Source organism: Nelumbo lutea, chromosome 1 (genome assembly GCF_056320005.1).
Source record: "Nelumbo lutea isolate HS-2025 chromosome 1, American lotus-T2T, whole genome shotgun sequence".
Classification (NCBI taxonomy): Eukaryota; Viridiplantae; Streptophyta; class Magnoliopsida; order Proteales; family Nelumbonaceae; genus Nelumbo; species Nelumbo lutea.
Window position 1 is genome coordinate 134,477,112 of NC_142684.1, and position 72,089 is coordinate 134,549,200.

At 39.1% G+C, this 72,089-nt stretch overlaps 4 protein-coding genes across 5 annotated transcripts; 1 reads left to right on the forward strand and 3 right to left on the reverse strand.

Annotated features, from left to right (window-relative positions):
• Window positions 1-1,004: 1,004 nt before the first annotated feature.
• LOC148877711 ((RS)-norcoclaurine 6-O-methyltransferase-like) lies at window positions 1,005-2,652 on the reverse strand. Its single transcript, XM_088942629.1, has 2 exons — window positions 1,835-2,652; window positions 1,005-1,755 (listed from the first exon to the last, which is right to left on the reverse strand). The coding sequence occupies exons 1-2, from the start codon at window positions 2,606-2,608 to the stop codon at window positions 1,429-1,431; spliced, it is 1,101 nt and encodes a 366-aa protein (XP_088798755.1). The 5' UTR covers window positions 2,609-2,652; the 3' UTR covers window positions 1,005-1,428.
• Window positions 2,653-18,544: 15,892 nt separating this feature from the next.
• Window positions 18,545-19,960, reverse strand: LOC148877712 ((RS)-norcoclaurine 6-O-methyltransferase-like). Its single transcript, XM_088942640.1, has 2 exons — window positions 19,143-19,960; window positions 18,545-19,063 (listed from the first exon to the last, which is right to left on the reverse strand). The coding sequence occupies exons 1-2, from the start codon at window positions 19,914-19,916 to the stop codon at window positions 18,737-18,739; spliced, it is 1,101 nt and encodes a 366-aa protein (XP_088798766.1). The 5' UTR covers window positions 19,917-19,960; the 3' UTR covers window positions 18,545-18,736.
• Window positions 19,961-25,220: 5,260 nt separating this feature from the next.
• On the forward strand, window positions 25,221-26,106 carry DYL1 (dormancy-associated protein-like 1). The gene is made up of 3 exons (XM_088942660.1): window positions 25,221-25,371; window positions 25,455-25,671; window positions 25,852-26,106. The coding sequence occupies exons 1-3, from the start codon at window positions 25,266-25,268 to the stop codon at window positions 25,886-25,888; spliced, it is 360 nt and encodes a 119-aa protein (XP_088798786.1). The 5' UTR covers window positions 25,221-25,265; the 3' UTR covers window positions 25,889-26,106.
• A 3,668-nt stretch (window positions 26,107-29,774) lies between these two features.
• Window positions 29,775-45,361, reverse strand: LOC148877714 (putative E3 ubiquitin-protein ligase RING1a). 2 transcript variants are annotated; one of them, XM_088942672.1, is made up of 10 exons: window positions 44,785-45,361; window positions 44,610-44,652; window positions 42,409-42,467; window positions 33,587-33,668; window positions 33,300-33,420; window positions 33,162-33,203; window positions 30,847-31,362; window positions 30,633-30,740; window positions 30,290-30,523; window positions 29,775-30,208 (listed from the first exon to the last, which is right to left on the reverse strand). In XM_088942672.1, the coding sequence occupies exons 1-10, from the start codon at window positions 44,918-44,920 to the stop codon at window positions 30,176-30,178; spliced, it is 1,374 nt and encodes a 457-aa protein (XP_088798798.1). In that variant the 5' UTR covers window positions 44,921-45,361; the 3' UTR covers window positions 29,775-30,175. The 2 variants fall into 2 exon arrangements, with proteins under 2 accessions (XP_088798798.1, XP_088798805.1); XM_088942679.1 differs by lacking the exons at window positions 42,409-42,467; window positions 44,610-44,652; window positions 44,785-45,361 and adding an exon at window positions 38,869-42,033.
• Window positions 45,362-72,089: the final 26,728 nt, after the last annotated feature.

Below are 72,089 nucleotides of genomic sequence, written 5' to 3' on the forward strand. Positions count from 1 at the left end.
ATATATAGAAAAATACAGTTTAAGTTGCTTTACAGATCAAGGAGATCATGGACCTGAAATCGGGAACTTCTGTATGAGCACATCCAAAATTGTAGTTGCATAATGGTTGATCAGAGAGTGTGTGTGTGTTTTGTACAGCTGGGAAGAGAAGGAACTCAAACAATTCAAGCTAGGGGTACCTCATGCAAGGACCCTTGTACAATATGGTGGTGGTGGTTGTTTGGTTGAATGGAATAACAAAGTTAAAGTCATGTAATATGCTTATGGTTCATAGAAAAGAGAGAATAGAAATGGTGGTGCAGATACAAAAGCATCCAGTACCAATGCTGTCAGACTTATGGCAGATAAAAAGCCATCTTGACCACTGAATTTGGGATTGAACGGTTTAAATTTTCAACACAATACAACCAATACGGAATGCATTGTATTGTGTCTTTGAATATATAACCGATATGGGGAATGGTAAGCAATGATGGGGTGTTTCTTAATTTCTCCACCGTATCTCCCCGTATTGGTGAGTAATGAAAGCATATTACCTACAAAAAAGGTACATATACCGACAGAAACTTTTGCTGATGGTCGGAATCCGGAATTTTACTGATGTGTACATATATCTATCAGTAAAAAGATTTCTTTTCAAAGACCCTAAAGGTGACCTTAATAAACACATAAAACAATAGAAAAGAAATTTATGAAAAAAAAAAAAAAAGACTAGAAGAATTCAGCATATCATGATGAGGCAACTTGAAGTCTCTATAATGTTTTGATTTTTCTCTGATAAACATAAATATTCAAGGTATATCCGGATACGATCTCTTAAAGTCAAGTTTCCAATTCCCACATATACTTTAAGCCTTGGTCATGCAGTGCGCAAATACATAGTCTTTGACCTAACGAGGACACTGTTTATTTATACAAGTGTGGGGTTTTGTACTTTAATTTGGGGTTTAAAAGCACAAATCTTGAACTTATCCAAACACTACTTTAATGTGTAATTATTTCAATTTCATGAGCAAATAGACCTGGTAAAATATTTACTTTCTAATAGTTCCGAGATACAGAATGACCATCTTAAAAAAACAAGAAAGGAAAAAACGAAGAAGAAAAAAAACTAAAAATTAAACAACAACAACAACTGATCGAGACCAGTTAATATAGTTGTCAGAAGGATGTAACGGCAGTAATCAAGTGAAAGAGAACCATGCCCATGGATTGGTAGTGAGACATCCATGCATGTAAATGTAATGGCTTTGTGCCATTTGGGATATATTAAAAAGAGGATAAACCGGGACAGCGGACTGCATTGCATTTCAAAGGAAACAACTGATACGTATACACCATGGTCCAGCTGCCGCATGTAGCCTCTAAACTAAAGCATTCAGTAAATTTAATTATGATGGATTACATACATAAACAAGTGTCAATAGGTCAAGGATAGGCCTGAATTAGAGAGTGCATAGATGAGTTGATTCGTTCCATTGTGCAGCGCCTAAACCCAGCTCGTTCAAGCAGACTCTGCCATTCTTTGGCAGTCCTCTCTTTACCCCCGACCAGCAACATCATTTCCATGTCCATGATAAGTCTACAAGGTGTAAATTCATCATCATGGATCTCCGCTGCAGTTTCATCATTGTCATCACCCTCCATCACAGTTTCAACGATTACAACCTTTCCTCCTCCCCTTTCTGGCAGTGCTTCCTTGCACCGTTTGAGGATAACCAGACAGTCTTCGTCTCCATAGTTATGCAGGATCCACTGCAACCAACAAATTAAAGAGGATATTATAATTATTAATACAGAGACAGCACAGACAGACAGAGAATCACGCACCAACCTTTAATAGAAGATTATCTGCACGAGGGATGAAGTTGAACATGTCGCCGGAGACCTTGGCCACACCACCAGAGTCTGATTGATCGTCCACTACCACATGTGGATGGTCAAAGACGGTGCACTTCACATTTGGAAAGGACTTGGCTATGGCCATAGCAGCCGTGCCAGTCCCCCCACCAACATCTACGACTGAACTCATGTCTGCAAACACTTGATTGAATTGTTGGAGTAGTGTAGGCATCGTTGAGCTTGTATCACAAGCCATGACCTCATTCAGCTTCTCACCAAACTCCAGATCCTGCCCTGCATAATCCCAAAATTTTGTCCCATAAACTCTCTCAAATGCTGTAACGCCGCTTGCTCTGCTATCCAAGCTCCATGTCAAGTGATACCATGGCTCCATTAACACCTTGAAGTCCAACATGGAGAATGGAACCATATTGTTCTCCAGCTTTCGTACTAGAAGTTTTGATAGACAAGTTAGTCCAAACTTGTCTTCTTGATCATCTTCATCATCAGCGCTACCATGTTCTCGACTGAAGATTCCTATGCGCACCAGATATCGCATTAAGCGATGCAAGCGATCTGGGTTGGCACAATCGATCGGGAGACATGCAGAGAGCTGTGATAGTGTGATGGGACGCCCCTGACTATGTATGATGTCTGGGATTCCTAGTTCAACTGCAGACCTCAGAGTAAAGGAATCAACAAAGGAGAAGATGTATTTCCATATCTGAGCCTGAGCCTCCAATTCCATCTCGTCGCCTTGCCCCATGTCTTCCGGCCGGCCGCCTGAATTTCACTTAGCTCTCTCGTTATACTTATACTTATTATTGGCCAATTTTAAATTTTTGCATAGCTTAGCTTGCACGTGGGCTTGAGATACCATTTTGTCTAACCCATGCTTTCCATGTGGCACAACGGCTTTCTACTCTGGCTTTGTTTTTTAATTAATGTTAGTTCGTCGCTAGAGTTAATTATAGCCGACTTTACCAAACACAAATTTGAAGGTTTCATATCGATGGGCCAATTTCAAAAAAAAAAAAAATTATTATCATCGGAGAATCCTATTTCCAATTTAGAAAATTGTATTTTCAGTATTCGTTGTTGTAATCAAATTAGACCAAATCTGAAACCAAGAATAGAGAGGGATATACCTAATACGGAATCCAAACAAGAATGCTCTCCTAATATAGGTTTTCACGCCCAAAAAATGTGTCAAATCCTCCCTTTACTCAAAATGACACAGCTTAGATGAGGCATGATCAGCAGATAGTTTTTCACTAAGAACTTGTGATCCTTCAATAAGAATCGAATGGTATAGTGAGCACAACTTCAAAATTATTATTTTTAATAAGAAACAATATCAATATCAAATCTTAATCAGATCCAAGAATTGAAAATAGAACATAGTATGGCGGCAAGAGCAATAATAAAAAGAACTAAAGGCAATACCAGTCTAATTAGGTTGCCTTCACTCTGTGTTGTGTGTCTTTCTCAGATTCGCCCTGAATCACATGAATTTAGTCTAACCTCTATTACAAGATCTGACCAAATTCACTACTGAATATAGTAAACTCCAGAATCTATTAATATGGGTTCTTTGCCTTCACTCTGTGTTGTGTGTCTTTTTCAGATTCGCCCTGAATCACATGAATTTAGTCTAACCTCTATTACAAGATCTGACCAAATTCATTACTGAATATAATAAACTCTAAAATCTATCAATATGAGCTACTCAACATTTACAATATAAGATTCTTGAGTCCAACCATGTTATGAATCTCAAATTCACTACTCAATGCATTATATTGTATCTTTATATATAATAACCGATATGGGGAATGGTAGCAATTGAGTGTTTCTTAATTTCTCCACCGTATCTCCCCGTATTGGTGAGTAGTGAAAGCATATTAACTAAGAAAAGGTGCATGTACGGACAGAAACGTTTTCTCTTCAAAGACACTAAAGGTAACCTGAATGAGCTCATAAAACAATAGAAAAGAAATTTATGAAAAAAAAAACCATTAGAAGAATTCAGCATATCATGATGAGGCAACTTTATTGCCATGAAAAAGTAAATAAATAAAAAGCTAAAAAGAACATTGAGGACGGTGAGGAAACTTTGGAGTTGTCTGATTTGTACTAGATTTCTGACGTGGTGCAGGTGTGTATGAGGTCTTTGTCTTCATTCATCTTTTATGGGAGAACAAAATCATTTATGGATTTTGTCTTCATCCAAGACTATCGATAAAGCATCTAGCTTGAAGATCTCTTGCAATAATTCACGTTAGGAGGACCTGGATTCAAAATCACTTATGGATCTGTAACGTATCATATTGGGTCAAGATCATATCTAGATAGTCATTAACCATAAAACCTGATAGATATCTAACGTCACCTTATGCTTTACTTCTTTGAGTTGTATCCACTATATCATCTAAAGCTTGCCGCCATCATTTATTTATGCAGGAATGTTACCTAAAATGGTGATGTATATCAACCATCATTCTATTATAATTCCTGTCACACTAATGAGTCAACACGTTTCTCTTAATTAAAACAGTATACTGTGTTCTTTCTTTGTAAAGTGACCAACACATATTCATTCAATAACAATGAATAATTAATTTTTCAGAAACACAAAAGGAGAAGAGAACTTTGGTATCACTTGTTCATTCTCAAATTCCAAAATCCACTTTTCCAGCTTATTCCTGGTCCGAGTTTTCCTTGCATAGGTGGTCATCACTGACTTCTTACTACACTACAGATCCTTGAATCCTTTACTGAGCTATAATGGTATCGATTATTGGACCTTTAGTGACCCATGGGAAAATTCTAACCTCTCTTAACATAGGTTAGTATTTCTATGGATATAAAACATGGGACAGAGTGGTTATATATGGGATTTTCTATCCTTACTGTTTATATATTATCTTAAAATACCTTAAACTTTTTAAGGATTGTCATCATTTTGAAATTGATTCAGAGAATAAATTGGTCAGGGGTCTGGTTCTCGGGTCGAATGATTGATCTGTTCTGACAAAAAAGATAGAAAATTTTAAAAATAAAAAATGGTCAAACCATTCGACGGTTAATCGCTCGGGTCAGCAGTTTGCTAACCAAAATCAATAGTTTTTGGAGAAAATCTGATTTTGGTGAAAAACGGAAGCAGTCACTTGACAGGTTCCCGATTTTTCCAGTCAGACCATCCCGTCCGGTCCAGTTTTAAAAACCATATTAAATATTGACAAAAAAATAAAATATCAAATTTACCCTCCATTATTTCTGAATTTTCAAAATAAAACTCGCTTCTAGCCTTCATACACCATAGTGTTCTACTTTTCGCCCCAAACGCTCCGCCATTACCCTCATCAACTCCTTCAGCTTGTATTGGTTCTACTACCGACACCCAAAACCCATAAAAGACGAGTAAGTCATCTTGTCATAACCAGTTGTGTAAGACCTGATGTAGTTGTAGGAGTGGTAATAGCTAGAGCTTTTTTTTCTCTAATTTTTGTTGGTGCTCTCATTTAGCTATTCTCCAAATGGCTGAAATCGCTCAAAAATTTAGTGTCTCTTGCACCAAATATCATTAACACCCAAAAATTGTTAGTTATAGAGAGTTGAAGTACCCAAAGATATACCCAGGATGATGGATCGACCATGTCAACCCTTCCTTCTTCTACACCTCTTCCAAGAAGATTCCCTCAAGAGTATAGTAGAAATTGTAGGATTCAATCTTACCAAAAAGACACGAAGGGGCAAACATAGTGCTTGAGGTCGGTCTAAAGGTATATATGCTGGAACTACCCAGCACGATAGCGGAAATGATAATCCCCGACTGTGAACATCCTTCCTCATGACTATGAACTAGCAGTAGGGAAAACCCCCTCCACCTCTGCTTCTCTCTCTCTCTCTTCCCCTCAATCCCATTTTTCCTTCTCCCTTATTCTCTCTCTATTCATTTTCTTGTATCGCCGCCATCGCTACAACGGTTGGATCTAGCAATGATTCCTACCTGACTTATTATCTACGAAGAGGTTCTGCTCATGGGGTGGCAATTCTTACCCAACTTACAAAAGAGGGATGAGGGGTAATATTGGGTTTTTATAAAAAATTGTACGTCACATGGTGTTAAGTATATGTGGATTTTAACGAAACATTAATGGACGCTAATGACAAGGGTAGAGTTAGTCAATTGTTAGAAACAATAGGGCTGGTTTAATACAATAGTTAAACAATAAGGGTATAGTTTGTCAATTAACTAAACAGTAGAAATAGTTTAAGAAATTTGCCCAAATAGGAGTGACATTTTTCGTTGTAATAAAGTGAAACATCTCATTTGGGTATGTATTTCTTCTTTGCTCTGACAAATTAATGATGTTACTTGTGTTATGTTTTGGACTTAAATGGTAAAGCTTACATAGTGATAATATTATTTAACAACTATGTTTTGAGATTCTCCTTCTTCATAATTTAATTTTTATATGATAAACATGTTTGTTATCCTAACTATTAACACATGTTTACAAGATTTTTTTAAGTTTTGCAATAGGAAAATGAAAGCAGATAAACACAGGCACTAGGCATTCAACTCTTGGTTCCTAATCACAGCCACAATTTGAGAAACACAATGAACTCTCTCACTGCCAACCACAGCATCAACCTCAAAATGAGCAACAATGTGAATCCACTCACTCAAATGCCCAATCTCAACATCAACACCAAGCACAATATTTTATTCCCCCACAAACTCAAAGTCAAGATGGATCACCGCATGTGAATGCATGTATAGAATCCGTACCTTCTTCAGGTATTTATGATGATAACTATATACTTTGAAAAGGAAACTTTCTTTTTAAATTTGAATAAGCTTATTGTCTATTTAACTTTGTAATATCTACTTGTTTAAGGAAGCCGTTCTAACCAATCTAAAAGGACTCGAGGTCCCACACGCATGGCTAATGTGTGGGATATGATAGACGGAGAATGCATTGTTGTTCAATGGAATGCTGATCATCAACCGGTAGGTGATGAAGCATGCACTCTTACTCGGTTCATAGGTAGCATGGTGAGGATATCAACCTTTGCACCCATTAATTATGTAAATTGGCATGAAATGCCAAATAAGAAGAAGGTTGATATGTGGAAGACAATAGAGATATGTGTTGTTTTAAAAAAAAATTATTTTTTTTAATTCTTTATTAGATTGGCAAAACATAATGTTATGGTTTTCATTGTAGTCAAAATTCACTTTTGTGCCATGCCTTACTGAAAAGGCAAACAAATTGATCATAAGTAATATGGGTGAAAAGTAGAGGCAATGGAAGTGTGAATTAAAAGCTAAGGGTTATGATGAAAACAAGACAAAGGATTAAATTATTAAAAGAATACCTGATCCTTAGGTAAATAAAGATCAATGGTGTGACATTGTTTATTACCGATGCTTTGAGAAAGGAAAGGTATGCTTAGAGGTTGATAACTAGGATACTAAGACTCTAACTACGAATACCTAACCCCCTTGTTTTTCTACTTTATACCAAAACCAAACTAAGATATTAACTAGGAATAAAGCAAATCCTAGTTGACTTGTAAATAAGACTCTAACCGTTTAACATAATTCTTGGCTTTGTATAAATATTCCTATTTCAATTAGGAAAACTAACTTTTAACTGTAATCAGGAAACCAATTCCTAAACTAGAAATACCAACTCCTATCGCAGCTTTAACATTCTTAAATCATTTTTCTAATGTCTATCAGCTACTGGTGGTTGACCCTTAGAATAGGAGCGTTCTCTTTGCCAATCAAAACCTTTAAACTATGGAATAAAGAGACTATATGATGCTTACTGTTAAAGGAAGGTTTACACTTACAGACCCAAAAAAGCACTCCCAGATCTGAACCCACGACCTTGCATATCCAACAACTCAAACAGAGGATCCACCAATCTTTCTAAAACATTGCAAACAGATCACCAAACAGCATTCGTTGTACACCCAAGAACCTTTCTCTATCTATCTCTATCTCTATTTATCTATCTACACTAAAATACCTCTTTTGTCAAAAGTGTCAGATTTCTTTCTAGAAAATTCGGTATAGGAATCTTTTCGAACCTGGAGAGATGGCATTTGAGCTTTGTTGGAACACTAAGCACAATTTAGGCTGCCCAAAAAGATAAAGAGAATTTAAAGTGAAGGAAAAATCTATACTGTGGGAAGACATGATGCTAGAAGGGTTTTGACCAATCAAACAACCTCCAATAAATACCACCTAATTGATTATCACTTTTTCTTGTATCAGTTCATTGGTTACAAGTTTTCAGTATTATTGACTTTTCGATGTAATAATCGAACCCATAAATGATTATTGTGGAAATCTCAATCCTTGCTTTTCATTGGGGTGTGCGATTGTGGGGTTTGTTTTCCCTTGTATGAACTTGGCCTTGGGATTGTGAAAAAGACTACTATATACCATGGTAAATAGGTTTTGATTTCTCACTACCATGAGATTGTGAAAATGACTTGCAAACTGAAGTGTGAACTTTGATTTGTCTTATGCAAATCAAGCAAGCAATTCCCAAATAAAAGGAACGAAAATAAAACATACAAAGCCAGAACTTTCTAACCAGATCAAATATGTCTTAAGGGTGACCAACTTCATTTCATACCGATTCTATCTCCCTCAATATAGATGAATATGTTACTGGAAACATATCAGAGATTCACCAAGAAGTATTGCTATGTACTGGAAGCATATTCTTGACAAGACTAAATGGTGTGGACATGAATGTCCATGAGACTCAAGAATTTGAGAGCTATAGAAATCAAGTTTCTTTTTTACTAAATCTTGCTATAGGGATTTAAGTGGATTCTTGGATTTGAAAGGTGCAAGCCCCTTCTTGCAGAAAAGGCCACAAACTATGAAGTGTCATTGTCTTCTAATGTATATGAAATGGAAGTACTTGTTGAGTAAACATTTTGCATCCTACCCATTCTATATTGATTGTGTTGCAGGATGTATCTCAATCTACAAGGGTCAAGATGCAAAATGTTTCTGTACTAAAGAGATGTATAAACCTTTAAGGGTTGCTAGGTTAAATTTGGTGCAATATAATTTTTTATTATTTTCTAGGTGATCAGAGATTGCTATTGTATTGTTCTAAATTTAACAACTAAAAGACAAAGTAATAAATCTTTTGGTTCAGCAACTCCAATTACTATCAAGCAATCCCTTAGACTCATTGTAGAATGTTTGTTATTATCAGTAGCATGAATTAATCACTTAGACGTAAATGCGTTTCTCTCTTTGGATCTAAGGAGTTTCCAGGCTATAGAACTATGGTTAGTGCCACTTCAAGATATCATGGGAGGTTGTGGTTAACATTTTCCATATGTTAAGAGGCTAAAAGTGATTTTATCTCTAGGAATATTCAAAAAGGGATCTTTACCATTAGATCTCCTTTTGGTACAGTTCAGCCATTAACAAGAACAATAGACAGTTGTCCCTAAGGATTTTTTATGGAGATCTCTAGAACTACTTTCTTTAGAGCTCTATCTTCATCTTCCTAGTTTGCACATGTTTACTTTGATGATTTCTTATTTTGCAAAACTACTCTTCTAATTCTTAGTAATTTTTTTTCATATTTTGTAGGAGTACCAACCATAGGAATAGTAAACAAAAAAGCTAAAGAATGTTGTTTTGATGATTTCTTATTTTGCAAAACTACTCTTCTAGTTCTTAGTAATTTTTTTCTTATTTTGTAGGAGTACTAACCATAGGAATAGTAAACAATAAAGTAAAAGAAGGTTGCTTTGATGATTTCTTATTTTGCAAAACTACTCTTCTAGTTCTTTCAACTCGTAATAAATTCTCAAGAATGATAGAAATGTTTTGATATTTTCATCTATTAAGTTATGCTACCACTTAAATTTCATTTTTTTTTATGAATGAGGGGAATTTTATTAATTGTAGAAAAAATGTTCATATCAATCATAGTGTTCCAAGTAACAATATTCTTTTCCTCCATATTGTTGAATATACATTATGCCTCTCATTCTCTTACATTTAGCATACATATCAATATGTTGATACATTCTACCACTAAGCTAATCAATCCCCACTAATAACATACATCATGAGCTTTTTGGATTATTTGATATTGTAAGTACATGCAATTCACTATCATAGGGACTAAGGTGGGGATGTTAAAAGAAAAGCGGAGAAATCCCAACCGGGACACCTCTAAAATGGCACAATGACACTTTATCAAAGTAATGTAAGGCCCACGCACTTGCAAGGAGCATAAAAATCTATCCTACACTTGCAATGAGCATGAAGCACCATCCGAGACCTATGATGAACGTAAAACACCTCCCCGAACCTGCGATAAGCAATCATTATCACTTGAGACTTGTGATTAACATAAAATGATATCACAAGAACCCAATGCACCATCAACACCTTGCGATGAGCATGAAATGGAAACTCCTGCTCTAACAAATGGAGGGTAGACCTCGAGGCCGACAATGCCTGCCTACAAGAGATTGGCATTCCTTCTCTTCACAACCTGCTATGACAAACCACCTCAGAGCAATCAAACAGAACACCCAAGCACACTAGTTAGATCCAAGTCTTGCCCTTGACATGTGTCCACAGGGAAACCTGAAAGGAGACACAACCTACATACACCACGCGATAATCCTTAGGAGAAAGAAAACTCTGTCCTTAAAGGATTTCGATGGACACATGGTGAAATCCCAATGGTGCTCCCTTAATAATTGGCATAAAGATAAAGATCCATTTTCCTAATAGAAAGGTTTCCTTTTAGATCATTCTCCTTATAGCCTTGGGGTCATCTCTATAAAAGGGATGAATAACTCTCCTCCACGTCAGAGAGAACCATATAACTCTGACCCTAGAGATTCTTAAGGGACCTCTCTCTCTCTCCCTCTCTCTCTCTTACCATCCCTTCTTTGTTATTCTCCCATCGTCTTCTACAACCAGTATTTCTTCCCACGTTCTCTCTTTCCTATCGTCCTCTCCAGACCTTCGGAGACTTGACCAACCTCCGTCGCCTTATGACCGCACTAACAAATATATTTGTCTTTCATTCTAATATTTAAAAAAATGAGATTGAACTTGCCAAAGACGTATTGGATGGTCTTAAGACAATGTACGAGAGCAGAATCGTTATACTCGGCAGAAAGTCTTGAAACAGTTTATGACCGCGCAGATGTGAAAGAACCAACAAGTTCATGACCATTATCTCCGGATGATGGGTTATATCAATCAACTGGAGGCTCTTGGATCAGGACTGGATCTGATAACACAAATTGATGCAATTCTCAACTCTCTGCCTCCATCCTTTAATCCATTAATCATGAACTATAACATGAACAAACTGAATGTCAGCTTGCAAGAGCTCAACAATATGTTGCAAAGAACTGAAGAATTGATTAAAAAGGATGAGCCCATTGCCATGCTTGTTGAAACTGGCAAATCGGGCAAGAAAAGGAAGGCAAAGAGAAAGCCCCAGAAGAAGGCTACCAAACCCAAGAAGCAGAAGAAAGACAAAGCATCGGATGCCTGTATTTTCTGCAAGAAGACCGACCACTGAAAAAGGAACTGTCCTGCCTACCTGGAACCCAAGAAAGCTAATTTCGAATCTTGTGTTATAGAAACCAATTTATTGGTAGCTTCTGCATCCTGGTGTATTGACTCCGGGGCTTCAACTCATGCGTGTAACTCACTGCAGGGGTTCAAGGTAAGCAAAAGGCTGAGTGAAGGAGAAGTTACACTCTACTTGGGGATTACTTCAACTGTTGTAGCCGCGACAATAGGAACCGTTGAGTTAATTTTTAGAGAATGAATAATTGTACTCAAAGATTGTCTTTATGTACAAAATTTAAGAAGAAATTTGATTTTTGTTTCAAAACTGTGTGCAGATGGTTATTCTGTCTTCTTTAGTAATATGATTACTATTAAAAGAAATAACAGATTCATCGCATATGGGGAACTGGAGAACGGTCTCTATGTTCTATATCCTTCTCTAGAAACTAACATAACCGAAACTACGTCGGCTGAAATCTCCAAGAAGAGAGCCGGTGATATAGTTAATCCCACGTGTCTGTGGCAATACCGACTTGGCCACATCGGTGTTGACCGAATCACAAGGTTGGTAAAGGATGGTCCTTTGGATTTTCTAACTGTAGAAGATCTTCCCACCTGTGAGCCTTGCCTACAAGGCAAGATGACGAAACGACCATTTAACGGTAAGCCAGAAAGATATACAAGCACACTTGACCTAATACATACGAATGTATGTGGTCCCCTGAGTGTTAGGACACGAAATCAACACGTGTATTTCATCACCTAAACAGATGATTTCTCACAATATAGTTACGTGTATCTAATGAGACACAAGTGTGAATCCTTTGAAAGGTTCAAAGAGTTTAGACAAGAGGTCGAGAAACAGTTGTGGAGAGAAATCAAAGCCCTTTGATCTGATCGAGGTGGCAAGTATCTCTTTGACGAATTCAGGGACTACTTAAAGGACAATGAGATAGTATCACAATTAGCTCATCCTGCCACACCACAACATAATGGTGTTTCAGAGAGGAGGAATAGAACCTTATTGGATATGGTCCGGTCACTTCTCATACACTCAGAGTTACCCACATCCTTTTGGGGTTACACATTAGAGACTGTGATTTACATGCTGAATCGGGTTCCAACCAAATCAGTTCCGAACACTCCATATGAGCTTTGGATTGGAAAGAAACCAAGTGTCAAACACTTGAAGATTTGGGGTTGTCCAACACACGTTAAAAGAATAAGTGCAGACAAGTTGGAATCCAAGACCAGCCGTTGCCTATTTGTAGACTACCCAAAAGGCTCTGTAGGTTACCTATTTTATGACCCAAGTGAGTAGAAAGTGTTCTGCAATCGAAATGCCCAATTCTTGGAGACCGATTACATCCTGGACACCCATCGTCAGGAAATTGTTTTTGATGAGGAGAGCTCTGGAGCAGTGGTAGATGTCCCACAAATTCCAGGTAGTGAGTGACCAACCTAGAATATCCACTTGGATATCCAGGCCACCAGTCCGTTATGGTTATGACCACGATAGTTACCTGGTGGAAACCTTGACTAGTGAGGAGGATCCCGTGACTTACGCGGAAGCTATGTTGGACATAGACTCGTAGAAGTGGGTGAAGGCCATGAGTGTAGCGATGGACTCAATGGAGACCAATGGAATATGGACTCTAGTAGATCCACCCTCCAGGGTAAAAGCAATCGGTTGCAAATGAATTTACAAGAGGAAGAAGGGCCCCGATGGTAGGGTTGAGACCTTCAAAGCTCGTCTGGTGGTGAAAGGGTACACTCAGAAAGAGGGCATCGATTATGAGGAAACATTTTCGCCTGTGGCCATGCTTAAATCCATTACGATCTTGCTAGCTGTAGCAGCACACCATGATTACTGAAGATATCTATATGGAGCAGCCGCAAGACTTCATAGTTGCGGGTCAAGAAAATAGGGTATGTAAACTCAATAGATCCATTTATGGACTTAAGCAAGCTTCTAGAAGTTGGAACATCCATTTTGACTCTGATGTCAAATCGTTTGACTTTGAGCAGACTCCGGATGAACCCTGTGTTTACAGGAAGTACAGTGGAGATAAGGTTACCTTGGTTCTATATGTAGATGACATTCTACTCATTGTGAATGATGTATGAATGTTAACTACAGTGAAAGTATGGCTTTCACAGCAATTCTCAATGAAAGATCTTGGAGAAGCCTCCTATATACTGGGTCTTCGACTCTATAGTGATAGATCGAAGCAAATAATAGGATTATCCCAATCTGCCTACATTGACAAAATAGTCAAAAGATACAACATGGAAAATTCCAAGAAAGGAAATGTTCATTTCAGGCATGGAGTCACTCTCTCCAAGAAGATGTCTCCCAAGATATCTGAGGAGATTGATGGCATGAAAGATGTTCCCTATGCCTTTGCCATAGGGACCATCATGTATGCCATGCTGTGCACTCGTCCTGACATTGCTCAGGCAGTGAGTGTAGTAAACAGATTTCAGGCCAACCCAAGGCAGGAGCATTGGCCTGCTGTGAAAAACATACTTAAGTACCTTCAAATGACAAAAGAGTTTTGTCTAGTATTAGATGGTAATTCACTATAGATCCAAGGGTATACTGATGCCGATTTCCAGTCAGATCCAGATGATAGAAAGTCTACATCTGGATATGTTTTCACGATAGGATCATGTGTTTTTTGCTGGAAAAGTAGCAAACAGGGGTCCACTATAGACTCCACGACCGAGGCCGAGTACATTGCCACAAGTGAGGCTGCTAAAGAAGCCGTGTGGATGAAGAAGTTCGTTCATGAGTTGGGAGTAGTTCCGTCCAGCACATCACCCATCTCATTGTTGTGTGACAACAATGGAGCTATTGCTTAGGCTAAGGAGCCACGAGCCCACTCAAAGTCGAAGCACATCGAGAGGAGTACCATGTACTAAGGGAGATTGTTGGTAGAGGGGACGTCCTAATTCAGAAGGTAGCGTCAGCGGAAAATGTTGCAGACCCATTGACAAAGCCACTATCATAGAAAGTGTTTGAAAAACACGTGGAAAGCATAGGACTTCGGCTAGTACCTGATTGGACCTAAGTGCAAGTGGGAGCTGTTAGACAGTTTTGTATGCCCTTAGCTTCAATCAAAATGATGTACTTTATGGGTTTATTGTAAATGAATAAAAGTACATATTTGATTCATGTTCCCTTGGTATGTTTCTGTGTAATACCCTTAAACTGGACACTTAATGAGATTCGTGTTAGTTTAGAATGTTCACAGCCAATGGGTCAGTCTGGGGAGACCTATCCTGACAAGGCTGACACTGTGGTGCCACCAAGTCGGTTGGAGTGACTTGTCTCAACCACTGGGTGAGACCCTAGGCACATACAGTGTAGGATTAATTGAATATTTGAACTTGACCAGATTTCTAGTATTACCCTGGACCTTGGAGATTGATGGGAAAAACTGAAAAATTACACCCGACCCCTAGACTCGATTATGATACTGCACTAGGTGTCGGATTTGGTTGTCTTTGATGTACCAATCAGTGAGATCCTTAGTGGGGGTCAAAACCTGGGTATGTTGGGACAGTCTGAGAATTCATCTGAGTGGGTGATCATAGTGACAGGATCAACCCTTTTGTTGGACAAAGGTAATGATCGGGGATGCACTCTCACTAATTGAAACTGAGACTACCGGCAGCCGATTTCAATCATTGAGATTTGTTTTGCAAAATATATTTTATATGAGATATAAAAGTATATATATGGTTTCGAAATGATTTGCAAAAGGTTTTAATTCCCGGGATCCATATAAGCAGAGTGTGTAACACTGTTCCTTGCAGCTGAGGGAGAGGTCCTCTCTTGTCGGGCAGTGTATGATCATTATGGGTTCAAAGGTTAAGTGTAAGGCCATTGAGGATAATACCTGATGGGATAATTTTGCATCTGCCCACAGTCCCTGGGTGTTACAAGGTGGCTTGGCCCAGGGACCACTTAGGGTAAGTGTTGGGCCCATAGAGCCCATCTGATGGGTTTCAAGTGGTGCACTGTTCATAACAGTGTATTCGGCCAGGCCTTGTAACAAAGGCTGGGTTGAACCCATGTGGCTGATGTGTAGATCAATGGGTCCCACGCCATACAAGGAAGCCCAACTGGGCAGCAGTTTGGAAGGCTAAATGAATACATAACCTTAAATGGGCCTTAAGCCCATTTTGAACTGGGCTAATTTGATTAGTCACTTAAGGGGCGAATTCTGAGATGGATCAGTTGATAGGATTAGGCCCACACTCTATCCACTTAGAGAGTCCAAGATCTAGAAACCTCCTAATTAGATTAGGAGATGGCTGATCTAATCTGCAGATAAGATAAGGGTTATCCCTTATCTTAAAGGGGCTTCTAATCCAAATATGATTTGGGTTAGCAACTCCTAATGGGATTAGGAGCTGATCCCTTTAAGATTATAAAAGGAGAAGGGGGCGGCAGCCTCTAGACATGCATGTAATACACATTCTTGTCTTCAGAGCTGAAATCACAAGAAGAGAGAATCTCCACACTGCAAATACTCTCTTGCCGCCTCCTTCCTGCAGCCGCCACCTACAGCAGTTTGATCTCCAGTACTTGGGAGATATCAAGATTAGATATTGATTCCAATCTTTTGGAGAAAAGATTAGTGGGAGTTGTATTCAAAAGCCATCCAAGTGATTCTTGAGAAGGGTCAAGTTCTTTTGGAAGAACACTGTTGATTCTGCTCCACCCTGCACTGCGCCATTTTTAGTGAGAGCAGATTTTGGATCCTTCATTGGGCGTGAATACCTCTATTGAGAGATACTACTTCTCTGTATCAGGTATTATCTCTCCCTACTCATTTTTGGTTCAGATTTGGTTCAGTTTATGATTCAAGAATGATCCTTGAAATATGATTTTCTAAATGAGGAATTTAATTCCCAATTGAAGGGAGAGAAAAAAATTTTGAAATTCACCCCCCTTATTCCGCAATCTTTGGGCGTCCATGTGATGGATTTCCCATCCCTTCAAGAGGTGCATAAAAGACATAAATTCCCATAAAGAAATTTTAATATTACATGTTTTTGTCCTTCTCTGTATCAGGTATTATCTCTCCCTACTCCTTTTGGTTCAGATCTGGTTCAGTTTATGGTTCAAGAATGATCTTTGAAAATATGATTTTCTAAATGGGGAATTCGAATCCCAGTTGAAGGGAGAGAAAAATTTTTGAAATTCGCCCCCTTATTCCGGAATCTTTGGGCATCCATGTGATGAATTTCCTATCCCTCCAGTACCAACACTTGCCTCTATTGATAAAAGTTATACCAACGGTTCTTTTGTTGCTAATAAAGATAAAAGCGACAACAAAAAAAGATTTTTCCTAATGAACACAAGCATTGGTAAATTTATACATGCGGGCTTTCTCTTAGTATTTAATCGAAAAAGTCTAATCTTTTACAAATAGATACATCCATCAATATAGGTATATTGACGACACATTGTAGGTAATTTCGAAAAACACACTAAAATGTATTAAAATAAAAAAAATAAAAAAAAACATTTCTGAAATCATCACCAACGAATAGGTGTGTTAAGGTGTTTTAGTAAAACGTATACCAATGAGTGACCCATCGTTAAAGGGTGTGTTAGTAAAACATATACCGATGAGTTACCCATTGCAAAAGGGTGTACAAAATGCATCACTAAAGATCTCGACAACGGTTTATTTCATCCGTATCAATGGGTAAATACCATCACTAGTAATCCTATAGTCGTTGGTATTGCACAATGATTTATACCAAGAGAGCCCAAACCCATTGGTATAAGCTTATAGCTACAGTGCCCCTATACCTACAGAGAGTATGCTTGTCAGTACAAACACTTTGACTATTAGTATAAATAATAATTATTGATATTTTCTTATTTTCTCATAAAGATTGAGTATGTTGTAGATCTATGGATGATTTATCATATCCATATAACAATTAGAATTTCTTATTCTTATTTTTAAATTTTTGTAAATTTTGGAATTAAATAATAAAACAATTGAAATTTATTAATCAATATTTATGGATGATCTATAATATTCATTGCACAATTGAATTTTCTTATTTAATATTTATTTTTTGTAATTTTTAGAATTAAAAAATAATTAGTAATTATTTCAATCAGAAGTAATTATTGATTAATTATATATTCACTTATAAGTTGTGTTAATGTATGTTTTATGCGTGGTTCGATAGGATAATTGAGCATAGGGTTTCTTAATGAAATTTGAAAACAAGATAAAATTACATATAGAAGAAATTGATATATATTCTATATACTACGATAATACAATTTTATGGCTTCTTTTAATTAAGAAGCAGATATACATAAACCCATACAATTTTATGTCAAAATTTTAACTTTTGAATTTTTATTTATTTTTTAAAATAAAAAATATCCATTTGAATATCAAGAGTTATCACTTTAGTTCTTGTGAATGATTTCTAGTTCAATAATCTACATAATTAAATTCTTTCATTGTCAAGTGTGAACATGATAGTTAGATACTTGGATAATTTTGAAATGTACCATTCAAATGTGTTCTCTATGTTGATTATGATATTTTTCTTCATAAAATTCATTAAAATATGTGATTTTTATATATACATACTTTGTATATCTTGATTTTTCTCTGATAAACATAAATATTCAAGGTATATCCCGATAGATCTCTTAAAATCAAGTTTCCAATTCCCATATATACTTTAAGCCTTGGTCTTTGACCTAACAAGGACACTGTTTATTTATACAAGTGTGGGGTTTTGTACTTTAATTTGGGGTTTAAAAGCACAAATCTTGAACTTATCCAAACACTACTTTAATGTGTAATTATTTCAATTTCATGAGCAAATAGACCTGGTAAAAGATTTACTTTCTAATAGTTCAGAGACACAGAATGACTATCTTAAAAAAACAAGAAAGGAAAAAACGAAGAAGAAAAAAAAACTAAAAATTGAACAACAACAACTGATCGAGACCAGTTAATATAGTTGTCAAAAGGATGTAACGGCAGTAATCAAGTAAAAGAGAACCATGTCCATGGATTGGTAGTGAGACATCCATGCATGTAAATGTAATGGCTTTGTGCCATTTGGGATATATTAAAAAGAGGATAAACCGGGACAGCGGCCTGCATTGCATTTCAAAGGAAACAACTGATACGTAAACACCATGGTCCAGCTGCCGCATGTAGCCTCTAAACTAAAGCATTCAGTAAATTTAATTATGATGGATTACATACATAAACATGTGTCAATAGGTCAAGGATAGGCCTGAATTAGAGAGTGCATAGATGAGTTGATTCGTTCCATTGTGCAGCGCCTAAACCCAGCTCGTTCAAGCAGACTCTGCCATTCTTTGGCAGTCCTCTCTTTACCCCCGAACAGCAACATCATTTCCATGTCCATGATAAGTCTGCAAGGTGTAAATTCATCATCATGGATCTCCGCTGCAGTTTCATCATTGTGATCACCCTCCATCACAGTTTCAACGATTACAACCTTTCCTCCTCCCCTTTCTGGCAGTGCTTCCTTGCACCGTTTGAGGATAACCAGACAGTCTTCGTCTCCATAGTTATGCAGGATCCACTGCAACCAACAAATTAAAGAGGATATTATAATTATTAATACAGAGACAGCACAGACAGACAGAGAATCACGCACCAACCTTTAATAGAAGATTATCTGCACGAGGGATGAAGTTGAACATGTCGCCGGAGACCTTGGCCACACCACCAGAGTCTGATTGATCGTCCACTACCACATGTGGATGGTCAAAGACGGTGCACTTCACATTTGGAAAGGACTTGGCTATGGCCATAGCAGCCGTGCCAGTCCCCCCACCAACATCTACGACTGAACTCATGTCTGCAAACACTTGATTGAATTGTTGGAGTAGTGTAGGCATCGTTGAGCTTGTATCACAAGCCATGACCTCATTCAGCTTCTCACCAAACTCCAGATCCTGCCCTGCATAATCCCAAAATTTTGTCCCATAAACTCTCTCAAATGCTGTAACGCCGCTTGCTCTGCTATCCAAGCTCCATGTCAAGTGATACCATGGCTCCATTAACACCTTGAAGTCCAACATGGAGAATGGAACCATATTGTTCTCCAGCTTTCGTACTAGAAGTTTTGATAGACAAGTTAGTCCAAACTTGTCTTCTTGATCATCTTCATCATCAGCGCTACCATGTTCTCGACTGAAGATTCCTATGCGCACCAGATATCGCATTAAGCGATGCAAGCGATCTGGGTTGGCACAATCGATCGGGAGACATGCAGAGAGCTGTGATAGTGTGATGGGACGCCCCTGACTATGTATGATGTCTGGGATTCCTAGTTCAACTGCAGACCTCAGAGTAAAGGAATCAACAAAGGAGAAGATGTATTTCCATATCTGAGCCTGAGCCTCCAATTCCATCTCGTCGCCTTGCCCCATGTCTTCTGGCCGGCCGCCTGAATTTCACTTAGCTCTCTCGTTATACTTATACTTATTATTGGCCAATTTTAAATTTTTGCATAGTTTAGCTTGCACGTGGGCTTGAGATACCATTTTGTCTAACCCATGCTTTCCATGTGGCACAACGGCTTTCTACTCTGGCTTTGTTTTTTAATTAATGTTAGTTCGTCGCTAGAGTTAATTATAGCCGACTTTACCAAACACAAAGTTGAAGGTATCATATGGATGGTCCAACCTTATAGTAAGGTTGGACGAAATTTAAAAAAAAAAAAATTTATTATCATTCGGGAAACCTATTCCCAATTTAGGAAATTGTATTTTCAGTATTCGTTCTTGTAATCAAATTGGACCAAATCTGAAACCAAGAATAGGGAGGGATATACCTGATACAGAATCCACGTAAGAATGCTCCTCCCAACATAGGTTTTCACGCCCAAAAAGTGTACCAAATTCTCCCTCTACTTAAAATGACAGTTTAGATGAGGCATGATCAACAAGTAATTTTTCACTAAGAACTTGTGATTCTTCAATAAGAATCAAATGGGGTAGTGAGCATAGCTTCAAAATTGTTTATTCTAAAAAGAAACAATATCTAGATCGAATTTTGATCAGATCCAAGAATTGGAGATCGAACAGGACAGGGCGGCAAGAGCAAGAATAAAAAAACTTAAAGGCAAGACCAGTCTAACTAAGTTGCCTTCTCTCTGTGTTGTGTGCCTTTTTTAGGTCCGCCCTACTCTCTATTTATTGCCTTAAAGAGACAATCTCTTAATTTGATTAGGAGTTTCCTAATCAAAATCTTTATTTGGATCTGAACTCTTTAAGTGATAAGGATTATCACTTATCTTATCCGCAGATAAAGATCAACTATTCCTAATCAAATTAGGAATTCCTTGATCCAAATCTTTATTTGGATCTGAACTCTTTAAGTGGATAAGAGTTATCCTCTTATCCTTATCTGCTGATCCAAACTCAGATTCACCCATATTTAATTAATCATATTAACCTATTTTGAAATGGGTTTCAGGTCCATTAAGCTTTCATGCTCACTTCATTTTTTAATGCTAATTAGATTGACTCTCTTTGTATGGTGCGGAACCCTATCATTGATCTACACATTAGCCACATGGGTTTAGCCTAACCAAATTCACTACTGAATACAGTGAACCTCAGAGTCCATCACTATGGGTTCTTAATGGGCCCAACATTTACACTAAATGGTCTTTGGGTCCAGCCATCTTATGAAAACTCAAGGACTGTGGGCAGATGCAAGATTTACACACTCATTCAGTTTCTGGCCAAATAATAACAGTAGGATGTATGTTTTAGAAGGGGTTACACCTTGTATTCAGCCAATGCAGTTGCAAGCAGGTGATACAGGTAGTTATTAACTTAAGTGGAAACTAATTCTTGGGAGTTGTTTCTTGGAACATTGGGTTCCGATAATAATTGGGACTATATCTGGAACCAGATGAGTCAATTCATCAGTTCCGATTTCGATAACCATAACCAACCTAATTAGTTCATGAACATTAGGTTTGTCGGGTCGAATCTGACCCATTAAATATCCTATTTCTATGTAATATAAAATAACATATATATTATCTATAACATACATATAGTTAAATATATATGGCTCAAATTAAGCTCAATGCGGGTTTTAGGCCTATGCCTAACCCTAAAATTTGGGGCTCTAGTGAGGGCCCGAGCCTCGGCCAGGGCTTAAACACAAAATCTAGGTCCAAGAGAGAATTTTTCCAACTTGCTAAAATGATTACCCTTGTTTATGGCAAAAATAGCATAAGTTGCCTTCAGTACTTTAAAACACATAGGTAGCAAAAAAGTTAGTTACCCAAGTCCGAATCATTAGTTCTTGGGTTAGACTAGTTTGGTGGATGGTTTTGCCTTTTTTTTTTTTGAGTAAATAAAGTTAGGTGTATTACCGAATTTGTTAAGGGTTAGGTCATGGTTTAACAATAATCTGACTACCTGGTCTTGTCCAACTTTCTAAACATTGGTTAGTGTTATATGTTTTATTATATGTAGAATAAACAAGTAAAATAATTTAAAAATTACACTTTGAGGCAAAAATTTGGTAAAGTGGTTGAAATAATTTATTAAACAAATTATTAGTTATTATCTAATTAATAAAATAATAATTAATAACTATTTATATATATTGTATAACTATTACTTTATTAATAATTTATTTATGAATTTAAATAATTTAGTTTAACTATCAATATCATTTTCATTCATTGGTAATTAATTAATTTACTATTAGTGGTTTTCATATTTATTTTATTATTTTATATTAATTATTAATTTACTTAATTAATTAAATTAATTTTTTATGATTAGTTTTAATTAATCAAATAATAATTCATACTTATTTATTTCTATTTTAGAAATTACTTTATTTTTATTAATGTACTTATGAAATTATTAGTAATTTATTTTCTAGTTTAATTATTATTAAATAAAAATCATTAATTATTATTGTTATGCAATAGTAATGGGCTAATAATTTGTTAATTATTAATTATATTCATTTACTTTAATAAATTCTTAATTATTAATTTACTATAAAAAAAGTAATTAATTAATAATAAATATTCTAAATGAATTATGATTATTATTTATGAGCTAGGAATAAAATGATTGTAGCTAAAGATGATTAACTTTGTAATTATAGCCACGGAATTTTAGTTATCCATGACTATAGTGATAAATAGCTCTTTAGCCACGGATAGAATAACTTTTAACCATGAACAAATTGTCCGTAGCTAAAGCTCAACTTCTGATTTTGCAACTTATAGCCACAGATGCATTATAACCGTGGCTATAAATTTCTTTTAGCCACGGACAGAATAACTTTTAACCACGGACAATTTGTCCGTAGCTAAAGTTCAACTTCTGCTTTTGTAATTTATAACCACAAATACATTATAACCGTGGCTATAATTATTTTTTAGCCACAGACAGAATAATTTTTAACCACGAACAAATTGTTCATAGCTAAAGCTCAACTTTTATCCACGGACAAATTGTCCGTAGCCAAAAGCTCAACTTTTACTTTTCTAACTTATAACCACGGATACATTATAACCGTGGCTATAAATATCTTTTAGCCACGGACAGAAAAACTTTTAACCACGGACAATTTGTTTGTAGCTAAAACTCAACTTTTTGCCACGGACATCAAATTGTTCATGGTAATATCCCATGTTTTAACTATGGTTTTTTTTTACCGTAACTAAAGAATCGTAGTTATAGCCCCATTTTCCTGTAGTTAACCCCAAAGAAAAAATAGTGCAACTTTCCAAATTCCCTATTTGGGTAGAGATGGATTCAAGCACATGCCAAACTGAATAATTGGCTACTCGAGTTCAGCTTGATAAAAATAACGAAGATCAAATTTGATTCAGTTCAATTTTAATAGTGAGCCAAGCTTTAAAAGAATCAAAATATATATGATTACATTTAAAATTTAAAAATATTATATATAATATAAACTTGACTAGATTTATGAGTTTCACTAGTTGAGTGTTATTAAACTTAAACTCTACTTAATTAGTAAATAAATCTACATACTAATTATGCTTAAACTCGACTTGAAACACGGTTTAAATCAAATCAAATTAATCAAACTTTTTACAAATCAAGCTCAAATAATTTATGAAAAACTCAATTCGTGCCCACTCTGAGTTGGTTGGAGTGCTATTTGGAAATTAGTGGATTTTAAACCTCCAAAGTTAGACTTTTTAGGATTTTAAAGTTCTTTTATTTATTTTTCTAATTGAATAAAAACATTATCTATTAATATTTAGAAAAAAGTGAGACATACAATCCATTTATGAGCCAAAATAGACAAAAACAGTATAGATGCAGCTAATCCATAAGGTCTCCCATCAAGTGGAATTGTCTTTAAAAATTCCATACCATGTCCTCTAAAACTCGCTGCAAGAAGGGGAGAAAAGACCAATACAATTGGTGAGATATGATTATATGGGTGTTAGTCCATCCCAGTGTTAAAAAGTGCTGCAACTTCCATCCAAACACAAACACTACAATTTGACCTGGCAATTGGGTTGGGTGGGTCAAGGTAATTTGGGTTGATTTTGGGTTGGGTCAAGGTGTCTCAGGTTGATTTTGAGTTGGGTTGAATTTCGAGTTGGATTGTCAAATGCTAGATCTTAACCCTAAATGTTCAGGTTAGAGTTGATCTATGGATGAATTCGGGTCATCCCAAAAAATAATTAAATTTAAAAAAAAATAAAGAAAAATTACATGAAAAATGTCAAAATTAAAAAATTAACCTTAAAATTCCAAATATAAAATAAAAAACTTGACCATTTAACAATTTAAAGAGTAAATAATAAAAAGTAAAGACTAAATAAAAAAAAATTAAAGAGTAAAAATTTCTAACAATGCATAAATAATCCTAATTAGACTTGACAATCAAATCAGTAGATTGACTCAAAATTCAAACTGGGTTGAACCGTTTTGACATTTGGATAGCTAAATATGAGACCCTAACCCTATTCTTTCATATTGAATTGAATCCGATTCACGGGTTGAGTCAACTTTTTGCCAGATGTAACCACAACAAAAAAAAAAAGGAGATAGGAAAAGCCAAAAAACTACCTTTGTTCTCCAAACCCAGTGGAGATAGATCTAATCAAATTCATAGACTCTACATCAAATTGGTGATTCCCTCTACATCGCCAGCTGTCTATTCCCCTCTTTAACCATCTGATCATTTCCCATTAAATCCAATTTTCTAAATCAAAGTTTAAAAAGGAAAAGGAAAGAACAAAAGAGGCTTCCGTTTTCTTTTTAACCTTGGTGAGTGGGTAGATCCCATATTCCTTCGCCCTATCCAGAACTTTCAGATGCCATTGCCTTGTCTTTTTCTCCATTGAGAAGGACAAGTTCGTTCGTTCACATGGTCTACATATATATCTACAGTCAGTCGGCACTGTAATTAATTCTTTGCATTTTCTCTAGGATTACAGAACCCAATTAACTCGTAGAAGAGTAAGGCTCACGTGTCCATTCAGTCACGAGTGTGGGCCCCGAAAGAGTGGAAAAAGGAAGGAGGACGAGTCTTCATCCTTATCCTCCACCTCTTCACCCATTTTCCTATTTTCAGTTTGTTGGAGTGGGAATAAAGAAACGGTAAAACCTCAGACAGATTCTTCAGGAGAAACTTAAATTTAGCTCTTTTGAACCCCATCCCTCTCCACTCCTATATATATAACCTTAGTGAAGCAAAGCGGAGAGATCGTCAGAGAAGCGCTCAGAGATAGAAGAAGAAGGATCGCCATGGTTCTGCTAGAGAAGCTCTGGGACGATGTGGTCGCCGGGCCTCAACCTGACAATGGCCTTGGCAAGCTCAGGAAGCTCACTACTAGGCCCTTGAACCTCAAAGGTACTCTTCTTCTTCTTCTTCTTCTTTGTTGTTGTTGTCGTCTGAACTCTGAAGGGTGAAGAGTATGGTGGTGTGTTTGGTAGATGCGGAAGGAGAAGGAAGCAAGTACCAGAGATCACTGTCGATGCCGGCAAGCCCAGCAACGCCGAGCACCCCTGTGACTCCGAGCACACCGTCGACATCTCGGAAGGACAACGTGTGGAGGAGTGTGTTCAACCCCGGAAGCAACCTGGCCACCAAAAGCCTCGGCACTGAGATGTTCGACAAGCCCCAGCCCAACTCCCCCACCGTGTATGACTGGTACGTACGTACGTCTGTTACCATGCATGCGTGCAACTCCTAGTAGTAGTAGTAGATCTAGATCCTTCTTCCTAGCCGTTGGATCTGGTAAGCTTAGCAGGATTTCACATATCAACGGCTTGGGTCGTCTGTCTGTCTTTGATAATATGGGTTGTTGTTGCTTTGTCACTTATTGTGTAGGCTCTACAGCGGTGATACCCGAAGCAAGCATCGTTGATGGGTCATGGGGGCCACCTCCAATCCAAGAACAAGAGGATGCACCCGTGCACCGTGCATGTAAATATCTTGGACGCCAGCCTTGAACTAGCCCTACTCCTGGTTATGTTAATTAAGCACTGGATCTATTCTCTAACTAAGCGATGATTATGTATGTTAAGAGGACTCTGTAGTATAATACTTAATACTAAATGAAAGAGAAATGTCTACTTTTATTCCCATGACTTTGTCGGAGCTCGCCGCCTGATCCACCGACTTTTCTTTCTCGTCTAATCATATGGTGAAGACTTGAGTCCAAGGCCTTGGCCCATCTAAGGCCCATGATGGTCCTCGTATTATTCCTGTTGTACAGATGGATGGATGGATATACAACATGAGCACCATCAACTCGGACCCTGTCACAAAACAGAAGTGATTCGGGTTCGGGGCTTTGGTTTGAGCTAACCTTCCAAACCGAAAAGGAACCCATGGGCTCGAATGGGCCCCACTTAATGCATGTGAAAAAAAGGGGGGTTTGATTAATATTTGATAACAAGATTAGTATAATCTGATTTATTGGAGCTGTTTGAGTCATCATCCAAAATTTAAATGGGCTTATGGGCCTCCATTGATAGATGAAAACATATGGATGCGATTGATATAGTGGCATTGCTTTGATATTTTCGTTTTTGTTGATTAATACAATTTTGTGTGAGACTTTGTACTCTTAATGTTTTAAAAATGTTGAGTTAGATCACCTAAAACGTCAAATTTTATGTTTATCACACATTTTTTTAGTTGAAATGACATTCAAATTTGTCACAAATTTGTATTAATTAATCCCATGGCAATACAACACAACTGTACAAAACATCCCCTAAGTTAGATCGTTGCAGCGACTCCATTGCATTGCACATAGTATGATCATTTATTTTGTATGGAAGTGCAAATTCTGATTCGCTCGTGCTTTGAGTTTCATTTTGTTTCAGGGCTTATTTTACTTGATTTGCATTGCAAATGGCAGAAAAAACCCAAGCATTGCAAGCAAGCATAACTAAATTGTCAATTCATTTGCACTGCACGCGCATATTTTGCACCAGTGCAAATGATAAATGAGGCCCACAAACCACGAGGGTAAAAATGGAAGGCAATCATAGGCAACCAGACTTTAAATTGATATTAAACCAAATATAATACATTCAGAAAGTCCCCTGGAACATTAGGAAAATAAAAATTTTAATTAAAAAATAAAATTAAAAAAAATCAATCCAAAACAAAGCTTGAAATAAAATCATTTCCCAATGAGGTTCTACTAAGGGTGTCAATTGGACTGGATTTGGTCCAATCCGATCTAGTCCTATGTGAGTCCATAATAAATACTAGGTCTAATCCAATCCAATGAATGGTTTGGACTAATTTGGATAAGTCCAAATCCAATCCAATGAATGTTTTGGACCAATTTGGATCAGTCCAATTCAATGTCTGGACCATTTAATCTATTCAAATTCATTTTGAATTTGATTGATTTTAATCCAAACCCGATTCATTAACACAATATAAATTTGTTATGGACAGACCAGGTCCAATCTAATCTAACAAATATTTTGTACTGGATTAGTCCAATCCAATATGTCTTATTGGTCCATCCAATCTGAATAAATTAATTTTGGACTGGACAGGATTCAATCTAAAACTGATCCATTGACACCCGTTCTACCAGAATGAGGAATTACCAGCTTTCCTTCATTCACATCTTCACAGGTTTTGAAGATCAAAATATACAAACACTACATAGTAATGATGAGTTTGAATTACAAACACTACAAGAACATACAACGTGTTGGGGATTGGGGGAGGTATTGAGAATTGAGATACGTTAAAATTTGTTGGGTTGCTTGATGGAAGAGGTCTTCTCTCTCTATGTTCTTGATCGTCCCGACGGGTTATAACAACTCAAGTCACTTTTCTCTTGTTTGCTTCATATAGTGTGTGGAAGCCGGAAGGTTTAGAATGATGAACCCTTCAGAATTTTGACTTTCCTAAGGTCCCTCTGCCAGTTTCTTTATGCGAAGCCCAAGGTTGCCTGGGCTTGTATTTTTATTCCTCGCCCTGGGCCCTAAAGTTCAAACTTTCATTTTTCAGGCTGAACTCGGGCCTTAACCTGTAGTTAGCACAAATCCAGCCCAATCATACCCCAAACTAAGCCCGACCCGATTGACTAATCGGACCTCAGGGCCAATTCTTGGGGTTTGGCCTGGGTTGAACTCAAACCTGGCCCAGCCCGACCGACCGACTTGCACCCCATAGTCCCTACCCGGTTAATGGGAGGCTCAATCTAAGCAAAAATTTAAAGTCCAATCGCACTCCAGAAAAACTGTTAAGGCTTAGTTTGGGTCCTTTGGGAGGAGTACCAAGTGGAGTTTCAGTCCAAAACGATAAGAACCAGGAAGTAGGGGTTAGGGCTGTTCACATATAAATCCAAATCGATCAAACCGACCAACTCGGCCTGACCCAACCCAAGTTGACCGGTTTTTCTTCACTATTGGTCGGTTTCGGGTTGCAAAGATGAATAAACCGATAATTCGATTTAGTTTCAGTTTTCTTGTATTTGAACCAAAACCAAACCGAACCGAACCAAGTTATGTGAAAAAATATATGTTAAATATAGATGTTTTAGTTTTAAATAATAAATATATATCTGAAAAAATGTATATTCAGAAATATATCAGATATATATTTCTGAAATATATATTTCCAGAAATTAGAAAATATATATTTCGATATATTTGTATATATGTTTTGGTTTTAAATATATATTTCCAGAAAATATATTCTAAAATATTATATATAATATTAGCACTTTGACTTCGTGCAAGCTTGGAGTTGATTGAAACCCAAACTTACCCAAACCGACGCAAACCAACCAAGTCAGTTTTACTTAATAGAGGGTTGGTTTCAGTTTGGTCTATAAGTAACCCAATCAGGTCGGGTCGATTAAAAAAATGCTACTAAACCGATCCAACCCAACCCATGAACAGCCCTAGTAGGGGTGGATTCAAGCCAAGCCGAGCCAAATAGTACTAGGCTCAATCTCAAGCTTGAGCTCGGTTCGAGCCAAAACCTTGAGCTCGAGCTCGGCTTGAGTCAAAGTTTATAAGCTCGAGCTCGGCTCGGCTCGTTTTATATTTTATAAAAATATTTATTATATATTTTTATAAATATTTTAAATATTTTATTTTTAAATATTTTTATATTTAAAAATTAAGAATTATAACCATTAATAATTATAATATTTTTATTATATATATATATATTATTTTCTAATATTATTATATATTATATATATTTGAGCCAGTTTGAGATCCTCACGAGCCGAGCTCTACTAGGCTCAAGCTCGACTTGTTTATTAATCGAGCCACTGAATTGGACTCGAGCTCGAACAACTAGTGAAAAGCTCGGCTCATTGCTACCCCTACCAGGAAGTATCAGAGTTGTCGAACAATAGTGAACCTCAAAAGAGGCTCCCACTAAGACCAGCCAACCAAAAACTATTCTTGAGCTCTTGGTGCCAAGGTTCTAAACATCAACACAGGCCGGCATATCGGCCTGTGTCAGTGCTTTTTTTTATGTTTTACTTTTTTTTTTTTTCAAAATCAGTTCAGAGGGGCCGGTTTAAGGCCCAGCTACCCTCTGAACTGGTGGCTGACCCGATACAACCCCTGTAGAGGTGTATCGGGAAGCCACCAGCATGATACGTATCTGCCGATACGGGTCGATACTTTGAACTTGGTGCATTGGGATTTTGGAATTTGGACTGATCTTAGTTGCAACCGATGAGAAGGTTAGTCGTGGATATATCCCAGCATCAATTGATGTCCAAGGTTTCAACATTCAAGCAGGAAATCTCCTTGCCAAACAAACAATCAGAACGTATTCATCTTTACCAATATTTCTACTGTTACTAAAAGTGGCCACGGAAGAGAAAACAAAGATGGGTACAAAAGTTGACTTAAAAAGCACTAGAGGAATCATTAACAGAGAGGAAGCCAATAGTATAACATGGACATGGAGGAAATGCCTTTCCGCTAGCTAAACTGTTACTCTTTGTATTCTTCCAGACCCACTCAAACCGCTCTTCACTCTCAATGACTCCACAAAACAATTTTCAAGTATGAGAACAATCCTCGTTGAGAACCAGATTGCTCCAGATCTCTGGGTATGAGTATTTATATACACCTACCTTCCAAAACACAGAATGTGATGGCCTCAACTCCATGCAAAAAGATGGAAAGCTCAGCATGAAACCTTTCTAACTTGACACCTTCTGCCGATACACCAGAACCTGACAATATAGCAAAGCAGAAGGGATTTTAAGTGTAAAATATGCTACAGCATTTGGATAGCTAACCCTACAAGAACTCACCAGATGGCCCTGACTAGTGGTACAGTTAGCCTGAATCCCTGCGAGAGTTTCCTGTTCTTCCAATATTTGCAGTTCATCTTTGCAAGGATCAACCAGGAACTTGGGAATTGGATGATCCTTCGAAGTCGAAGGTTCGAGCATGGACCCACATTCATCGGCAGTTTTATAGCAGGGTTCTTTTACCACCAGTATTTCAACTTCCTCTGCATGCATTGGAGTCTGGAGAGCAACATACTGTGTACAGACATGCATTACCAGCACCATTGTTGAGTTAAGTAGGATAAAATCTCAGTAAATTTAGAAAACAAAATGAAATTACAATGAAGATGGTGGAGGTATTTACTTGGCATAGGTGTCTAACTGACAGTGTTGGCCTGCAGCAAAGGTAAGGACGCTGCAAAATTGGTGTACTTTGTTTGTCTAAAGGAAAAAGCATGAGATGTACATCCAACTGAATAAAGAAACCACAATTGTGATTTGTGAGTAATCATGCCAGTGTGAAGTGTAAGGCGAGAACCCAAAAGGCAAATAACCAAACAGTTTCCTTTTATACCTACCTCATCTTCATTTTCATCCAAATTTCGCAGGTAATCTACCAATCTAGATAGGCGGCTTCTGGCATTCTTACCATTGCTACCACTTATACTGCCATATCTCGTGTGGCTTCGTACACCACCCTTACCCCAAGCTAGCACTTCAGGATTCCCAACACGGCCAGGAGATGCACCTGTGCTTTCTCTGCTCACTTCTAAATCATCATTTTCATCAACTCCATCTGCATTGGCAGCTGCTGAAGAAGGCTGAGAGAACCGAGGTCCTCCCCATCTCCTGCACCTTTTTGGCTTTAACCGCTCATCAGAAGAAGATGAATCTTTTCCTCCATCACCATTTGCATCATCATCATCGTCAGATCCTTGAATTTCAGGGCCACGGGAGCTTCTTCTCCCTCTTAAATTTCTATAGTTCCCCTGAGATCTCCTTGCAAATGCAACTGCAGTGGCTTTAGCTGTGGTGCGTCTCCTGCCAAGTGCTTCTGATTGCCTTCGAAAAGTTTGGGCAATAGATGCTTGGATCTGTCCAAGAAACACAGAATATAGTTTACTCGTTTCTGTGCTCAAAGGTATCCCTCCAAAAATAATGAGCATCTTCTCTATTATGATAGGGAATATAACAAATACGTAAGCATGCATGCATTTTGTACCTGAGGATGTGCATATGTGCGTGAGAAAAGGTTTTCCAATTTAAGGTCATGTATGTTCTTAGGCAGAGAACTGAAATTGTCATTTTCCAAGGTCAAAACTAAAAAACATCATGCCGCGCACAACAAATGGCAGCAGGCCTATAGGCTATAGGTACATGAAGGCTTTTCACAACATAACCTCAATACAACAAAGATAAGCAATAATAAGCAAATTTAACAAAGATAAGCACTAAAGCAGGAAATTAAGAGATGGAAGAAAGAGAACTTCAGAAACATCGAGAATAGAATGACTGAATATCTGGATCCGGGAACAATAAAGGAGATGGATCAAGCAAATTAAAGAGGTCAATTATTGAGGGAAGAGATAGATGTTCAAAGGGAGAACATATGGAAGTATAATAAATCGGGAGATCAAGAGGAAATCAAGTGGAGACAAAGGGCTCGGGTACAATGGATGAAAGAAGGTGATAATAAAACAATATTCTTTCATAAATCTTGGAAACAGCCTCTCTGTGTATCTACAGGGGTAAGGCTGCATACATCTATCCCTCCCCAGATCCCACGTTGGCAGGAGCCTCGTGCACAGGGCTGCCCTTTCATAAATTTGCAGACGCTAGAATAAGGGAGAACACCATTAAAAGGTTAGAGATAAATGAAAGAATGGTGGAGGAGAGGTTGAGGGTGGAGATTTCCAACTACTATATAGATCTGTACAAAGAAAAACGGAAGGTGACAACACATCTGGATGGGCTGAATTTTGGTTGTATCCATGATCAGCAAGCAATGGGACTCAAAACAACATTACCTAAGAAGCAAATTGGGCTATAGATGGTATTGTGGAGACAAAGCACCAAGTCCTGACAGATTCACTATGTTGTTCTTTAAGAGATGTTGGTATTTCCTAAAGGAGGACTTAATGAAGGTATTAATGGAGTTCCATGAAAATGCATCCTTAGAAAGAAGCTTGAACTCGACATTTATACCCCTCGTATCTCAAAAAGGAGGGGCAATGAACATAAAAGACTACTGGACAATAAGCTTAATTGGCAGTGCTTAAAAGATTCTGTCAAAGGTGTTGGCTCTGTGGATGAAGAAAGTAATGAATAATGTCATCTCTTATTTTCAGGGTGCATTTCTGGAGGGGAGATTGATCCTTCAATTAACCATCAGTCCATCCATCAAAAATAAATAAAACATCAATCTTACAAAAAGAAAAACAAGTTGCAATTAGCATATTGTTAATTTACTATGAGGGATGGCCCAACTACGCATGTACATATTCAATGATTGTAGAAGATCCCAAGAGAAGCTAAATTTCATCACTATAAAGGTAAAACTATTACTACTAGAAATAGAATTTTTAATATCAGATTTGCAATAATATTCTTTGGTTCACTCATCCTGATGTCCAATTAATTTACCCACCAATCCAAGAATGGCATCTTTTGCATCAAATGCATTGACTTATCAGATGGTAAGATGGTCTGTACAGCTTTTTTTTTTACATTGTCTTGCACAATTTGGGAAGTTAAGAAATACAGCATTCATATTTCAAGAAACAGTGCTCTTCATTCACAATGGAGATGCACATAAAGACATACATGTATACATACATATGTAATAATAGTTAAGCATGCGCAAACATGTAAGGCTGCTTTGTAACCATCTCACCTGCTTATTGCGATTCTTCTCCTCTTCGTGAAAAGCCAGTTCCTGAAACCAGATGTTCAGCAAAGAATGGATTCTCATAAGATGAATGGCATACAATGAGAAATACAACAGAGAATAAATACTGCAGTCAATTTTTACCTCCTCTTCATACTTATCAATATCTGGATATAAAGCTGCAATTAGAGCATCATAATTTGGGTCATCCCTCAGAGAACGACGACTAGCACAATGCGTGCGGCAAGCAGGACACTCATTGTTCCTGCAGCAAAAACCAGGTGGCAATCCACATAAGAATAAGATCCATGTCAACAACTAGTTCTTTTTAAGATGCAATCCAAATAAAGACATATAAGGAAAATGGAAACTTTAATTCCAGCATGTCATTGTATTGAATAAAGACAGAACTTGGTAGTTTCATGGTATACCCCAGTCGCATTGATTTATCAATGCATTCTCTGCAAAACCGATGCAGGCATTCCATTACGGTTCTTGTCTTCCGAATTATTCCTGTCCAAACAAATAGAATAATCATTAGATTTTTCTTCTTCCAGAATATTGTCATTAAGAGGGAAAATAGGAAAACAACTCAAGGAAAATCATCTGGTAGTTACAGTTCCCTACAGTCCCACTCCCACAATAGAAACAAACTAGCAAACCAGCTTATAGAATTGTCAGATCATCAAGATTGCTCCTGACCTTGATTCAAATTACTAGGGATGAACACAAAAGATCTCAAAATACTAGCAATTCATTCTACTAATGTTGAGGAGATCAGTAAATAATAAGGTCTAGCACCTGAGTTCTACATTGAAATTTTGAAAAAAAAACAGCAAAAGAGTTGCTCACTGAGTTCTAGATTGCTTTTCAAGCATTTGATTAAGATCAAACATAGGAGAGGATTAGCTATTCAACTTTCAGCAACTAAAGCTTCATTCAAATTGGAACATCATCCAAATCCAAGAGGGATTCTTTGAGTTGGTTTTATAAATCCTGCGAGTTGGTTAAAAACAAATTCAAACTCTTATCATTTAACTGAAGACTTCAGAGGTGTGGCACTTGCCTGATGAGCCTATGTTTTGTCCATCGTTTGACTTATTTTGATTTTACATTTGTTTTCATATACACAGATGGACAAAGTCCATAAAGGGTTTTGTTCCATGTAAGTTCTAGTTCAGAGTATTGAGTCAAGTTTAAGCAAGTGTTTTAGAAGAGTTGTGTCTAGTTATTACTAAGACTAACCACATACAAACACTGATATAGGCAATATGAGAGTGACCCTTGACTTCTCAGTATCCAGGCCATGGATACAAGTAATTTGTCCAATATACTAATGCTTATACCTTCAGTTTTTTAAGTGATATACCCTCTCCAATAGCTTGTTAAACACAATGACATTTTTAATAGTTATGAACTTGCTTCTATAAAGTTCTCTTAATATGTAGCATTTAACATGGTAGTATCAGCATCTTACATAATCAAGAACCATTCCCTCCCTCTAAAAAGAAATCCATCAATCCAGAATTCTTTCAGATGAAGAAACAACCAAACAATAGAGAAACTACATACATTATTGTCAAATGCCGACTAGAACCTTTAATTTTTTTTTCAATCAGTAACAAAGCAAATTTTATTAAATATAATGTAATGAATGATGTACAAAGAGATAAGCTAGATCTTCCACAGTAATTGGCCAATCCCAGCCCCCCCCCCCTTTTCTTTCTTTCTACATTACAAATCCCTTTCTTGAGGGATCACCCCCCAACCCACTCCTTGTCTCACAAGAGCATCAGCCAAACAGTTTATCATGGAGTCACATGTAAGTAATTCCCAACTTTCTCTCCAATTTCTTTATTTCTCAGAACTCATTCCTAAACTGACAGGATCCCGATACTTTTCCATCCGGCCAATAAAAACATAAGCATCTCCTTCCACTAGTAAATTCCAGTAATTTAGACTATGGGCCAGCCTCAGCCCTTGTTGAATTGCTAACAGTTGTGCTCTTATGGAGTTACCAAAGCTGCCAATGGAGCCTGAGAAAATAGCCATTCTATTTCTCAACTTCATAAACCCCAGATATTAGATTATCCCCTTTTACCCCAATTTATTTCCATTTTTAAATAAGTCATTAAGAAAGTGCACAATCAAGGGTTGTTGCTTGGTGTGACAGTAGAAGTCTCAGGTTGACAAGTGTTAAAACACAGGTTCAAGTCAAATAGCTGTCACTTCGTGCTAATGCTAGAGATCAAGTCTGCATCTAGTCCACCCTTCCCAAGACACTGGATAGCTGGGACCTAAACTAAGTAATGGCCTTTTTACTAAGAGCATAATAGATAAATTAGATAAAGTAAACCAATATATGCATGCATGAATCTGTACAAAATAGGAGAACTTAGAGTTTTGTAGTGTTGTACACTATTTCTGTATATCCAGATGTGTTTTATCACTTTATTTTGACTCTTTGTATGTGCTGTAACTAGAAGGGTAATACTATAGTTTCCCCATCTTTTAATATAAAGAATCTCTTTTCTCTTGGGCTGGTTGACTTAACGATGGCCCTTTCCAATCATGAGCCTCTCTCTTTCTACTTTCTCTTCCAAAACAGCTTACAGAGTATCAAAGCTATGTTATAAGGGTCTTTTATCTGATCACACATCAAGTATATGTTTCTAGACATCCAACTGTGACAGAAGTAATCCTTGGTCTGTACAATTTGAAGAGAAGAGAAGAGAAGACAGCAATCTAAGGCTTGGAGTTTGCCTTCTGTAAGTGATAGCAGGCAAACATGACAGCCAAGAACATGGATGGGAATCAAACACTTCCTTGAAACCATATGGCTAAAGTTTTTGGCATGGAATTACTAATCAATCCATAGATCCTCAGAAGACATATCTTTTGAGGTTGACAATGGAAGTCATGTTACCTTTTTGGAGGATAAGTGGTGTGATAGCCATGTTTTGTGGGAATCATTCCCTTCATTATAAGAAATAGTAGTGAATAACAATGCTTCTATGCAGGAGTGCTATGAGATCATTGGAAATCACGTCATTTGGATCCCCTGGTTAATGGTTGGGAGCATAGTTATCAAGATATATGGGTCAATCTTATAGTGGAACACCTACCTGCCTAGATGGGTACTTGGACATTCCCTGGGTGATAGAATTTTACAAGGAAAAAATAAAATATTTAATGCAACAATTGCATGTTGAAAAAATAATAGTGACTAAAGAGGGCTATAATTTTGCAGTAATAAAAAAATTTAAGAGGGAATAACAAAAATGGAAAAAGGAGCAAAAACCCTATCCTATTTAGTATAAGAAAGTAATTGTATTAGAAAAGAAGAAACACGTTTTTACCCTTATCATCTTTCTTTCTTTTTCCCTTCTTAGAACTCTTGGATCTTTCATGTTTCAATAGTAAAATTTTAAAGCAAAGCATATTTACTATATATAAATATATGATAGGATGAATCAACACGCATTCTAATAAGATTCAGATATGGTAATGATATTATAATAAAGAGCTCACCTTGTGATTTTTCTTGCCTAGGTTAGAGCCTCATCACTAAAGTGGGTGTCTGGTCACTTAGACAGGAACTTTTTCACAACTCATGGTGTTCAGGCTATCAAGGGAGCCTTGTTGCCAATCACCAACTGGGAGGCTGATTTCCTGATTGCATTTTTAGATGATTTTCAACAAACTATTGATTGGGAAGATAGAAGAAATATGGGGGTCCAGATCCTAATGACATGTTTTAGGGGCCATCGTTTGGTGTATGGTAAATCTCTGGTTGACAAGCGTGAGAATAAGGGTTTGAGATTGAAAGTGGCCACCCCACAAGAACCCAGATAGCTAGGACCAATATAGAGTAGTGGCCCTTTATCCCAATGACCTGTTTCCAGTCTAATCATCTTATGCAGCATTGCTAGAAGGGGAAAAATAAAGATCCTCATGGCACTAGATTTGCTTTCTCCACATTACATGAAAGGTTCGCGTCTTCATACGATAGCTTATCTGTATAAAGCTTTGACAATTGATGATCTAGTTTCAAGGGGTCATGATATTAGAAATATTCATATGCCCTATGAAGCATTCTAAGAATCAGTTCCACATATATTAATCCATTGTAGTTCCTCAACCCAAATATGGAGGCACTTTATCAAATTATTTGGAAGGCATTGTATGAACACAGGTGATTTAGTTGGATTGATAGTCTTGGCTAGATTCCAGTTAGGTGATTTAGTTGGATCGATAGTCTTGGCTAGATTCCAGTTAGGTGATTCAGAAAACAAGGATGCATCTTATGAATTTAAGACTATTTGCAATATGTGGGTGTTATTGAGAGAGAAATAGGATAATTTCAATGGGAAGAGAATCAAAGGTTCAACAAGTGACAGAAAGATGAAACACCTAAAAATTCCTCAGTCTTCTGCTTTAGCTGATTTTGATAGATTAAGCTTTTCTAAAATGATTGGCAAAGCATGAAATTTTTATTCTCAAGTAGGGGTTAATTTTTTATGCTGTATAGGGATAAAAGCCATACACGTATCCTGAGTCCTGACGTATAGGGGGAGATGCCCCTGATTTCATTAGGGGGTCTTACAACTTTAATATTTGGTGGCGAGTGTTGTAAGGTGAAGGAAGAGAACTTAGGTGATTAATGATGAAGAATAGAGGTGTACAAGCAAGTGCAAAGGTAGCAAAGAGAGAGGTTACTTAGAAGAAGAATTAAGAGAGAGAGAGACTTGGCCACAGCCAGAATTCACTAAGGCCATGTTTGGTTTGCTGCTCTAGACCTCCTTTTTTAAATTCTTGCTCATTCTGGGCAAGAATGAATAACATTAAAGCGTTTGGTTACAAAATTATTGCCATGGGCCTCATTCTTTTCAGAATGAAAAATCAGCCCATAGCATAAAAATTGAGGCAACCTGGAGCATGAAAAATAATCATGCCCCATCTTGCTCATTTTCATTCTTTAAAAAAACTCTATGGCAGTGGTCATAAACCACTAGCCTAGGTCTACAAAACCACCATGATAAATGTTTATTGGTGGATTGCCATGGAAGCTTATGCTAACGGGCATTGACTACCAGCCATCCACCAGTAAACATCTATGCCAACGATTTTGGAGACCTAGGTCGGTGGTTTATGACCGCTAAAACATTTTTTAAGAATGGAAATGAGCAACATAAGGCACTTGCCAGTTTGAAAAGAATTCATTTTTTAGGAATGAAGTGTTTGGTTCATAGCAAACATGGCTAGGCCTATAAATGGTATTCGAAAATTAGAATTCAAATTTGAGATCCGAATTAAACAAATCGAATTCGGATATTCAAATTGAATGAGCGGTCGAAGTCGAATATGTTTTTATACCGATTAGTTAGTCGAATCGAATTCGGATATAACATAATTCGATTCGACAAATATCCAATTCGATTACAATATTATAAATATATAAATTATATATTTATTTCACAATATCTACGATGATTCATAAATATTGATTTCTTATGAAGAAATATATTAAGAAGTACAATGCATAATGGCTTTCGGTAAAATCACTCAATATAATATTATTTTAATAAAAAAAAGTGAGTGAAAAGACAATGAAGACAAAAGCTATCATTACCTTTTGAAATAAAAATTGATTTTTTAATATTTTGCAGGAGAAGCCCGCCTACAGCCTATCGGCCCTATCCTTTAGCTTTACCTTTTCAGTTCACTGTTTTCACATCGTCTCCATCCTTTCCTCACCATCTTCATCTGATCGTCTCCATCCTCTCCTAGCGTTTCCGTTCCTTCCTGGTTGTAGACCTCAGTGTCTCCGTTCTTCCCAGTTGCAGACATCCCCTTAGTGTCTTCAATGTTCTTCCCGATTGCAAACTTTCTCCTCAGCGTCTCCATTCTTCCCGATTGCAAACTTTCTCCTTAGCGTCTTCGATGTTCTTCCCAGTTGCAGACTTTCTCTTCAGCGTCTCCGTTCTTCCCAGTTGCAGACTTTCCCCTCAACGTCTCCGATGTTCTTCCCAGTTGCAGACTTTCTCATCTTCGTTCTTCTCAGTTGCAGACTTTATCCTTGACGTCTCCGATATTCTTCCAGTCGAATTCATTTTATGTTGTTTAGTTAAGTTATGTTTGAGTGGTTAAACTTAACATATTACAGTCAATCAAATTCGGATATTCGACTTATTCGACGAATTCAAATTCGGATAATTATTTTAAAAAACTGTCGAATATCAAATCGAATTCGAATTGTCCCTTGTTTAATCGGTTTTGTATTCGAATCAAGCCATATTCGACTCAAATTCGCTCCATTTACAAGCCTATTCATGGCCATTTTAGAATTTTATCTTGGGTAATAATGAGAAAGAATGAGAGTTGAACCAAGCATGGCCTAAACCAAACCAATGTTTATAAAATCTTACAATTTAGATACGATTCACGAATTGAATCAAATTATGAACCCCAAGATTTTTTATTTGAACCTTATACCTGAATGCTTTTCTTGGAAAATCTTACGATTTTTTTTGAATCCTAAAATTTGATTCATGAATATTACAATTTATACCTGGGTCTATTTTGGGAAGATACCAGGGTGGGTAATATGCCTCTCAAAGACCTTTTCCCCTCTCTTTACTCTCTTACCCTCTATAAAAAAAGAGCCTATTTCCTCTTTTCTCTCCCCTCCAGCCCTCCCTCTTTCTTTGAACTGGGATTTTGGATTTCGTAGAGGTTTGCGAAAGGCTGAACTTCCTTGTGTCACTAAGTTGCTTTCTTCTCTTGGCAATGTTTGTTTAGACCCTTCTTCTTTTGATAAGAGAGTATGGACCCCCACTTCCCAAGGTTCTTCTACTTGTGCTAAGTTCTTCAGATCCTTGTGTTCTAGTGATGTGTCTAGGTCTTTCCCTATGCGAGAAGTTTGGACCAAGCCTATTCCCCCTAAAATAGTTGTCTTTTGTTGGGAGGTGTATCATGGTAAGATTAATACTTCGGAAAACTTGCAAAGGAAAAGGCCTTTTTTGTGTCTACCCCCAAACTGGTGTATTTTGTGCAAGACTCATAGTGAGGACTGCTGCCACTTACTGATTTCCTACCCCTCTGCTACAGCTCTGTGGGATTGGATTTCTGATTTGTTTGGTTGCAAGTGGATTCTACCATCTGAAGTAAAGTCGTCGTTTAGCTCGTCTACCTTTGTCTTGCCGACAAAAAAAGGGAAATGCATGTGGAAATGCCTTAGAGTAGCCACATTGTGGATTATTTGGGAAGAAAGGAATGCTAGAACCTTTCTTGACAAGGAGAGAACCTTTTCAGCAATGAAGGAGTGTATATTATTATTAACAAGAGCCATACATTGGCTGAGAACCCTAGACTCATTTAATCCTTTTTCTTTTGCTGACTTTTGGAGAAGCTGGGCTGTAATAGCTAACATATCCTCGAAGAAAAATAGATCTGCAGCAGTTTGGGTACCTCCCTCGGAAGGCTTTATACTGAATTTTGATTGGAGCAGCCAAGGCAACCCAGGATTGTCAGGAGGGATTGGAGGAGTTTTGAGAACTGAGAGCAATATCTTATCACTGTTTTCAGGCCCAGTGGGAGTAGGTGATTCAACAAGGGCTGGGTTGTATGCTGTTGTACAAGGAATTCAGATTGCCAACCAACTTGGGATAGAGAAATTACTGATAGAAGGGACTCTAAGGTGATTGTGGGTTGGTTGCTGAACCCTGATTCAGTTACTTGGATCTATAGGGGTCTTATGAAAAAATTTAAATGGTTAACAGGACACGTGACAATTAGAGTCCAATGGGCAGGTAGGTCGGCAAATGCTTTCACTAACTTCTTTGCCAAACAAGGGGTATCTAGGGAAAAGCTATTCTGAGCAAGCTTGTAATTTTTGTCTTGTTTTTTCTTGTCTCCCTATAATGTCTAGGAGAGGCTGCACCTCGTGCCTCTCCAAGGGATGTTGTAACAGCTTATTCTATTCCATTAATGAAATTATTTTTCAATTATCAAAAAAAAAATGTTACAACTTATACAATTTATGTGACTCAAATAGAGTCAAATAAGAATTAGTTCCATACTTTGCCACTTCTTGTTTCTATTTAGTTTTGTCAAGGGAGACTTGTTTTAAAGCCTTAACTAGAAAATGATTTATTTAGGTTATTTAAAATTTTTCAGAAACAATACTAAATTTTTTTCCATAATAAGTAGGTTAGAGAGCCATTGTACACCAGTTATTTGACTTAATGTCACACTTGAATACTTGATTATATCTTTTCAGGCTTCTAGTGTACAAGTGGTAAACTCTATTGTCCATGTAGTAGCTTAGTAGGTGGTGTAATACCAGATACATATCCCTAGGCTTGTCCATGTAGTAGCTGGTGTAGTACCATAAAGGCAAAAACATATCATGACCAACAACAGATAAATATGATACAGGTATCAAGTAATCAAATTTTTTATCATTGGGTATCAAGTCATCATAGTTGTATCAAGTTATCATGGTAAACAGAAATGGTTTAAGCCAAATAAGCAAACCTGCAACTATTTTCTATCTTGTGGATCTGAAAAAGAGCACAATGATAGGATTTTATGAAAAGGAGCTTATCCCTAAATTCTCCAAGACACAAGAAGCAAGTACACATTACCAGGAATAAACTAATCTTGTAGAAGAGAGCAATGAATAAAAGTATTGCTTGACCAAATTCCAAAATATAATTCTGTAAGCGAAGAACAGGTGCAGAGACTAACTGGGTTTTCATTGCTCATAACTTAATAAAAAATAACTGGTTTAGAGGTTCTAATGTAGAATTGTAGGTTATACAGTCAAAATCCATGTGAGTTTCAAATGATCTTACTGTAAAAAAAAAAAAAAAAAAAAAAAAAAAAGAGTTGACACCGTAATTACCAAAGAAAAAGTGCTTAAGCAGATGAACAATACCATGAACAGGTAACTGGTATCAGAGGCTACCAAATAATGTACAAAAAAACCATATCAAAAAAAGGGGAAAAAACTCATCTTCAAAGAGTGAAGTAGAGTTAGTACACATTGATAAGTTATGGTGTATCTTCCTCTTCCAATGTGTACGATGCAATGTTTCCCATTTATATTTGTGAAATATCTAAGCATGTCATCATATAGAATGAAAGTGATTACCATTATTCTTAGTGAAACATAAATTGAGCACTTCTATGTTTACCAGTGCATTTGTTGGCACCAAATTTTATCAAGAAACTACCCAAATAACCATACCTAGGCATATCGGACATTGTACTTCTTTGCGTATGTCTGACAATTTCACTAAAACATATCTGCAAACAAGCAGCAAGACACGAACACCAATTAGGATAAACACGTAATAAAATATGATCATCGGTTGTTTAATTGAATAGAAGAAAACCAACAAAAATTTTAGCAATCTTTTCTTATACTTGTGTTAACCATAACTTTAATCTCATTGATAGAAGAAAGCTCAATGGAAGTGGAGAGAAAGAAGATATGTAAATGGCCCCCACCAGACAACAAGCTAAGCATCTAAGGAATGCCTTTACATCAGAAAAGAGATTTCCTTATACAAATCCTATCTCAAAATCCCCTAAATTGATTGTAAATTTGTATACATTCATACAGAAATACAGATCATGCATGAATACATACTAGTAGCATATGATTCCATGAAGCATCAATAGGTGAGAGAATATAAGTTAAATTCAATTACTTGGTCAAGGGTAACAAAATAAAACAAGGACAACAAGAAGCAAGTGCTAAAGGACTCTGGAAAAAGCCAAAAGAAAAGATCAGAATGAGGAAGTAAGAAAAGACTGCTAGATTAACCACATTAACAAAGTGAAATGGTGGAGAGTAATGCATCTGGCCCCAAAAATGTTGGGGTAAGGCTTGAAGGCTTGCATGATGAAGAGTAATGAAGTTGAATTGAACGATATTTTACAAAAATAGATTTTAAAATAGCGATATCTGTTGAACATACATAAAGCAAATAATCTACCTTTTATTCATTTTTATACATTCTAGAAAGACAATTATTATAACACACGTCTTTACACATAAAAGTGAAACCAATGTAAACTATAAATGTAAATAAATGGTAAAGACCACCACTCAGCATAGACAAAAACATGTATAGAATCTTTTGAAAAGACACTTGACACCGTTTCCCTGTGCATGGCTTTACGGTTACCAATGATGACACATGCAGAGATATGTTATATGGACCTGGACTACCATCTGGAAACATGAAGTAATTTCCAAAGGCAGTACACACAGTTCTCAGAGCAGTATGATCCTCTCGTAGTATTAACCGGCAAACATACAACTGACACAAACAAGCCGAAAGAGAACACAACTGAAACATTTGATCACAGAAAAAGACCATGTACTGAATCCAGTTGAAGAGAACAATGGTTTAAAGCAAGCATTGTTTCAGATAGTTGTGTTAGAGATGCATAGTGTGAAAAAAAAGATACACATTCCGGTTCATATAGCATCGAATATTGATACATTTAAAACAACAGTGAGTATATCACTGAACAAAACAAGAAGTGACCAAGCAGTAAATCTTGTTTCAGTAATTTAAGTTGAAAAGCCAAGAACAAGTTGAGCAGTTAGATGATTCCCCTTTTATCGAATTTCTCTACATTCTCTTTCAATAAAAAAGAGAAAAAATAATATATCCACAGATATATGTATAAAGACAAGCTCCCCGTATGAAAAGCAATATTGTGCTTTAATTAAAAGGGGGAAATGAAAATAGTAAGGAATTCCCATAATTGTCGCATAAGACTGTAACTCAGTCCATGAAAGATCCGCGCAAACACATTCACCAATTTCCTGAACAATTCAGCCAGAACAACGATGGGTTTATATGAAGCTCTTCGTGCCATAAATCACTGCAACCGTCCTTAACAGAATTACTGAAGACAACGTACTTCAAATGGGCTACTCCTCCGTGCTCAGTTTGAAGCATAACTACCCATGACATGAGTTCGCTCGAGCATGTAGCTCAATTGGTTGACAACCAGTATCGTAACTACAGGGTTGAGGAAAGGGAAGAAACCTTAAAGACTGGGCTGTGAAAACAAAAAGAAAGTCCTGAATTGGAAGCATTCGAACTACCAAATATAGATAGATCAAAGCATGCAATCAAAACAAACAGAGTCAAGACGTCAAAACGAGAACCACCGTCGACAAGATCCAAATCCAGACGAAGATACCACCCACATTCATCACAAGCTAACATCTTCCCGTAACAGAGGAGTTACGGAAAACTCAAGTCAAAGGAGCTATGAAAAAGAAAGTTGGTACGAAAATCCAAAGACGATAAGCAAAACAGTAGCACATCGAGATCTCCATACGCACCCTCCACCCATACAACACAAGAACAAAAACAATGGACACAAAAGAGAATACAAGGGGAAGGAAATGAGAGAACGTACTCGTCTTTGTCCCCGCCACTAGATGAAGGACTTCCATCGGAATCTGAGAAATAGACAAGATACCAAACAATATGAACGAAAATAGCAACCGGAAAAACAAGCTTTAATTCCTGCGTGGAAACCAAAAACAATCGAAAGTTGATTGTTTTTACATGAGATGAGATGGAATACGTACCCTCTCCTCCATCCTCATCTTCGTCCACCGGTTCTTCCTTCTGTGGCTGGTTACGGTGGTGATTCTGCTGTTGATAGTGATGCCGCTGTTGGGTTTCCTCTTCCAGATTCTCCGAAGAACGCTTTTGGGCAGGCATTGCGTCCTCCCGTAGAAAGAACACGAAAATAGAAAGGCGAAGGCTCCTCTCCTTCTTCCGAGCTTTCGCAACTCTCTACCTCGTGTTCATGGCTTCCCTTTCGCAGGAGGAAAGGATGCAGAGAGAGAGAGGAAGAGAAGCAGATGAGGGGAGAGAGAGATAGAGAGAAAGAGAGAAGATAGAAAGAGAGAGAGGGGGGGGCGTTCGCGAGCGAGAGAGCGAGCTCGAGCGGTCTTGCCGGAATTATATATCAATTTATTACGGCGACGAGCACATGCACTCAATTTCTTGCTTCTCTCATGCCCTTGGCTCGCTGGACGGCCTTGTCGATTGAGGGCAATTTGGTAATTCAATACGACTTGCGTCTTCAGATTAGAATCGTTTAAAGATGAGTCACCGGCGGCCTTGTCTTTTTGCTCTCTTTTTCTATTTGTTGTACGTGGGTTGGAAATTTAGGATGGGTGTCTTTTTTTTTCCAATTTTGAAAAAGACGAGGGTAGATTTGGAATTGTGGTTGTAGATGACACGCGCTGTGCACGTGACATTTGGGTTTGTAATTGTACACGTGGCAAGGTTCCTGGTTGAGCATCGGTGGAGAGTTTGGGTACTGGGTGAGAGCTCGACTGCTTGAGCTAGACCGGGACAGCAACGGCTATTGTGCTACCATGTAGTCTCGTTCTTTTGTTTTTCCGTTTTTTTTATTTTTAATTAAGCCGTTTGCTTCGTATTGTGTGCTGTTGAAATGTTCAAGTTCAACCCATTCTTACACCAAGTGGACTTTGGACAGTCTCTTGAGCCCATTTGGTAAATACCGATTTCTTCACGCGTCACTTTGGAGAAGGCCCAATGGACCTAGCTGTTAAAATGATTTCAACCAAAAAAAAATGAAATATCTTGAAATTTTTGGAATATTTCCAAAGTAACAGTTGACAAAATGCATGGTTGAGACTTGAGAGTTGAATTCAAGACCCGTGTTCAGCCCACCACACCATGGACCTGAAGATTAATACAAATCCAAGCCCATTTATTCAAAGACATTGATTCACCCAACAAAATGGAAGAATGGGCCAGACATGGGGCAAATTCTTGTTGGCTGGCACTCACTTTCTTCTGACTGTTCTGGTTGATTGGTGAAAAAAAGGAAATGAAATTCTAGAAATATGCTTCTAGGATTTCTTGTTGTTTGGTTGAACACACGAAGCAATCTCTATTGTTTGCATGACCACTCACAGAAATGCTGGTTGATCTAAAGACAAGGTAGCAGGAGAAAACTATCTTATTCACTTTTTCCCAGTAAAGATGGGTAAGTTAGGAAATGGATATCCCACAAGAACTTTGTTTTCTACGTTCCAAATAAATGTCATTTTCCGTGGAAACCAGTTTCTAAAATTTGGTTTTTCTGCCCAACCAAATAGAGATGACATGTACTTTCTCTAAGAAGTAGTTTTATTTCCTTTTTTTTTTCTCTAATCTTTTTAGTTATTATGACTATGTGTGGATGGTGTCATCCCATGTTTTTATTATAGGGAAGTTGGGGTGGAGACACATGAGGCCCACTAGGATAATTGGCACTGCTGACTGCCCTTGTTCTGAGATGGGTTTATGCTTCCGCAAGGTGCCATTTGCTAAGGTTTTCAGCTGATAGTAGTAGAGACTTGGGATCGAATTCCGTCTATATCAGAGTTGGGGGATTAGGGGTTTAGAGGATGAATCATCACATTTTATGGACCCTCCAATTGTTGCTCGCCACATCATCTTAAAGATGGGATCAGGACTTAACTGCTATTAAAGGTGGAAGATAGAGAGGAAGGGGGAGGAGAGGTAGGTGGCCAAATTGGAGTTGAAGGTTGTTGTCGATCATGGGTATGATGAGTGATGACTGGTCACTAGTTACCCTTTCCGGTTGAAGGTTGTTGCTATTGCGCTTCAAGATGACATGGCGAAATATGAGTGGAGCCCATTTATAAGGTGGACTACTGAAGGGTCGGAGATGGATTATCCCCTTCTCTTTTTTGTACCCCGTGGAGCCAAAAAAAAATATCGTGTAATCAGGATTATGAAAAAAATAATAATAATTTTTCATAATATGACTTTTTTCTTGGTTTTATAATAATAAATTATCTTTCATATTAATAATTTTTATTAGGAAAATCTATGATATGAGAAAGATATGATATGGAAAGAATTTTGACCAATCAAAGCCCACCCATGAATTTTCATAAATGACACCTGATTTGTTATCACGTTTTTTATTCTAATTTATTGGTCAATTATTTTTCCAATATCATATATTTTCCAAATCATAGTCAAACCCATTTTTATTATTATATATTTTTACATTAGAATACATGTGCATAACACATGCCCTTCTACTTACTTTTAATTACAAACAAAATTACCCAAAATTTATGAAACTTGTCACATGCTAATATAAACTTGGACCTTAGCCCTAGGCTTCAAAGTAGGAGGTTACTAAAGAATTAAAAAATTAAAAGGTTTGAGATGAAAAGGATTTCAAGCTGAATTTGACCCGAAGTAAACCCAAACTGGACCTTATCCAACTTGGTTAAATGAAAGAGTATAACAAAAACGAGCTTAACCGCCTATAATACACTTGTACTCAAACAAGCATGTAGCATATGCATTTCACTGCTGTAATGTCTACCGGTTGGGTACTTCAGCTTGAACCCATCTCAACCCTAACCAAATAGGGGGGTTGGATCAATGGGTCATGAGTACAGGTTTACTACTTAACCAGACTTCACAAACATCCCTACACATAGTATCTCGATTAAATTGGGCCAATAAAAGTAAGGGTGTCAATGGACCGGTTTTGGATTGGACCCCGTCCAATCTAAAATCAATTTGGACGGATTGGACAGACCAACAAGACATATTGGATTAGACCAATTAGGTTCAAAATATTTATTAGATTGGATTGAACCCAATCCATCCATAATAAATTTATATTGAATCGGGTTGGATTAAGCCAATATCAGGTCCATTAATATAAGATAGGGTGAATTACAAAGACCCCTATACTATGGGGTCTGTGACAAAGACCCCCCCCCCCCTCTACTTTGTTTTGGACAAAGACCCCCTTGTACTATGACCGTGAGACAAATATCCACTTCCGTTAGCTTTCCATTGAAATCCACGGTTACAATATTTTTTAATTCCTATACTCTTTTAAGAAAAACACTGTTCATCTTCCCTATACAGGAACAGCAGGGCTGTATTCCTTCACATTTTCTCTCTCTCCCTCTCTCTCTCCCCCGATCTCTCCCTTAGAAAGGAACCCCGTAGAAAACAACGATAGCATCAACTTCAGGAATCAAAATAGAACTTGCAATTGAGAGAGCACCGCCCATGCAAAATCCTATCACACCTACCATATGTGAACCATTTGCCTTGAGCCAACTAATTGAATCACGAATTTCCTTAGCAGCACCTTGCCAATCAAGACCATCCATTAAATGTTGTGCTTCAGCAACATCTAGACCAACCTCTCCACGATACATATCTGGGATGAGTGGTTTAAAACCAGGATTCATCTGGGAAATTTTCAAACCATGGTTCTTGACCTCATAATCAACCCCCCACCACTCTTGCCACACCACTATGCCAGGAGCACTTTCTTTGCCCACCACATAAGCATCAAATGTAATATCGTCTCTCTATATCTGAATTTTCTTCAATTTGGAGGTCGCAGAACCTGCCATCGAGTGGATTTGGAATCTTCAACGAGAAGAAGAAAAAGATGAAGCATAGAGTGGTGGGGGCCCTCAGGCTATGATGGAGGCTGTTGATGCTGGTGCTAGATCTGATGAACAAGGTGAGCCCAGTTCGGTGTCACCTGTTGATGTGCTGAAGTAGCTCGATCGTTGCCCGAACAAGTCTGTGCTTTACGTTTGTTTTGGTAGTCAGGTGCTGCTGCCGAAACGGCAGCTGAGGCCTTAGGAGCCGGGCTGGAACGAAGTGAGGTCAGATTTATTTGGACCGTTAAGATGACGATGTCGAGACAGGAAGCGGACGATCGCGAGGTTATCATTAAGGAGATCGAAGACCGGGTGGCCGGGAGAGGTTTGATCATAAGGGGATAGGCCCTACAAGTCCCAATACTGAACCATGGAGTCATGGGCGGGTTCCTGACTCACTGCGGGTGGAACTCGGTGATGGAAGGGATTACGGCTGGGGTGCTGTTGCTAACCTGGCCAAGAGAGGCTGATCAGTTCGTGATTGCTGAGTTACCAATGGTTGAGAGGTTTAAGTTGTAAATCCTTTTCTTCTCTTCTTTTTCTGACTTTTCACAGCTTAGCACAGGCGGTGGAGAAAGAAGACCAAAGAGAATCTGAAGAAAGGGGAGGAGAGAAAGGGAAAGGGGAAGAAGAGGGATGCGGAGAGAGAGGGAGAGAGAAAGAGAGAAAGAGAGGTGTGAAGGAATACCGCCACTACTATTCCTCTATCCTAGGGGAAGATGAACAGTATTTTCTTACAAGGGTAGTATGGGATTAAAAAATATTGTAACACGAATTTAAACGGAAGCTGAGAGAAGGGGTCTTTGTCTCATGGTCATAGTACAATGGGGGTTTTTGTCGCAAAACAAAGAACAGAGGGGTCTTTGTCACTGACCCCATAGCACGGGGGATCTTTGTAATTTACCCTATAAGTTATGAATATAGGTGTCAATGGACTAGATTTGGATTGAAACCAATCTAAATCAAAATAAATTTGAATAGATTGGATGGTCTAGACATTGAATTGGACTACGGCTGTTCATAAGAAGACCAACCTGACCAACTCGGACCGACCCAACCCGAGTCGACCGGGTTTTCTTCAGCAACGGTCGGTTTCAGGTTGTAAAAAATCATAAACCGATGGTTTGGGTCGGTTTAGGTTTTCACACATAAAAACCAAAATTGACCCGAACTAAACCGACTTAGTAGTTAGTAGTTAGTAGTTAGTTCCTAGTTAGTAGTTACAACCTACTTAGTTCCTATTTAACTAAGTTGTCTCTATCATAGTTACAACCTAACTTAATTTCTAGTCTTCTAGTTAGGAATGACATTAATGGCAAGTATTGTAATACAACTAGATAAGGAATTTTTTTGGAAAACTTTAAAGAAAAGAATCAAAGGATCCTAGTTTCTATGGCCTTTTACACCAAATAGGCAACCAATTATAATTAGAACTAGGTATCCTTTTTTACTTAGATTAAAAGGTTTCTTGAAATATACAAATTTCAGCTTTCTTTCTCTAATACAGTTTGACTTTCTATTTTCTTGATAACTTGATTGGGGGGTGCTCCTGCTTCACAAAGTAATTGCCTTGTTTTCTCTTAATTTATGTGATTTCCTTGCTGGATGATGTTGCTATCTACTTCTCTGACGCCCAATCTACCAATTTATTACCATGGTTGAACTTAGAGCCGAAACCGACCCAAACCAACCCAACCCGACTCAAACCGACTAGGTCAATTTTGCTTAACATAGGGTCAATTTCAGTTTCAATTTCAGGTAACCCGACCAGGTTGGGTTGGTTGGAAAAATCTCAATAAACCGACCCAACCTGATCCATGAATAGCCCTAAATTGGACCGGTCCATAATGGTCCAAAATATTCATTAGATTGGATTGGACCTGATCCATTTATAATGGATTGGATCAGATTGGACCAAATCCAGTCCAATTGACACCCCTGAATAAAAGTGTCATGGCCTGAATAACCAGATAATGCTAACAAATTCTACACATGATATATCATACATAGATTAAACTGCAGAATGACTAAAACATTACATTTTTATTAATAAAACAAATTATAAATTACTTAAACACTATTTATTGTTAAATGAATTAAAAATAACTTTCACCAATCTGAATTTATAATCCTTCAAATAAGAATATATTCATTTTATATAAATATATCCATATATTTATATATACATATAACATATGTAAAAAGAGACAAATTCGCGTCCCACCTTTAGGCTTGATTTGGGAAGTGTTCAACTACAAATATTTATGACGTAAATACAAGGTTTAGAAATATCATATATAAGGTTTTACAATAATTAAACATATTTGTATTTGAAATAACCTCAGTTTGGAAAGAGTGCAAATACAAATGAGCACAGTGTATACATATATATATATACACATACACACAGGCACAAAATAATACAAAATACAAGGTGCTGCATTCTATATATTTGTATTTGTACTCCTTCCATATTGTGCCTTAGGGGGTGTTTGACAATATCGTTAGTTTTGTTTTGAAAACAAAAGCAATTGCCATTAAAGCAAAAACAAAATAATTTTGTTGATGTGACAATTGTTTTTGTTTTCCAAAACAAAATCAATCATGTTGTTAAATACCCCATTACTAGTAATTAAAAACATGTGTTGCACGTGAGAATTTTTTTTCATATTAATTACTTGAATATTTGATATATCATAGTTAAGATAAAAATTGAAAATTAACAAAAGTAACAATATGATTAAAAATAAAATTAAATGCTTGTAGCAAATAACCATTATTATTATTATTATTATTATTATTATTATTATTATTATTATTATTATTATTATTATTATTATTATTATTATTATCATCATTGCATTTTTATCATAAATAAAAATAACTTTTATTTTAACAATTATTTTTATTTAATATAATGAATATATAACATCATAAATGTTCTCAAATGTTTTTTGACAAAATTCTATATATTTTTATTTTTATGTTCTATCTTTTTTAAAATATTTATTATTCAATTATGACATCATGGGTTTCTTTGAAAAGTTGGATCATTGACCCACCATCTAGATAAGAAAATAGCTTTGCTTTTGAATTAGTTTTAAATTAGGGAAAATTATAGTCGGAGCCAGTTGTACATTTAAAATTAGACTACAAGTTGGTCCATAAACCAACAAAACTCTGACAACCGGCCCTACATTTCAAATTATAAAAACCCTTTCCATGTCATTGGAGGCTTATATGACTATTACCAACATGGCACTCTTAATCCATATTGGACACAACAAAAAGCTTATACTGAAATTGCCCTTTAATGTTGGGTGATTGGAAAATAAAAAATGGGTTTTTACTCTATCTCTCCCTCTCCCTCTCCTTACACTCTCTCACCCTCATAGTCATCTTTATCTACTCAACGACTGTGTGATTTGAAAATAAATAAAAGTGGTTTTTGATTTCTATGTTTATGTTCTCTATGCCAATTTCTCTTATTCTCTCCCTCTCTCTCTACCTATTGTTCTCCCTCAATCTTTTTTAGTTGATTTCTCCTTTTCCCTTAACTTCTATTGTTCTCCCTCAATTTCTCTCTCACTCCCTCTCTCAGTCTTTTTATTTTTAATTTTCTTACACACTTATATGGTATTAATCAAATTGTATAAAAAAACATCAGAACAACTTAGTATGATTCAAAAATCATTACACCAATGTGATAAAAATTCACAAGAAACTCTTGGTTATGAAATTTACACCAACTATAGAATGATAGAGAGTGAGGAAGAAGAAAATAAAAGATTAAGGGAGAATGATAAAAAGAGAAAGAGGTTTTGATTTGGCTACAGACCAAAGATGAAAGAATGGGAGAGATAGAGGGAGCGAGAGATCAAGAGATGATTGTGAGAGTGAGATAAGGGAGGGAGATTGAGAAACAAAGGGAGTAAGGGAGAAACTAAAAATCTATCTTTGGTATAGGCTTTTTTATGTGTCCAACATGAACTAAGAGTCCCATGTTGGCAATGGCCACATAAGCCTCCGATGATATGATAGGGGGTTTCTATAATTTGAAATTTAAAGAAGTTTGTCAGAGTTTTGTTGGTTTCTAAACCAATTTGCAATCTAATTTTAAATGTACAACCAACTTTGACTATAACTTTCCTTTAAATTATATATTTCATTTATATTATATAAAATATTTGTTACTTATCGCACTTAATACACAAATCCGCCATATTTAAAAATAAAAATAGTTTGATTTCTAGGTTGACATTAAATTTGTATTATATTTCCATCATTAATAAAATTATTTCTTATGTATAAACTTATTTTGTTCAATATAATGAATGCATAATATTAAAGATGTACCCAAAACTTTATTTTTTATAAATATATAACATTAGAAATGTGCCCAAAATTTTCTTTATCCTTTTTTTTTTGTAATTCTTTGTATTTTCTATTATTAAAAATTTTATTATTTGACTATGAGACCATTTCATTTTTTAAGTACATTTTAAATTTGACATTCCATTTTCATCATTAATTAAAATGATTCTTACATTTCATAGTTATTTATTTTAATTTTTATTTTTATTATTTAATTATGACATTATTTATTAATCCATTTGAGCCCAAATGGTCAAATTGCTTGCCCACCACCGAGAAAGAAGAAAATGGTTTTATTTTCGAATTACTTTTCAAAATATTTATTTTAATACTATTAAAATTAATATCATGAATTTAATTATAAGAATTTAATGATGAGAAAAATATATCTTAAACATAGGATTTCATGAGGAGAATAGGAAAATATTTTTATTTCTAATTAGTTTTAAATTTTACATTCCATTTCCATCATTAATAAAAACATTTGTTATTTATCATACATATTACTGTTTAATGTGTGTGTTAAAAATGTTCCCAATTTTTTTTAATTTCTATTTTTTCATTTTATCTATTTTTTCATTTTATTATTCAATCATGGCAACATCGATTGACCCATTTGGCCCAAAATGATTTAATTTATACCATCACCTAGATGAAAACACTATTTTTTCTAGGTGGACTTTAAAAGTATAAGCTTTTATGTTATTGGAATTATTAATTTATTAAGTATAGATTTGATTAATAGAACTTAATGATGAGAAGAAACAAAAATGACTCAAATATATGATTTGATGAACACGAATGCAAGTTAATAACTTAAATGTTGGATTTAATGAGAGAGAATTGAATGCAATGAATATAGAGGGGTAAATTTTGTACTTAAAAAATTCAAAAAATATTTTTGAGGCCATTTATGCCTTTTAAAATAGTATAGATATGCCCATAATACACTTGGTATTTAATCACTTTTCATTTTTATCCTCATCTATTATCTCCCCACTCTCCTCTTATTGGCCTCTTACACGTGCACTTGCAGATTCCACTAAACTGGTATGTTGTTGTTGTTGTTGTACTTTGGGCTCAGTTTGTGAAGGGTGCAAATACAAATATATACTTATCCCAAACTTTGTATATTATATTTGTATTTGTACTTGTCCCAAACTAGTTGCTTTACATGGCCTAGATTTTTTGGGATGACACGATACATCATTTAGATAGGCATAACTAGATGAAATTTTGGTAAATTATTATTCTTATTATTTTTTTTTTTATTATTATTATTATTATTACACATGTTCATGGGTCAGGTAGCCCAACAGGTTGGCCAACCCAACCCATTTTATATCGGGCTTGTACAAAATTTTAAGCATGTATGCTCAGTCTCAATCTCCAAACACTGGGCCTGACTGTGTTTTGGGTCAAGCTCAGGCTTTTCCAAATAAGCCCGGGCCGAGCCCAAGCCTGACTTGATAATACTATATATAATAAAAATATAATATATGTTAATATTATGTAATAATATTATTAGTAACAAAAAAGTTTATATAGAGAATATTATATAATACATAATGTATTATTAATAAAATATTTTATAATTTTTTTGTTTAAATTAGGCATGGGCTTCATGCTTTATATAGGGTGGGCTCAAGCCCTGTTATTTGGCCTAGGCTCAGGCTTTTCCAAATAAGCCCAGCCCGAGCCCAAGCCTGACTTGATAATACTATATATATATATATATATATATATAGATATAATAAAAATATAATATATGTTATATAATATTATTAGTAACAAAAAAAGTATTATATAATATTCTATATATTATAATATATTGAATATTATATCATACATAATGTATTATTGATAAAACATATTATAAAATTTTTGTTCAAATCAGGCTTGAGCTTCATGCTTTATATAGGGCAGGCTTGGGCTCGAGCCTAGTCATTTTTTGTTTATAAAGAGGTAAAACCCAACTTGAACCTGGCCCCATCCCATCCCATGAACAAGTCTAATCATAAAATTATTTGATAGATCTTGGGGTGCCATTTTTTAAGGCCTAGATTTTAGATGTGACTTGTGAAGGGATAAGAGATCCATCATATGGGTAGCCGAACCCTGTAGGTAGGTAGGGCGATATTTCAAAAATTTCTCTCTCTCCCATGTGGGAATCACATTCCCTGTTTTAGAAAATCTGCATTTTCAAAGATCAATCTTGAACTTAAACCGGACCAGATCTGAAACCAAAAGGTAGGAGAGGGATATACCTGATACGGAGTAGCAGTAACTCCCAACGAAGGTGTTCACGCCCAAGGAAAACTCCAAAGACTGCTCCCACTAAAGTTGACACAGTGTAGGGTGGAGTAGATCAGTAGGTTCTTCACAAGAACCGAATCCTTCAACAAGAATTCGATGGATGGAGTGTGAGCACGACTTCAGATCAGCCTTTCTCCAAATACTGATATCAAGAACACTTCTTGATCGCTCCTACGGTGGAGATCGAAATGGCAATGGTGGCAACAGGAGGAGGTAGCAAGAGCAGAAGATGGCATAGTCTTACTATAGTTGTCTTCTCTCTTTCTGTGATCTGATGTTGTTGTGAAGAATGGTTTGCCCCCTCCTCCTTTTATAGCCTTAAAGAGAGCTCCTAATCTCATTAGGAGTTTCCAAATCCAAATCTGTATTTGGATCAGGAATCCTCTTTAAGAGATAAGGATAAGCCCTTATCTAATATGCAGATTAGATCAGCCCTCCTAATCTTATTAAGAGTTTCCAGATCCAAACCTGTATTTGGATCTGGACTCTCTGAGGGGATAGGGATAACTCCCTATCTTATCTGTTGATCCCAATCCCAGATCCGCCCCTCTCTTTAACTAATCAAATTAGACAAGTTCAAATTGGGCTTTAGGCCCATTAAGTCCATGTGCTCACTTACCTTCCAATCTGCTGCCCAGTTGGGTTTCCTTGTATGGCGTAGGACACAAACATTGATCTACACATCAGCCACATGGGTTCAACCTAGCCTTTGTTACAAGGCTTGGCCGAATTCATTGTTATGAGCAGTGAACCCCTAAGCCCATCATTATGGGCTCTTAATGGGCCCAACACTTACACTAAGTGGTCCTTGGGCCCAGTCACCTTATAAAAACCCAGGGACTATGGGCAAATGCAAGATTAGCCCATTAAGTACTACCCTCAATGGTCTTACACTTAACCTCTCAGCCCATAATGATCAAACACTGCTCGACAAGAGAGGACCTCTCCCTCGGTTACAAGAAACAATGTTGCACTCTCTACTCACATGGATCCCAGGAATTAAAACCTTTTGCAAACAATTTGAAATCATAATATATATGTATATCTTTATATAAATATATTTTGCAAAACAAATTTCAACGATTGAAATCGGCTGTCGGCAGCTTTGGTTTCCATCAGAGAGAGTGCATCCCCGATCATTCACTTTGTCCGACAAAGGGGCTGATCCTATCACTACGATCACCCACTCAGATGAATTCTCGGACTATCCCAACATACGCAGGTTTTGACCCCCTGTAAGTATCTCGCTGATTGACATATCAAAGACAGCCCAATCCGACACCTAATGCAGTATCATTATCGAGTCTAGGGGTCAGGTGTAACATTCCAGTTTTGCCCATCAATCTCCAAGGTCCAGAGCAATACTGGAATTCTGGTCCGGTTTAGGGTTTCAAGAAAACCAACACTGCATGTACCTCAGTTCTCACCCTAGCAGCTAAGACAAGCCATCCCAACCAACTTGGAGGCACATCAGTGTCAGCCTTATCAGGATAAATCTCCCCAGATCTATCCAACGGCTGTGAACATTCTAAACTAACACGAGTCTCATATGTGTCCAGTTTAAGGGTATTACACAGAAACACACCATAATAACATGAATCAAATATGTACTTTATTCATTTACAATAAATATCATCATGTACATCATTCTGATTGGAGATAAGGGCATACACTGTCTAACAGCTCCCACTTGCAGTTAGGTCCAATTTAGTACAAGTCGGACGCCCAGACTTTCCACGTGTTTCTCAAACACTTTCTGTGTCAGTGGCTTAGTCAATGGGTCTGCCACATTCTACGTCGATGCTGCCTTTTAACATCAATCTCCCGTAGATCCAGTCACACAACAGTGGAATGGGTGATGTGCTAAATTCCAAATTCCAGAATGAACACCTTCATTCATAAGGCAGCCTCACTTACAACAATGTGTTCGGCTTGGGTCGTGGACTGTTATTCTAACTACTTAGAACCCCTGTTTGCTGACTTTCAGCCAATAGCACATGATCCTATTGTGAAGACATACCCACCTGATGAAGGATGATTTGACCAGACCTATGAAACGGCGACACGTGGACACTGACCCGACGTAAGCGACAGCTCAGCATTGCAGCCCAGTATAGCTAAGTAACAGGCCCATAAATCAGCTCACCACATCATATCGCGCAAAAGGAGGAGCTCGCCATGACACAAGCTCTGGGTTCCCCGAGCTACCCCCAAGGGGATATTCTGAGGCAACTTCAGCTCGCAAGCTAAGAAAACCAGCTCGCCCAAGCTCCAAAGCAGACAAATCATCCCGATGATAAATTCTACTAAGGGTACTCCTGGAGTATTCCGAGCTCGCTGCAAAGTAGCTCACAAGTGGGCTGCACGAGCATTCCACAAGAAGATTCTATCTGACAGGCCCGAGTAAGGAGTACGTCACAAGGGCCACCTACGCAGCCCTGGCAGGAGGCCCAGTGGCAGTTATGCCTGATCTCACAAAGAGCGCCCCTATAAAAGTCCTCAGGGCAGAGGAGAAACTTCTTCTTGAGACCTCCAATCTCCCGAGTATAGGAAAAAAGCGCGACCTCCACTCTTAGCCTTTGCTTTTCCCTTTACTTCCAATACACAGTACTAACTTAAGCATCGGAGTATTCCCACTGGGTAAATCCCCGGGAATCTTTCCTTTCATCTTCTCTGGTGCCATTCATTGCCAACAAGGAGCCAGTCAGAAGTCAGCTAGGAGTGCCCGGATCACGCTACATCATTTGGCGTCGTTTGTGGTAAACGCTTCAAAAAACCTTTCTCTCTAAACTCTTTCAGTTCTGTCTTCTTCCTTGAAACAATCCAACAATCATGGCTTCTTCTAGCAACGTCAGATGAAGCACGGAAATGGATAACTCCAGGGAACAACCTCAGCTTCCTACTATTTGTATCGGACAGTTCATCGTCCCCCTCTCAGCGGACGGAATCCCCAGCTAGAACGTGCCTCTCACAATGGCACCTATCATCGCCCCACTCCCTACTACAGTGGGAACGACGTTCATCGAACCTTCGGTCGTGTCCCTAGTGGCCAGCCCGAACAAACTGGAGGACCTAATGCAGTGCATGAGAACCATGCCGGCCCAAATGCAACAGTTCCAACAACTTCAGCTCTATCAACAGCACGTGTTGCACCAGGACTCCCAGTACCAGTATCAACAGCAGTTCCCGAGTTGCCCCAACCTCAGCTTCAACAGCCTCAGCTCCAGCCTCAGCACCTGGCCTCACAGCAAGCCAAATCTCGCCGCTAGAGCGAACACTCTGGCCGAGGAGAGGCCCCCAAAATCCCCCAAAATCCCCAAAAAAACAAAGCCTCCCCCCACGGCAGACGGGAGAGACCGGCTACCTCGATCTCGCCACAAGCAGACAGGTCAGGAGGACCCCGGCTCGATAGGTCAACGTCGCCTCGATAGTCGAAGTTTGGGAACCCGATTCTTGAGAACCGGTTTGAGATCCTGGCAACAAACTTCAAGCAAGCCCCTTCTTTCCGTAGCCATCGCCAGCAGATCGGGCTACCCTCGGTGCAAAACGTTCTGTATAGCGCGGAGGTGAGCAGCACGAATGCTGAGCTCGTCGATCTGTCACCTGCGATTTGCTTGAGCTCATGGGCAAAGAAGAGGTAGGCTCGGCCAAAGCCAAACCTCCCCTCTCAGTTCCATCCCCCTGTCTTCCGAACTTCTAGCGGTCTCGATGCCCAAGGATTTCAAGCTCCTCCCTCTTGGCAAGTATGACGGGTCGTTCGACCCGAGTGATCATGTAGATGCCTTTCAGTCACAGATGCACCTGGCGTGAGCTAGTGAGTCGTGCATGTGCAGGCCTTCTCCACTACGTTCAAGGGAGCAGCCCAAATATGGTACCGGAACTTGGCACCCGGGTCAATAAGAAGTTGGACATAATTCGCACAAGCCTTCACGTCCCACTTTGTCACCAGCAAGCGGTGCCCGCGAACTGAAGAAAGCATCTTCAACGTAGCACAAAGGGAGGGAGAGTCCATTAGGAGCTATATCAAGCGGTTCAACGACACTTGTATGCAGATACCGCGCCTGGATCCTGTCGTACGCCTTGCAGCAACCAAGAAGGGAGTGAAGCACAAGGAGATCAAGTGGCACATGGTCGTCAACCAACTCGCGACCATAACCGAGTTTCTGAAACTTGCGGATAAGTTCATAGCCACCGAAGAGGAGATGAACCAGAAGGGTGAGGGTGCACCCAATAAAAGAAAGAGAGAAGGAGAACCTTCCAGTCAAGAGGACACCCGAATAAAAGATGAAATAAATCGGGGTGCAAAGTCGGGTCAGTTGTTCCGAGCTCCTACTCCGGACCGAGCTTATTACACTCCACTGAACGCGAAGCGGGCTAAAATTCTGATGGCGATCAAGAATGCCCCGTATGTGAAGCAGCCACCCCGTCTGAGGGGGTATCCCAATGATAGAAATAAGAATCGATATTGCAGCTTTCACAAAGACCACGGCCACAGTACCAAGAGTTGTAAAAACCTCCACGACGAGATAGAGGAGCTCATCCGTCGTGGATATTTGAGAAACTTTGTACAAAATAATAATAATAATAGTAATAGAACAGGTCGGCAAGGGGAGCACGGTAAAGACACTCTCAAATCCAATAGTAGGCAGGCCGAACAACCATAGAGGCAGCCTCCAGAGGAGAGGCCAGTTCGGGGGACCATCCACATGATAGTGGGAGGTTCAATCGTTGTGGGTTGCACTTCAGTGGCAGCTCGGACGTTGGTTCATGAGGTCACCCGGGAGGAGCAGAACCCCCCAAAGCGGCCAAGAATAGAAGAGTCGATTTTCTTCACAGATGACGACGCGCGAGGGGTCCATTACCCCCACGACAATGCACTCATGATAAAGCTGAGAATCAACGACTTTGAGGTCAGGCGCGTACTCGTCGATTCAGGCAGCTAGGCCAACATACTTTTCAAAGTTGCGTTTAACCAGCTCCAGTTGCAGAGAAGTGACCTAAAGCCCGCAAACACTCCTTTGGTAGGCTTCAGCGGAGAAGAAGTCCGGCCCCTTAGCAAAATAACAATACCTGTAGAGATCGGCACGCGGCCTTGTGTGGTCAGATTCGAGCACAACTTCCTGGTAGTAGCAACCCCCTCGCCCTACAATGCCATAGTAGGTCGACCGATCACCCATGTCCTATGGGTGGTGGTCTCCACTTACCATTTGTCTATGAAGTTCCCAATAGACATCGGGGTGGGAGTAGCGCGTGGCGACCAGCTTGAGTTCCACAAGTGCTACGTTGCCACCCTAAAGGGGAAAACCAAGGTAGCCGATGACCTTGAACTGGAGCGACTCACGGAGCAAGGCGAAGAGCGAGCCGCTCCCATGGAAGAAAAGGTCATAGTTTTGACCTCGACAACAGACCCAGCTCAGACACTCCAAATTGGCGCTTCCGTCCAAGAGCCCCTACAATCCGAACTAGTAAGTTTTTTACTTCAAAATTTAGATATTTTTGCATGGACTACGACAGAAGTGCCCGGTATAGACCCCAGACTCATAACTCACAAGCTGAACACTGATCCTGTAGTTAGGCCCGTTAGACAGAAGAAACACAACCTAGCCCCGGAATGATGGAAAGCGGTCAACGAGGAAGTCGAGAAGCTCCTCGCAGCGGACTTCATAAGAGAAGTCCAATACCCGAGCTGGGTAGCCAACCCCATCCTGGTATAGAAGGCCAATGGCAAGTGGTGCATGTGCATCGACTACACCGACCTGAACCGGGCTTGCCCGAAAGACTGCTTCCCGCTCCCCCGAATCGACCGTCTGGTGGATGCGACCACAAGGCATGAGTTGCTAAATTTCTTGGATGCCTATTCGGGCTATAACCAAATCAAGATGGACCCGACAGATGGAGTTCGACCTATACTGTTACAAGGTTATGCCCTTCGGGTTGAAAAACGTAGGGGCAACCTTTCGAAGGCTTGTAAATAAATTATTTGCACCGTTAATCGGCAGAAAAGTAGAATGCTATGTGGACGACATGGTCGTCAAAACTCAATTCTCACATGAATTAATACAAGACTTGCGTTCTGTTTTTGAAAATTTGCATAAGTTTAATATGAGATTGAAGCCAAACAAGTGTGTGTTCGGTGTAACCTCGGGTAAGTTCCTAGGATACATCATTAACGCACGGCATTGAAGCCAACCCGAATAAGGTTAAGGCCATCTTGGACACGAAACCTCCCCAAAAGCTGAAGGAAGTTTAGAGGTTGAATGGCCGCATAGCCACCCTAAGTCGTTTCATGTCTAAATCGGCGGATCGCTGTCTTCCGTTCTTTAAGGAAATAAAGAGGAAAGGGTTTGAATGGACCCAAGATTGCCAACTCGCATTCGATGATCTCAAAGAATACCTTACTAGCATGTCGACCTTAACCCGACCCGATGAGGACGATGTTTTAGACTCTACCTCTCAGCGAGCGATGAGGTGGTCAGTTTGGCACTAATAAAGGAAGTAGATCGGGTCTAACGACCCATTTATTATGTTAGTAAAGTATTGCAGGGAGCATAAACGAGATACCTGGAGATGGAAAAGCTAGCATACGCATTAATAATTGTAGCTCAGAAGCTCTACCCATACTTCCAAGCTCATATTGTTATCGTCCTTACCAACAAACCTCTGAGGCAAGTATCGCTTAAGCCCGAGGTCTCCGATTGGTTGACGAAGTGGGCCATTGAGCTCAGCGAGTACAACCTTCAATACAAGCCGCGAACTGCCATTAAGGCTCAAGCCTTATCAGATTTCATAGCTGAATGCACATTCAGCTCCAAAGTTCCCAGTCCGGTTGAGCACGAGGCTCCCACCTCGGGTGAGCCTGAAGCTCCCGGATCGGTCGAGTCTGAACCTCGTGAAGTAGTAGCCAGTGTGGCACCTCTCCTAGCTCGACCAACCTCGAGCTGGGATGAGGAGCCCTGGATCGTTCACGTAGATGGCTCCTTGAACCAACAGGGCAGCGGTGTCGGAATAGTTCTGCACGGCCCAAGCGGCATGAAACTGAAGTACGCGCTACGCTTCGAGTTTGAGGCATCCAACAATGAAGCAAAATATGAGGCGTTGATAGCCGTACTAGCCTTTGCTAGAGAAGTAAAAGCCAAGAACATCGTTATCTGCAGCGACTCCCAGCTCATAGTCAACCAGGTCACGGGCAAATATGAAGCTCGCGAGCTGACCATGGTCGCCTACTTATCCAAAGTTAGAGAGGCCCTGCTCAACTTCCAGTCACACTTCATCAGACGGATCCCTAGGTTAGAGAACGCCGAGGCCGATGCTCTGTCCAAGTTAGCCAGCACTAGCGACATCACCATGAAAACCGTGTACATAGAGGACCTGTCTTGGCCTAGCATTCTCGGGGGGCAGAGGATGTCGCTCCCGTCGTTCGAGCAGAGCCAAGCTGGATTGACCCACTCATGAGCTTCTTGTTACACGGGACCCTCCCTACAGATCGCAATGTAGCTAGAAGTGTGCAACGCCAGATAGCTAAATACGTTATGATAGACAAGCGGCTATACAGATGATCCTACACGCTCCCATACCTGCGTTGATTGTGACCTACCGAAGCCGAGCTCGTTCTCCACAACACTCATGAGGTCTATGCGGCAGACACTTGGAGGGCATGGCCCTTGCTCAGAAAGCGCTTCGGCAAGGGTATTATTGGCCAACAATGAAGGCAGACGCCATTGAACTCATTAGAAAATGTGACAAATGTCAGAGACATGCCAATGTTTACCACCAACCCACTGCTGACCTCAAGTATCTCACCAGCTCGTGGCCCTTTGCGCAGTGGGGCATCGATCTACTCAAGCCATTCCCGCCAGCAACGGGTGGAAGAAAGTTCTTTGTAGTGACGGTGGACTATTTTACCAAGTGGGTAGAAGTCGAGCCCCTCGTAACGATCACAGCCCAAAATGTCCAAAACTTCTTTTGGAAGAACATCGTATGCCGCTTCAGACTACCTCGGGTATTGATTTCCGACAAAGGCAAACAGTTCGAGGACATCAAATTTCAAGATTGGTGTTGAGACATGGGGATCCAACAGAACTTTATGATGTGTGGCTCATTGTGACACTAGCAAGTGCACTAGCCGTTCAAGTAATAAAGTAGTGAGTGAAGTATCGTTCCCACGAGGATTTAGGAAACAATTACCAATACTAAATTGAGCACTTCTTATCTGATCAACAAATAAATCAAAACTCTAATGAAAGCTAAGAAATCCTAAATTAAAATCTATCTAAATCATTGGCCCAATTGCCTTCAAATCAGGTTAGAAGAGTAAGCAGTAAATGTCAATCTCAGAATTCAGCAATCTATCAATTTGGATCATTCGAATGAATCATGATTGAGCCGTGGTTTGGTGAAACCCCAAGGTCATGAACAGCCTCTCTCAAGCGCATGTTCATCCTATGCATGAGTGACGGTTCTTCTATCTCTAGCAATAATCTAATCCCCAAGCATGCATTTCTTCAAACACTTCTAAGGCATCAATTCAAATCTGAATTGATCACCAACTGAATTGTGCAAGTTATCTCTAACCTTGCACTCAATTCAGTTCTTGAATAGTAGATCTGAATTCCTAGAGTCTCTCTCAAGCACTCTAGGAATTCCAAGCTGTAGATTAATTCGCCCAATCTGAAAATTGCAGATCTGAATTCTCTTTCAAGCAATTCAGATCTTGCAATCTCAGATCTGAGAATTCAGATCTGAGTTTTGAAGGTTAGTTGGCCGAATTACTCTACAATCACACCCTTATTCAAGAAACTTCAAGTACAATGCATGACCATTTGAATGAATCAAAAAAGAATTAGATTGCTGAACTGAAATTTTACAAGCTGAAATACATCAAGGAAGAATGGAAACAAGGAGAAAGAAGAAAGAACATATAACTAAGAAACTGAATTCAAATCAAAAGAGAATGAAACTACAAATGATTTATTACAAAAGATCTTTGAATCACAAACCCTCAATTCGAACTCACCTTCTTCTTCTAGCTTGCTTGTCTTGAACTTCCTTCAGCCCTTCTTCTTCTTCTTCCTTGCGCCTAGCCTTCTTCTCTTCTCTTCTCTCAAGGTGGCCGAACCTCTAAGAGTGGGAGAGCCTTCCTCTCAAGCAATTGAACAACTTTCTCCCCTCCTAGAGGCCTCCTTATATAGTTTTTCAAGGGGGCTCTTGCCCCTTCTTGAAGCCTCTAGAATGGGGTGTATTACACCCCTCATGAACCTTCTAGAGTGCTCCCTCCTTCTCTTCAAGAAACTCCTAGAAGTTGCCGCCCCTAGCTCCCTTTGGGCTGCTATTTGGGCTACAACTTAGCTTGCTTTTGAGCTCATGTGGGCTACACTCTAGGCTGTTATTTGGGCTAAAAATGGGCCTTCCTTGCTGGGCTGAATTCTCCTCATAGCTAGGCTTTATTTTCTTGGGTTTTCTCAAGGAATTCACTTGCTCTTTTTGGGCCGAAGTGCTCTCTCTTGCTTCCACGACCGGGCTGGACTGAAATTGGTCTTTTTGAACCTTCTTTTCTTGCCTTTTTCCTTCCTTTTCTTGGATTGATTATCCCTAAACCTATTCTTAGCATTAAGCTAAATTAAGGCAAAAATTAATAAAACCGGCATAAAAATCCATGCTAAAGTCCTCAAAAATTATAGATAAATTGTAAGTTCATCACTTTATTTCAGCCGCGCACCCTCAAGCAAACGGTTAGGCAGAAGTCACGAACAAAGCCATCCTCTGCAGGCTAAAGGCACGGCTGGACCGAGCTAAAGGATTGTGGGCAGATGAACTACCCAGTGTCCTATGGGCCTACCGAACCACGGAGAAGACCGCCACGGGAGAAACACCCTTTCATCTCACCTACGGCACCAAAACAGTGATTCCCGTAGAGATCGAAGTACCTACGTTGCGCCTAGAAGCATACAGCAATCAAACAAACAAAGATGAGCTACATACCAACCTCGACCACTCGACAAAGTAAGGGACCTCGTGTACATTAGGACCACAGCCTACCAGCAGAGAGTAGCTTGGTACTATAACGCCAGGGTCAAGAGGCGAAACCTCCGTGTTGGTGACCTAGCCCTTCGTAAAGTTATAGTGCCTGAGCCCGGTGCTGGCAAGCTCGGGTCCAACTAGGAAGGTCCTTATTGAGTGAAACGAGTGCTCGGGGAAGGAACATATGAGCTCGAGACCTTCGAAGGGAAACAAATACCTCGAGCATGGAATATTGTCAACCTGAGGCAATATTATCTGTAAAAATCAAGCGGACTACGGGTCCCTTCCAAAGCCTAAGGGCCAGATGATCGAGCTAACATGATGGCACAAGAAGACCCCAGCTGCCACTTCGGCCTGGGAGAAATCCAGGGGCGGACTATGGGTCCCTCCCAAAGCCTAAGGGCCACAATACCGGGCTAATATGACCTCGGCACAACAGGACTCAGCCGCCTCTATGGCATGGGCAAACTCCACGAGTGGGCCACGTGCCACTCCCACACAAAGACCTCAGCATGAAAAAGACACTTCAGTGGCGAAGGCAATGTATGAAATATCAAAAGCGTAAGCAGCTCGGGTTTAAACCCTGCGAAGCATAGCTCATCCCGATACGTTGGTAGAACTGAATAGCCAACCAATGCTTGGCTCGGACATACGCTGTAATCACTCAGCGGTATACCATAGGGGCCTTAAACGTGACAAATTGAGATAACGCCTACCGAAGAGCCCTATTTCAAATATGTAACTTTAATAGCTCAAATTACGAGATTGCTTTAGTAAAAACAAAGGGAGTTTATTATACTTAGAAGAAGGAAGAAACTTTCATTGACAAAAAAAAACAATAAAGAAAATAACAAGTGCAGTAAAGGAGCTAAACAGCTCGGGAAAGGTTTGATCATCATAGGGCACAACCGCCCAACCGAAAACTTGTGAAAGACCGGGTTTATGGCACCCGGAAGCCATAAAAGCCCAGAGAAATGCCACCTCAAGAATCCACCTCCTCATCCTATGAAGAATCAGGCTCCTCTTCATCCGATTGGTCCACTGTCTCAGGAGATAGACCCTTCATAGTAATGCCGTCGAGGTTGAGCCCGGAGAACTTCTTCTAAACCAGCCATCGGTAGAGCTTAAACCCTGAGCGGTACGAACCCGAACCATACTCCGCCTGGAGGTCATGAAATTCCTGGGAGTCTTTAAAATCCCAGAACGCTTTCTCTCGCTCAACCTCTACCATCTGATCAAATTTTCGGGTCCGATTCAGAAGAGTGGACTCCAAGTCCCGCACCTGCTACCTGAGAAGCTCCCTCTCCCCCGCCATCCTCGATGATTCCTCCCTATAGCGTGCGCTCTCTTCAGTAAGCCGAAAGATTTGAGCCTTCTGATCGTGGACGAGCAGCTCCTAAGATTCGCTCCCCTTGCGGGTGTGATGGAGCTTGCCCCGGATCTGGTCGAGCTCGACCTGGAGCTTCTGGTTGGCAGCACGCTGGTCGAGGGCGTCAACGCGATGGATGCGCGTCTGGAGAGCCATGGCATGAATGACAGAATTTACCTATCGACGAAAAAGAAAGATCAGAAGACAGCGGAAAAGGGTGAAACAAGAGAGGAAGAGGGAAAAGGGTCACTTACCACCATGCAGTGAGTAGAGGCGAACGCAGAGAGATCCCCGGGCTCCATGTTTCCCCATTGAGCAATTTCATCATTGGTGATTGCCTTCCAACTCCTCCGGCGAGCTACCAAAAAATCATTTACCCCTTCCTAGTTTCCCACTGGGAATCGGGGGTAAGGACGGGGCTGAAGGGGGTTAAAGGGTACCTCCACCGACTGAGAAAGCTCGCTTCCCCCAAGGTTAGTCCCACTAGTCTCCTCAGGAGGGGGCATCAAAACCTCGGGTAAAGGAGAGTGCAGGACCGACTCGGCTGACCTGAACTCAGTGCTTCCCGAAGGCAGGGTTCGATCGGGACGCGTCCTCTTCACCTGGAGCCTTTGGCTACCCGAGAGAAGGTGGCGCGAATCGGCGCTAGACATGATGGCTGCCACAAGACCACAAGGCATTAGTCCAACAATAAACAAAATGCATGTGTACACAATAGTCACAAGGCACTACGCGACCTAAAAGACCGACCTACCCATGCTCAAGCCTGCTTGCACGAGCTTCTCCTCGGCTAAGTAGTCCGAGCAATGGAAGCCTACTGATGCCCAGGACAACATCGTTTTTTGAGTCTCAGGGTCCAGCTCGGCCCTGGGGTCCTTGATAGCGCCCCTCCAAGCAGTGGGAAAGGGCCACCCCTTGGGGTTACGGACCACAAAGTAATCCCGCTTCCAGGTGGGAATCTTATTCGACAGCTCGTATAAGAGCTTATAGCCACGACGGGGGAAGAGGTAATAAGAGCGCCTCTCTGGAGAAGCCCCAGGAGCAACATTCTTTATACAAAGAATAGAGGCAAAAATATAAAGGTCCAAAGGAAGGCAGTACTCGTGATACAGGGATATAGTCCCAACCATGTTCCGTACAGTGTTGGGATGAAGCTGATCAATAGTGACATTGAAATGATTCAGCACCTCCACTATCAAGGGGTGCAGGGGAAGACGCAAGCCAGCCTCGAGCTGTTCTTGAAAGATCACTATATCATTGGGGCCATGCTCTCAGGGGAAGTTGCTAGTAGGGAGGCTGTAAACCAGGTCCCCAGGGAGGTGAAAGTAGCGGATCAGAGACCTAAGTCTCTCCACTGTCATTAAGGAAGGGCCAAAGGTATCAGGCTCCCTCCCCCTAGAAGTAGACACCATGTCGCCAGAGGCTTCCCAAGCCTCCAGGATATGCTCCGAGGCTCCTCCCGAGCTCGAGGGAGCATCGTCATCCTGGTTATCCCCCCTGTGGTATGTATGGCGTGGGTACCCAGACATGACTGACGGCGATTGGGACTCACCAAAGTAAGACGGAATGGAGCAGACTAAGGAAGTCAAGTAGGCTAGGCGAAGTACGTGACCTCAGAATCCAAAAGATGGCATGAAGGAAGATAGGGGCCGAGGGGGGCCCCCTATTTATAGCCCTCGTCCTTTCAAACTAATGGCCCAGATCAAAGCAGATCCAACAGTCCGCAAATATCTTGACCGTACGCCTTCTGAAAACCGAAGGCGATTAGCAGCACATCTTCCACGATTAAGTTAGTCGCAATTGCACGACATTCGGAATTAAAGGCCATCTCAACACGTTTTCGAAATCTGAAAAGTCAGGGAAGTCAGAAGATCTGTTGATTCCCGCGAATGCGTTTAATAAGGGTAGTCAATCAAGTTTGAATTTCGGCCAAATCAGTCCATCGCGCTTCATAAACTCTCCGTGCTAAAGCGATACTCTTAGCCCGAGGAGTGGGGGGGCAATTGATGAAGGATGATTTGACCCGACGTAAGTGACAACTCAGCATTGTGGCCCAATACAGCTAAGTAACGGGCCCATAAAGTAGCTCGCCACATCATATCATGCAAAAGGAGGAGCTCACCTCGAGCTACCCCCAAGGGGATATTCCGAGGCAACTTCAGCTCGCAAGGTAAGAAAACCAGCTCGCCCAAGCTCCCAAGCAGACAAGTCATCCCGAGGACTAATTCTACTAAGGGTACTTCTGGAGTATTCCGAGCTCGCTGCAAAGTAGCTCACGAGTGGGTTGCATGAGCATTCCATAGGAAGCTTCTATTTGACAGGCCGTACCAATCAGACTGCGCCATATCCCTTACGAACGGCGCAGTCCCTGTCCTTTCGACAGTCTGCACCCACCTCTCTCAGTAGGCGGAGGCGTGCCTGTCACTTTGGGGACGTGTCGCTTGCTTGGGTAAGGAGTACGTCACAACGGCCACCTGTGCAGCCCTGGCAGGTAACGGTTGTGGCAAGGGGCCCAGTGGCGGTTATGCCCGATCTCACAAAGAGCGCCCCTATAAAAGCCCTCAGGGCAGAGGAGAAACTTCTTCTTGAGACCTCCAATCTCCCGCGTACATGAAAAAAGCGCGACCTCCACTCTTAGCCTTTGTTTTTCCCTTTACTTCCCATACACAGTACTAACTTAACCATCGGAGTATTCCCACCGGGTAAATTCCGGGAATCTTTCCTTTCATCTTCTCAAGTGCTGTTCGTTGCCAACAAGGAGCCAGTCAACAGTCAGTTAGGAGTGCCCGGATCGCACTACATCACCACCAAAGTTACATGTCACCCCATATTTGGGGGGTTTGTAAATTGTGTGTGTGTGTTAGATTCCCTCCTATTCGAACCAGAACTGCAGTATTTTATCATACTTGGTTAGCATTCTATCAATGAAAGGGGCGTAACATATGTTCATATGCCTTGCTAAATATTTTAAATTCCTTAAAATTTCCTTTTTTTTCTTTATTAATTATAGGATGATTTTGCCCTTTCCCATTAATATTACTAGTGTGAGGACATATGCTATGCATGTGTGCAAATGCAAGTAAGGTAAAAAGTACAAGGTAACAATATGTTTATAACCTTCACTAAAACCAAGGCAAATATCTTCTTTATAATAGTATGCTAAAAATTAATTTTCAGTCATAATAATGTAAGAAAAATATCTAAACCATTAAAATGTTTCCTCCAAACTAGTCAACTAATTTTGAAAATCCAATTGATCTGTAGAAGGTTCAACTAAACTAGGCCATAGAAATGGAATGATAGATGAAATCTTGGTGTAATGGACAATTTCGTAATTGCCCACCTATTGTTAACACCCTTAAGGTGTATAAAATTTGGGGGGAATCATATAAAATTAATTTAAGGAGTTGAGTGATAGACACTCCCCCAAACTATTAGGGTGGAAAACAATATCTAATTGTTCAAATTTGAATTCAATCCTATTAAAGGTGACCTAATTCAATTCGTTATGATGGTGTTCGAGCAAAGGTGGACTAGCAGCCAATGAAGTGTCTTGATAAGCTGGACAAATTGAGGAGAATTTGATGACATGGCGAAGATAGAAGCCAAAGACCCAAAGGTGGTTTCTCAGGGAAGAACACTTTGACAATTAAGTCAGTAAGGGATACGAAGTGGTTGGCTAGTACAAGTTAGCCGTAGCTGAGTTGGAGAACTGAAGAGATTTACAAGTTAGTCGTAGCTGAGTTAGAGAACTGAAGAGATTAAAAGAGGTAGAGAACAAGAGAGCTGAAATGTTGGGGATAATGGAAGAAGAAAATACCTTGGATGGTGTGCCCTTAAATACCTATAGGGGAGTATCGTTGTACTCCTCACTTTGTGAGACATATGGAGTGTCCCAAGGCTTTAGGAATTTGTTCCACACTCCTCGAGTGAAGGAGGTAGGATGAGCATGGTATTTGCCACGTGTCCCTCTTCATCTAAAGTCCATGGTGCACTAGTTATCATGTGTGGCAAATGGTAGTGTGCCACGTTAGTAATACTGATCGAACAATTTGGCCATACCGAAGTGGTTTACGCCCCAATGACGTTCACAGTTGGATCAAATATGAATCCACTCCAATTTCATCATATAATCAAATTCAATTCTATTTAAATATATACACTTGTATATAATTAAATTTATATTATATATTAATAAAGTTGGTGATATTGCCCGATCTTGTTGCTCCCTCGTGTTAGGTGATTCAGACTCTGACTAGAAAGGTTTCTTGTCAGGGCCGAGCTAGAAGTTGTCAAGCTTATGTGTTTCTGCAAGAGAGAATGTTAGAGTGCTCGGGTTGTCTTTACCCAGTGAGGGCACTTCGATGCTTAAGTCAAAAGGTGTTTAGAGAATTCTTGAGAGAATGAGAGAGCTTAAGAGTGTATTATCGTGCATACTTTCTCAGGTAGAAATGAGTGCTTTATATAGGTTTCGATGGTCAAAGCCCTTCACAACGGGTTTCACCTTCTTGCGGAGCTGTTTTCACTGAGTTAGGCACACTAATATGTCGGTTGTGAGATCTGTGCGGAGGTTACAAACTACTCAAATAACTCTGAGGCATGCGATGTGGTAGGCTGATCTAACATTCGAGGTATTAACGTTCAGAGATTTTGGGCTGGTAACGTGATATCAGTCTAAGTCAGTGGGCTCTCCTCGCAGGTTGTTGTGGATTCCTACAACTCAGCCTGTCTCTGAGACAGGTCGTTGTGAGTTAAGGGCCTGTCAATTCATCCCAACCGAGGTGGAGGTCGGCTTAGGCAAGGTGCTCTAGGCTAACTTTCCGAGCTAGCTTGCTTACTCAACGCTAAGGTGTTACTTGAAAGCCACGTGTCACAAGGTGATTAGGAGGACCGAATTACCCTTCATCAATTGCCCCCACTCCCGAGCCTACATCGGCTCAACAAAGAGAGTAGCTCTCAATTAGGTAATTGGTCAAACTAGTTCATAGGTCACCCGACTTGCTTTCTTGATCCAACCTGAGGTCGGGCGAGACCACGAAAATCTTTCAAATTCAAAATTTGGAATTTGAAATTTTTGAAAAAGAGGCGCACTCAACGAACATATTGTTTTCATATTCGAAAAGAGGCACACTCGGCAGGTGTGCAAATTTTGAATTTGAAGTTACCCGCGCACGCCGCCAATTGTTGACTTGCTGTCAAAGCATCTTAGCCATTCACTCTTTTGTCCGATGGACTATAAGTTTGGGGTCCCCACTTGCATTGTTTTTGGAGCTTCCTAGGGTGGTGTCTGATCGGAGGAGGTCATTTTTCGAGTTCCTTGTCACTCCACGAGCTT

What these genes read in the sequence shown, in the direction of transcription:
- LOC148877711 (XM_088942629.1), bottom strand. Translation starts at nt 2,608, where the DNA reads ATGGGGCAAGGCGACGAGATGGAATTGGAGGCTCAGGCTCAGATATGG. An exon ending in CAGATAATCTTCTATTAAAG is followed by an intron (nt 1,756 to 1,834) that starts GTTGGTGCGTGA and finishes TGTTGGTTGCAG; the next exon opens with TGGATCCTGCATAACTATGG.
- LOC148877712 (XM_088942640.1), bottom strand. Translation starts at nt 19,916, where the DNA reads ATGGGGCAAGGCGACGAGATGGAATTGGAGGCTCAGGCTCAGATATGG. An exon ending in CAGATAATCTTCTATTAAAG is followed by an intron (nt 19,064 to 19,142) that starts GTTGGTGCGTGA and finishes TGTTGGTTGCAG; the next exon opens with TGGATCCTGCATAACTATGG.
- DYL1 (XM_088942660.1), top strand. Translation starts at nt 25,266, where the DNA reads ATGGTTCTGCTAGAGAAGCTCTGGGACGATGTGGTCGCCGGGCCTCAA. An exon ending in TAGGCCCTTGAACCTCAAAG is followed by an intron (nt 25,372 to 25,454) that starts GTACTCTTCTTC and finishes TGTGTTTGGTAG; the next exon opens with ATGCGGAAGGAGAAGGAAGC. An exon ending in TCCCCCACCGTGTATGACTG is followed by an intron (nt 25,672 to 25,851) that starts GTACGTACGTAC and finishes CTTATTGTGTAG; the next exon opens with GCTCTACAGCGGTGATACCC.
- LOC148877714 (XM_088942672.1), bottom strand. Translation starts at nt 44,920, where the DNA reads ATGCCTGCCCAAAAGCGTTCTTCGGAGAATCTGGAAGAGGAAACCCAA. An exon ending in GATAAATCAATGCGACTGGG is followed by an intron (nt 33,421 to 33,586) that starts GTATACCATGAA and finishes TTTTTGCTGCAG; the next exon opens with GAACAATGAGTGTCCTGCTT. An exon ending in TTGATAAGTATGAAGAGGAG is followed by an intron (nt 33,204 to 33,299) that starts GTAAAAATTGAC and finishes ATCTGGTTTCAG; the next exon opens with GAACTGGCTTTTCACGAAGA.